This window comes from Lepisma saccharinum, chromosome 23 (assembly GCF_977018435.1).
Source record: "Lepisma saccharinum chromosome 23, izLepSacc3.1, whole genome shotgun sequence".
Taxonomy (NCBI): Eukaryota; Metazoa; Arthropoda; class Insecta; order Zygentoma; family Lepismatidae; genus Lepisma; species Lepisma saccharinum.
The window spans coordinates 54,918,016-54,981,308 of NC_139251.1; the positions used below are offsets into that span (position 1 = coordinate 54,918,016).

At 37.5% G+C, this 63,293-nt stretch overlaps 1 protein-coding gene across 1 annotated transcript; it reads left to right on the forward strand.

Moving 5' to 3' along the window:
• Positions 1 to 35,904: 35,904 nt before the first annotated feature.
• LOC146005514 (uncharacterized) lies at positions 35,905 to 60,244 on the forward strand. Its single transcript, XM_083144759.1, has 8 exons — positions 35,905 to 35,997; positions 38,092 to 38,192; positions 41,791 to 42,045; positions 43,725 to 43,883; positions 44,157 to 44,178; positions 56,920 to 57,020; positions 57,321 to 57,575; positions 60,044 to 60,244. Exons 2-8 carry the CDS (start codon positions 38,114 to 38,116, stop codon positions 60,214 to 60,216), a joined length of 1,044 nt encoding a protein of 347 aa, XP_083000885.1. The 5' UTR covers positions 35,905 to 35,997; positions 38,092 to 38,113; the 3' UTR covers positions 60,217 to 60,244.
• Positions 60,245 to 63,293: the final 3,049 nt, after the last annotated feature.

The window sequence follows — 63,293 nt, forward strand, 5'->3', positions numbered from 1 at the left end:
GTCAGTCTATAAATCATAACATTTCCTTCCTTTGCACTTGTCAGTCTTATTTGTTTCTTTCAATTCTTTCAAATACTCGTTGCTTGTCACTATCTTGTTTTCTTTCTATTCCTCTTTCTTTTCTTTTCTTTTCTATTCTTCTCAAGATTCTTCTTCCTCCTCTTCCAACTTTCTTCCAGTAAAGAAATTATTTTCATTTGTCTCTTCTTCCAATCTGGTTTCTGACAAGATTTCTTCTTATGTTCTACATTTTCATCAAATGCATTCTCTCCTTGTCTTTTCCGTTTCGTCTTCTTCCTTCTCTTTGGCGAAGTAGCATCATAATACATTTGATCTATGCCGACCCTTTTTAGCATGTTATTAACTTTCTTCAGGTTCTTTTCTATTTTTAATTCCTTTATCTTCTTCTTCTTCCATGTCTTTAAGTGAATATATCTAAATTTTATTTTACTTTTCTTTCTTCTTTGTTTACATCTTCTGCTAGGCTTATGCTTCTTTTCTTCCTCCGTCAGAGACTCGTCACTGGAACTTTCTTCTTTCATTTTCATTTCGACATTGATCTCTTCATCAGTACATTGACAACTAAATTTTTCATCTCTTTCTATTCCTATTTCATCTTCTTCTATTTTCTCATCTTCCTCTTCTTGGACTTCTTTAAGTTCCTGAGTGTTTTCTGCTGTGAACCTTATAGCTTCTTCTTCTATCTTACTGTCATGCTCGTCATTGGAACTTTCCTCTTTCATCTTCCAACTTCTATCTTCTATAGGGACCTTCGCTTCTTCTATCCTGTTTTCATTTTCATCTACTCTAGAAGATACTGCTTCTATTTGCGATTTATTTTCAACAATTTTTCTTTCCATACTGTTGGTTCTGTGTATATTCTCCTCTCTAAGTTTTGAAACTTCTTCCTCGATCGTCCTATTTATATCCACGCTTTTGTTTTCAATTAGCAGTGTTGTTTCTTCTATCTTCTTTTCCAATGATCTTCTATTTTCTTCACATGTCTCGGTTATTTTCTCGTACATTTTCTTGCTTTCATTTCTTACTGCTTCTAATTTTCTACTATTTTCGTCGAGCCTTTCTTTTACTTCTCTGTTGTTCTCTTCCGCCTTTCTATTACTTTCTTCTAACTTTTCTTCTACCTTTCTATTACTTTCTTCTAACTTTTCTTCTACCTTTCTATTACTTTCTTCTAACTTTTCTTCTACCTTTCTATTACTTTCTTCTAACTTTTCTTCAATCTTCTCCTTCAATTCTCTGTTATTTTCATTTATCTGCAATGATAGCCTTTGGAACATTTCCATCAAGTTTATTTCTTCTGTCTTCTTCTGCTTTTCTTTTAGCTTTTCCTTCTTGCATTCCTTACATGTATAATCTTCTTCCCTTCTACTTATTGATATGTATTTCTCCTTTCTTATTCCTTCGCACGTCCAATGTTTCATTTCCTTACATGTGACACAGAAAATAATTTCTTCCTTGTTTCCTTCCTCTCCGCAACAAATGAAAGTTTCCCTTTTTTCTCCGTCTTCCTTCATCGTAGCTTCTCCATTCTCATTTCCATCTTTATCCTTTTCCTCCATTTTCAATTATTCTTTCTTTCTTCGCTGTCTGGTTCCTAATTCTCTAGCCCCACGTTGGTCGCCATTTATTTATGCTACCTTCATTTGGTGCAAAGGTACATAAACCTTAAACTTAAAACTCAGCTATCTTATCTACAGGGTAGGGTTCTTTGTAGACAACGAAACCAGACAGGATGTCTTTCAATGGAGACGTTTAAATGAATATATTATTTAAACACAGGATACATGGAGTAAGAATTTGACATGATAAGCTACATTCTTCTATAATTTTCTCGTTTACAGTTAATTTTCATCTCAATATTCTTCCTTCGTAATGGGTAGATCTGGATCGGGACTTCCTTCTTAATGGACGGTCTGGATCCGGACTTCCTTCTCGATATGGAGGATCTGGACTTCACTCTTAATTGACGTTCTGGATCGGGACTTCCTTCTTGATGGACGGCCTGGATCGGAACTTCCTTCTTAATGGACGGTCTGGATCTGGACTTCCTTCTCAATATGGAGGATCTGGACTTCCTTCTTGATATGGAGGATCTGAACTTCCCTCTGGATTTAAATTTATTTCGGTTTTGACTATTTAACGAATTCCTTTATCCTTTTCCAACTTTTTCCTCTAAGCTTGCAGGTAACGCATCGGCATCTACTTCGCCTTGAAGTCCGTGGCCCGCACAGCACACATCTACGTTGTTCCTGTGCCATGGTGGGGAAATGACGGAAACCACTAACCTCGTAGCGAGTGTTGGTAGATGGAGACGAACTTGATGATGGACCAAGTTTTTTTATTTATTTATTTATTTATTTCCCTTCAACAGAGACAAGTCTCCAATTACAGAAAGGTAATATCAAAATATTACATTTTCATTTACAACTTGTATGTACGCACGTACACATTCACCCTCCTTCCTCCTTTACACACACACATATTCACAAACATAGACAGTTAATACATAATATATATATATATATATACAAACATCTTGGTGACAGAACAGGTTTACTGCTTAACTGTGACAACAAATGTTCAGATATTTACACATTTCATCTGAATTACACAAAACAAGTATCACAAACACTGGTATAATATATCATTACAACAAACTTCAATATGACAAATCCAATTATCATAATAAATACATATTAAGAGAGATAACCCTTTAACATATTCATAAATTTGGTTCGTGTCATGCCGAAATCCAAGTCCACCAAATGATTTGAGATCTTGTTATATTGAAGTGTCATTTTTTGTAGTGGGGAACCTTTATACATTTCTGTTCTTGGGATTTTGTATGAGAGTAAACGTCTATTACGTAAATGACCCTGTCTCACATTAAACCAGATTCTCTCTAGTATAGAACTACTATCAATATGTCCATTTATTATTCTATACAGAAACATTTGTTGAGAAATTTCACGTCTATTTGACAGGCTTACAAAATCAAATTCATTTAATAAATCATTGTATGATATTTTAAGAATTATTGGCGATATTCGATACTTCTTATAATACAAAAATCTGAGAAATTTCTTCTGTATACGTTCAATCATATTTTTCTGGGAGTCACAGTTTGGCGCCCATACGGAACAAGCATATTCTAATTTGCTTCTAACTAAACATTTGTAGAGCATACACAAAGAGCATATATCATTTAAACTTTTAGCATTTCTTATTAGAAATCCAAGATTCCTGTAGGCATTCTGGGTAATGCAAGAAATATGCTCAGTAAAAGTCATATTATGGGTAATAATTACTCCTAGGTCTTTAATTGAATACACTCTTTTAACAAATTCGCCGTTAATAACATACTTATCATTTCGCTCATTATTTCGTGCTCTAGTAAATATCATGTATGAACATTTCTTAATGTTAAACTTGATATCATTCTCTACACTCCACCTATGAACCATGTTTATATCAGTCTGTAATTTCCTAGTATCCATAATATCCCTAATTTCTCTATATATTTTAACATCATCTGCGTACACTAAACACTTTGAAAATTTGATTGTACCTGGTAAATCATTAATATAAATTGCAAAGAATAGAGGACCCAGATTTGAACCTTGTGGAACCCCAGATTTAACATCATAAACAAAAGACTTTGCTTGTTTATAAGTTACATATTGTTTTCGATTAATAATGTAAGATTTGAAAAGATTTACATATTGTGTTGATAACCCAAAACTTGCAAGTTTTTTTAGAAGAATATTATGATTAATTCTGTCAAAAGCTTTTGCGAAATCTATATATATTGCATGTACACTAAGTCTCTCATGGAACGCATCATGTATATCTTGGACAAAATTTATCAGATTTGTTTGTGTTGATCTACTTGGCAAGAAACCATGTTGATTGTCACTTAAGAAACATTTTACATGATTAAATATGCGATTGTATAGGATGGATTCGAATACTTTCGCCGGTGCACAGAGAATTGATATGGGCCTGTAATTTTCTATTTTTGAACTTTCACCAGATTTTAAGATGGGGCATACACGCGTTTCCTTCCAGATATCAGGGAACATTTGTGTTTTCATTATTAAGTTATAAATTCTAAGGAGAGGATACATCAATACCTCAGAGCATCCTTTCAAAATGTAAGGTGGTATTTCATCTGGGCCGCTAGATCGTTTGCCTTTTAACTGTTTTGTAGCACTTTCATATTCTTTCTGACTAACTGGCGAAATCGCTAATGTGTATGATATAATGGACTCAGTGTGTTCGTCTATTATACATGGTTCAGATGTTTCAGCATATACGGACCTAAAATATTTAGCAAAACCATCAGAAATATCTTTTGCAGATTTGAGAGAATTTTCTTCAAAATTCATTGTGCTGTTACAAGCACCATTATTACTTTTCTTATTTCTAATAAAACTCCAAAACTCTTTAGTATTTGATTTCAAATTGCTTTCCAATTCCTTTATGTAGTTGTAATGGGCACTACTTATCATTGTTTTTACCTGCTTTCTAGTTTGCCGAAACAATGACTTATATTCTATTCTAAATTTTATTTTTTTTCTGTAATTGTGCAGCCCCTTGGGGAGCTGGGGTTCGAGTGCCTCGCCTGGCACTTGTCCCCAAAGACTTATAGCCAACTTCTCACGGAACTCCCAGTGCCTCACGTTCTCATGAAATCCCTTGAAGAGCAGGTAGGCGTTCAGGATACATTGGTCGAGTAGGTGGAAGAAGAGCTTGACAGTCCACTTCATGGTCTTTAGTTGGACACCATAGGAATTAGTCATGTGGTCGGCCTTGTCAACGTAACCCATGTGGGTATTGTATTCGCATACAATAGCCGGCCTGAGTACGTTGCCATGGTCATCCAAGAAATTTCCCTCAGCTGGTGACTGATGGATGTTCGTCAACAGGTACACCTCTCTCTTGTCTTTCCAACATATCACAGTCAAGTCATTCTTCACCCGAACACGTAGGTCACCTTTCTTCAGCTTCAAGTCAGTCTTTGAAAATTTGGGTGGGAGGCCTTTTCGTCGGGGATTGACGGTCCCGCAGCAATAGATACTTCTTGTTGCGAGATCACCAAATAGCTCTGGAGAAGAGAAGTAGTTGTCCATAAATAATTTATGACCAACTCCCTTCTCTGTCAACGCTACAACTAAACCATGCATCGCTGATGTCGTGGCTATCGCTCTGTTCTTGTCCTCGCCCAGATATACAGTTATGTCATAGGTGTACCCCAAAGAATCACAGAGTTTGTAGATCTGGATCCCAAACCTCTTGTGTTTCTTTGGAATATACTGTTTGAAGATGACTTTCCCTTTGTACAAGACCATAGCTTCATCAACTGCTAAATGCTCTGTAGGATAGTAACAATTAGAGCTAAGCTCATTGATCTTGTCAAAGACAAACCTCATCTTCCACAGCCTGTCATAATCGGGATCTTGTGGGGAGGGGTTCTTCGTGTTGTCCTCAAAATGTAGGAATCTGAGCAAGTGATAAAAGCGGTTACGTGAAATCTGTTGTCCGTAAAACTGTGTGTGAAGGTGGGGTTTTCTGGACCAGTAGTCTCGCCAAGCTAATCTGCGGTCATGTCCCATCAGTATTGTCAAACCAATGAAAATTTTCATTTCGTCAATGGTCACGTCAAGTTCGGGCTTTGTCGGTGGGTGCCTTGTGATATGTTGGTCGTAGTACCTGTTGGTCTCAGTCACCAGATGCTGGAAGATTTCTTCGGAGAAAGTCAAGGAAAAAAAGTCCAAGGAAGAGGATGCATCGTCAATGTGTCGAACCTTCAGTCCAGTCTGTCCTAGGAAAGGTTGGGGGTTGGGAGCAGTTCTACCAGTTCGGGAAGGGGGTTGCCAGTCGGATGGAGCAGGAGGAGTGGAAGGGGAACGTCTTTGTGACATATCATCAGAATCAGATTCTGATGATATATCAGAGGGAATGTCAAGCTCTTCATCATCCCACTCGGAGTCTGTATCCATATCCCCCAGCTCAACTCGGATTTCATTAGAACGGAGATCACGGGGAGCAGCCATGGTCGACTATAATCCTTTTGGGAACACAGCAGGCACAAACGACACTATACGACGTACGCTTTTAGAAGGAACATGAGTTCGGCCAATACCCGGCCAGTGCTACTGCGCCGTTGCCAAACTAACTGCTAGCGCAAGGAAAGGACAGAAGATTCGCGATGTATCCATTACTTTGATAATGCATGTACAGTATATATGAGTACAGTGAAATAATACACAGTAAACCCTCGTTAACACGAATCCCAAGGGACCGAAAAATCAAGAGTTCGTGTTAAAAAAAAATCGTGCTAACCGGCGACTCAAATTTTATTGTTGCAATACAGTTCTTTCTACACATTAACCATTTACAATACGTATTTTGTATGTCACCATAGAAAACACTACTACATTAATTATTTTTTTAAAAAAGTACTCACACATCATTTTCTGGTGAAAAACAGTTCAGTATGTGTTGTGATGACACAGATTCCCAGGATGCGGTGATAGCTTTTATTGTATCAAGCACACTCCTACTTGGGGTTTCAGTCTTCTACGTTTTAAAGAATAGAAAAACACATCGGAACACACAACTGAATTTGTTGGTTAAATACGTATAAGCTCATTGTTGACGCGGTGATGGCGATTGTCGAGCAATTGCACCCAAGTTTTAATATTTATGTTACTCGTACTGGCTATGTTTTATAGAATAGAAAAACACCTTTGAAGACATTGTGATCTTAATCTGTTGGTTACAATACTGTATAAGTTGATTGTTGGCAAGATGATAGAGATTGTTGAGCGATTTCTTACATACCTAGCAGAGGAACGACAGAGGAACAACAAAAAAAAAATATGAAAAACTTTGAAAGTTCGTGTTAAATGAGATCTAATGACACAACGGACTAAAAAACAGTTCGTAATTCGTTGTAACCGATAAAACTTTCTATAAGATATAATACATCCCTGCCGGGACCAACATTTTGTTCATGTTAACCGAGTGTTCGTCTTAAGCGAGTTTGTGTTAACGAGGGTTTACTGTAGTGAATATTTTATCACTGTAGCATATACGAGAAACCCATACCTGAAAGAAGCTCTCGTCGTCTTCCTCGGTCTCCGTGTCACTCATTTCCGAGTCACTCTCCTGGAGGTTAATGATTAGATTTTGCACCCTCGGTGCCTGTACTACTGGTGCTAGATTTCGAGAGTGACATTACTTAAAATAAAAAGAACACACGGAACACACACTATTGTACGAAAGGGCTGTATTTCATCTTTTCACAAACTGTTCTTCATGGCGCACGAGTGAACGATAAGCGAATAATTTTACACCAGCCTTGCTACGAAAATGCTGAACTCAAACTGACCCAGACTTTCAATGTTCGAGAACAATGAAGGGTCATTGTTTATATCGAGACGAATTTAACACCCACAGTTTTCCTTAGACACAACAACTCAGCTGCGTCAACACGGTGACAACGAAAAAAACAGGCTGAAGGAAATGAAAGGTGACGTTTCCCTTGTTTCTTCAAGGAACGATAACTCCGGCTGTAGGCGACGGAAATTTATGGGACTTGGACAGTCAGGTTCAAAATGTCTTTCCCCATCTTATGATGAACCTTAAAGTAGCGAGTTTTATGAAAACATCTTGCGCGCAAGATAAATACAGAACACGGCTTTTAACTTCCGCGCCGCAGTCTCCTAACTGTACAACGTTGCACTCCTGCCATTGGCTGATCGCCACGCACACCCTCTACGTGGCCCCGCCCTATATCGCTTCTAAAAGCGTGCGTCGTATAGCACACTTTTCACAAACACGTAGATGAGAAAAAAGTCCTTGGAAGTATGTCACTTCAGTCTAAAAATATCCTCGCACTTCGGCACAAAACGACAGACACGTACGCACAACTTTCACGGACGAAAAGCTAGAACGCACTGAAAAATGAACGCCGATTCTTGCAGCTGCTTGACATTCTTTTTTTAGACAATGCTTTGTGACCTCTGTTCAACATTTGTGGAACACTTGTGCTCACAAACAAAGCTTTCCTTCAGCGCGCTTCGAATTCTCATTCTCACAACGCAGATTCAACAACCAGTTTTCCCCCTCCCCCCTCACACTCTCCCCCTGCTTCCGCCCTCGCGGAAAACTTTCATTTTGACATCGGATACTTATAAACAAGCTTCCTTCGAACGCAGATAGCAGGAGGACGTGAAAAGCATTGCTTTAGAACAACAAAGCCGGTCTTCCTTTGTCGGCAAAAATTTGACGTTGAAAAGAGCCGCAAAAGAGAAGTACCTTTTCGCACCTTTCCCCCTCCATTTTCATGAAGACAAAAAAAATGCAAAAAACAATTTCTGTTAAATACATGTGTTAGGAACAATATAAAAAATAAAATCGATATTCTAGTCAAAAATAGAAAAGTTATAACGTAAAACCTACGACCTTGACACAGCGTCTCTATCGAGACGCTTGGTACCCCGAGGGTTACATTTGGGTATCTCGTTCGAGACGCTTGGGCACCAAAATGTTAAAACCTGTCCCGTTTCCCGCGCTAGCGATGGCTCGACAGTTTTGGTGCCAATAAGAAACGAGCAAAAAGTCGTGTGCTGGGCAGCGAGGAGCGAATGTAAGGCAGAAGGGAGTCGCTTACGTAGACGCTGTGGCCACGTTGCGATCTAACCCACGTGTTTTGTTTGTGTCTTGTTGAAGAAGCTTGTTTTGTAAGCGTGGTGCTGATTAGTGTGCGTTTTAAAGTATCCAGGATGGAATTTATTCTGGTGATATTTGTTTGTGTCCTTTTTCTGTTTAGTGTCATCTTAGCTGGCACATTCAGGAAGGGGAATTGTGTATATTTGTGCACTTCTGCGTATTTTATTCACAGCCTGACTTCGGCTTTCCCTAGCACGGAGTTCACGCGGTAGGCAGCAGCAACGCCGCGTGGTTTCTGCTAGAAAAGCCAGTGATCAGCAAGCGCGGGAAACGGGACAGGTTGTAACAAACGCGGTATAGTCTGGGCACGCGAGGGAATTTAGAGATTTTTTTTATCAACTCAAGTGTTTGAGCCCACACAATGTTTTTCAATAGTTGGAGCCCATGAATATATATGATTATTATATTCATTGTAAAAGAGGAATGTGTTTACACACTACTCTGAAACATTTGCACTTCTCTTATCTCTAAGAACGATTATAACTGATAAAGGGGGAAATGTGTGTATTATCATTATCACAAATAGATTAAAAAAGATCAGATTTTATTTATAGTCTTCATTGATTGCTTACATTTACAAGTGTAGAACAAACATTTCCCTTCCTCTGGTAAATTGCATTTATTTTTCGACTTTCCTCGAAATTGATCGCGTTTATTTTTGTTACAAAATACAGAGTGATCACAAGTTTGCCATCCCATTTCCCAGAAACGTATGTCAACTAGCACTAAAGTCACGAAAAATATTATACACATTTGTATTCCGAGATGGAAACTAATGTGATCCTTCTTAACTGATTTAACACTATAACCTATTTTGCAATAAGTTACCTTCTACAAAGTATGTAATTTATTACAAACATAGTTATATATTCATGAGAAATTTCAGTAAAGGGAACAAACTTTTAAGAATAATTTTTCATAGTCATTAAAGAACAAATGGTAACAGTGTAAATACTTTAAATAGGCAGGTAAATCAAATTGAAAATAAAAGGATTAATTATAAAAAAATCAATTGTTTTGTTAAACACGATACAAGAAATTATATTTTATTAATAGTTCTTTTCAATGAATGTTGTTTGTTAGGGATGCCGGAAATTCCCAAAAGCGAAACACATGATGTTGCCACACTTTTCGCGGAATCCCGCTTGTGGCTAATAAGGTAACTCTGGAAATTTGAATCGTTGTTCTTTTGGGCAAGAATTATGTGCAATCTGTGGTTTATTTTACTTTTCTCGGTGACATTGTTGCAGTATATGCCTTGTAATTTTTCCAGTACTAAAAATAAAGTATTAATATGTTTATTTACATTATAATATATTCAGTGCTGTGGCCAAAAAATTTTGAGAAGGTCGTTAAATAGAAACCACATTTCCATTAACTTTACTACAAAAAAAATGCCATTGATTATAGAATAATATTGATGATGAAGATGATGATGATATACCTAGGTACTGACATTTGGCATAAAAGAGACATATCACAATAGAAAAATAATTTTAAAAATAAAAAATATATATAAGACATTTGTTTTAACGATTGCCTTTCAACGTAAAAGCTACAGTACAGCATGTTATTTTATTATATTCCCTTGTTGTTTTTTTGGGACTATAAGTTTGTATACTGTTTACAACATTAATGAAATTGCTAATAACACTAAAATTTAAAAAAAGGAAAGAAATATTTGAAGACCGCACTACTTATATTGAGAAATAAAGTCTTCTTCTTTAGCTGTTTCCACCCGTCTACTCGAAAATACTTCAAAGTGCCTCTTTTGATACGTCACCATACTCGTCACTAGAAACGTTTTGCACAAACTTTTGAATTAGTTTCATCATGGCAAATCTCCAGCCATGTCTTCAAATATTTCTGAGGCTTCAACTCATCAACTGGAGGTCCTTCTCAACATTGTGTTCTCGACCACGTGGAATCATAAGTATTTTACGAGTCATGGCCAAATTACATAAATAGATATAAACGAAACGAAAATAGAAGATAGCCTATATGCACTGTACCAGAACGTATACTCTAATAGTGGCACATATTTTTGGTAAACAAAAAAGTAAAATTTCGGTACAAAAACTGAGTCAATTGCAGATTCAAAAGCGGTAAATAAAATAAAATTTCGCTGTTATAGCGGCGAAAAAGCTGTACATAAAATGACATTTTGGTTTTAAAAAATGTTAATATAATCCCAAATTGTATTTAAAAAACTGCACTTACTACACAAGACAAACATTTCCCTTCTAATAGCACATTTTTGTCATTACCAGAATATTAAGTTTATTCCTGTATAAAGGAATCCGTTTTTGCTTCTCAAATATTTACAGCAGAATTAATCAATTTTCCGTGAATTGCATAAGTCACAGGATAATTCTGTCTTCAGAAAGTGTCGTGACCGTAAATAAGCTCTAAATTTCGTGTTTAAGAGTCTATGTGGCATTATTTCATGACAAAACAGGGTAGGGTAGGAAAATGCACCTCACACCTTTCAGAAACATGGAAAATTAACATTACAATGTGTTATTTCACATTTCGTATTTTCGTCAAAAACGAAATATGCATGCCTCTACAAATTAGTATTGCTAACAAGAGAGTGTACGGTGTATAATGTCCTTCACTACATCACTGATTATACTATAGGCCTACTGTAAACGGATTACACGTATAATAAGAGATTACCGGTCATCGGGAGATTCGACGATGACAAAGCAAAATAATAAAAATATTGCTCTATAAATCTAACTTCATAGAAGTTAAAAAATAAGTCAGAATATTCGCATATTTGTGCGAAATTAGTCACGTGACTATTAATAAAAACTAAAAACAACCAAAAATAATAGAAACTTGAACCACTATCCATAAAGAACTAGAAATACGCAAGAGATTCGCTGAGTTTAGCGCATGGGAAGGAGAGCCCAGTTCTATAGTGGAACCACAAGCAAAATTTATTCTGCGCAGACCAGCGACTCCTGTAACTCCTGTGAAGGAAACAGAGGAATTAGTTGCAACGTCCCTCGAGTGCACTTCTTAAACTAAAGTTATACCACGGGTACAGATATCTTAATCTTAGGGGATAGGTTCTTTATTCAAGAATTCCAAATAAAAAAGCGTTTTATAGCCAAGAGGATATAGTTAAATGCGGATCTATATTCTGGAAACTATACACAATACAGAGAAAATATATAGCGAAGCTTGTATATACATTGAAATATACACTGCTGGACAAAATAAACCGGACACTTGTATTTTTTGTGATAACGCGATGCGTCGATAAAAGCTCTGATTGGAAGGCTAACTAAATGTTGCAGAAACTGAATTAAGTACCAATGCATAAACAAAGTCCGAGCCTATGAATGGTGCATATGGTACTACATGATCTACCAAACATTCTGTAATATACCTGCGAGCTGTCATTGCAATTCAGATGTCAAATATTAAGGTGTCCGGTTTCCTTTGTCCAGCAGTATATATATATATATATATATATATATATATATGCTGCTTTACGTCGGTTATATTCTTCTTAAAAGGAAATCTTCTTCTTCTTTCTTCTCGTAATTTCTGGAAAAAAGGCTTCTTCTTCCTTCCTATTTTTGATTTGGGAAAAGGCTTCTTCTTCTTTTCTTCTTCTATTTTGGAAAAAAATGTCTTCTTCTTTCCTTCTTTCTGTTCTTGGAAAAGACTTCTTCTTTTTCTTCTCTTTGATTTGGGAAAACGCTTCTTCTTCTTTTCTTCCTTCTATTTTGGAAAAAAATGTCTTCTTCTCTTTCCTTCTTTCTGTTCTTGGAAAAGACTTCTTCTTTTTCTTCTCTTTGATTTGGGAAAAGGCTTCTTCTTCTTCTTTTCTTCCTTCTCTTTTGGAAAAAAAACGTCTTCTTCTTTCCTTCTTTCTGCTTTTGGAAAAAACTTCTTCTTCTTTTTCTTCTCTTTGATTTGGGAAAAGGCTTCTTCTTCTTTTCTTCCTTCTATTTTGGGAAAAGGCTTCTTCTTCTTTCCTTCTTTCTGTTTTTGGAGAAGGCTTCTTCTTCTTTTTCTTCTGTTTGATTTGGGAAAAGGCTTCTTCTTCTTTTCTTCCTTCTATTTTGGGAAAAGGCTTCTTTTTCTTTTCCTTCTACTAATTTATTTCTTCCCTTTTAAATCGTAATCTTATTTATTACATATATGCGCTCGCTTTCCCCGTTTCTTTGGCAAACGATACAAGCTATACTTATAGAAAGAGTAGGGTCGACTAAACTGACAATAGCGCCACCTCCTATGTAGAGTCCAGCACAGATATTTCTGCCGTGTGATGGGCGACAGAACTAAAGAAGCAGTGTTGCTAATGGAGCAGATAGAAAAATCGCTGCAGTGCGCCGATGCACAGCTCTTACGTACAACAAGGAAATTAGAGAATTCAGGTCTATCTAACGTTGAGTTTTAAACGTCATGCATTATACCAGGACTAGGATTAATATGTACTAACAAGTGGCTTTGTATGTAGCTACATACATATGGACTAAAAATTCGCAAAATATGAACTAACACATACGTAAAATTACCAAAAATGCTGCAAAGAAGACTTCTTCATACGATTCCTTATTTGAGTGATTTCAAACAAAATAAAAAAATATTATTTTTCATTGCATTAATGCACTGGTGGCGTTTTAACTGTTCACTCCCAAAACCCGTATACACTGGTACGGAACTGCAACGGCAGATAACAACATGCCAACGTGTTAAACCGCGAGAATTGGACCACAACACTCCTCCTCAAGCAGTATTATTATTTCCTCTCTGTCTGTGATCGGCGAAAGTCGGTTGCCTTTGTTCTACATTTACAAACGATGCCGGCTTCCACAACAATAACAAGTACATATACTGCCACTAGACGATAAGCTGCGCGGCTTTTTCTTTTGCTATGAACCAGGGCTGGCGCTAGTCATTTTGCCTCCGCTCCATTTCGACCCACCCCCCCCCCCCCCCCCCCGCCATTACGCAGCAACGGGAAATTGAAAATCAATATATTCCTAAGTAAAACATCAAAATATAAAATAAATAATGAGACTTCTTATGCTATTTCAATACTATTAAGCGCAAAAGAATATCTCACTCGACCACAGTTTTCAATAGAATTATTTTTTTCTTCTCTTCAAATTTTGCCGCCCTGGCCGGTGGCACGGTTCGCCCTCTCCTTCCGCCGGCCCTGCTATGAACTTGGTCACCCATCAAAGCATGGAAATTTTAACACAGAAAATAATATTCATCGCATTAAGCAGCAAAAATGACAGCCTCCTCTTCCTCCACCTAAATCCCATCTTTCGCAGCAAACGTCGCAAACTTTCTTGACTTCCCGCAAAATGTATGTCCGCCTGTAATTTGACATGCAATTTTTTCAATGTCGGCACTTCATTTTCACGCAGAGCGTAGTCGTATATGCGCCTACGGATAACGTTTTCATCGAAAGCGTCCACTGACGATTTGGTCGCTGGTCTTTGTCGTTCTTTCCCGGGAGTGTGGAATGATGTGGAGGGGCCTTCTGACATCTCAAGAGATTGCCTTTCGTTCATGATAGCCCTGATTGTTCGTTCAGGAACTCCAGTCGCAGTCGCTGATCTCTTTGCCAAACTGCTGTATTGGGATGCTAACACCTTCACTGGCTTCCTCCTTCATGAACTCGTGCACGTTGCTTAGAATTTCCCGAGCTGGGCTATGCAAGGTTTTTTATTTCAACTTTGACAGAACTGGAGGCATTATGGTATTTAAAGTTCATTAACAAACACACACTTTGAAATACACACACGCAATACCCGCACACAACGTCAAACCGGTAAAATACTTAGTATAAAATATCCAACAAAACTCACCGTCATTTTACCTGCCTTTCCCCTTCCGTGACAGAAATAGTGCTTCATTATTACAGTTGGCAACACTAGTTACTAGCTAGCCAATGAACATGCACTGCATAAAAGAAGCAACCACTACGCAGTGCTATATTGCCACATTACCGTCCCTGCCGAAAGGTGTGAACCGCTAGCTGGAGCGCTATTCAATTGTTTTCAATGATGTTTGCGCGAGTGTGTCCAGGAATGGAATGACAATATGGCAACAATAGCGAAGGTTTTCGAGCAGGGTAGAACACGTGATACTAAGAGAGAGGGAGACGAAACGAAAATTGGTATCTACGCAACGGCAAATTTATGTGTGTTGTACTCTAACGAATAAAAGGGGAATAGCCCAGGATCGCTAACAGCAAGCGCTGCCTATGGCCCAGTGCGTCTAATAAAAAGCGCAACCATAAGTGCTTCGGAGCGTCTAATTTGGACACAGCGCAACCGAGGGACGGACAAATACAAAGCTGACGATGTTCTCCTCGCCAGAAGATCAAAAAGGAGAGAGATACATTTCTGAATTCATTTGCTCACTTATTAACTTTCCTAATTGTTTCATATATGAGCATGTTCTTAATTATCTTAATTTCCTGTTTACAACATTTTCTTCACTCCTTCTATAATTTTTATAGTCTTCCTATATATATTTTTCATTTACTATAATATATATAATCGCTCTTCACCGCTCCTAGTTTCTATAATGAACTCTGCTCTTCTTTATATGCCGTGCTGCCATCTCTCGTCGCTTTCGGGAAACATTTCTTCCTTGTGTTTTTCATTGTGTCATCGGAACTGGCACGTGACATAGTTGACCTACGAGCTTTCTTGAGAAATTGTTATTTTTTTCTCGACGCGATGGACCATAATTCACAACTAGAAATCCTATCATTCTTATTTCAACAATACAGAGGAATTAATTTATAAATACCAAATTGTCCAACACGGTTCTCATCCATTTTGTTATAATTAACTCCTACTAAAGACAAGTGGTAGCGAGACCTGACATTCAACGCTGATGAATACATGCAGTGATTTGAAGAAATATTTGTATATAACTAAATATTTTTAATTCATATTTTGACGATATGCAGCTCTCTACCGTATGTTGCCATCAATGATAATATTCGAAGCTGCAAAAGTTCATGCATCAGATGTGAAAAGATGTTTCACGCAGACAAGGAACTAATACATATATATGTTGCTTGGTTCAAGAAGAAATGTATCGCTATACGCAGAGTGCTATTAACAAGAGTGAATTATGAGATTTTATCTGAACTCTGTGTAAGAATCCGGATCAATCAAGGATGATTTTATGAACAAAATGCTAGTGATTTAATATATATAACGCTATAATGCTACAATTTTTCACATTAAAAATCCAATATATATATATATATATATATATATATATATATATATATATATATATATGTATATTATATATATTGTTGCTCAAGGACAGTTATAGACATAGTGTATATATTTTGAGTAACTTCAAAGTTCTCTAATTAAATATTTCCTGTGATAGTTAACATGTATTATCAATAAAAACAACAGCGATATTTTACATGATATACTAAAGTAAGAGATGTTGAAATTTACATCGGAAATATAATATATATGTGCAAGCGTAACTCGGTTGGGTATCACAAATTTTGTTGACTTTGTGAATATTAACTTCAAAATATATAACAGTGTTGTGCGGTGCCAGTGCTTGCAGGATCGATAACATACTACCTCGTTAGTGTGTATTTTTAACTAGATCAATACTTGTGGAACAATGCTTTTATCATTTTGTCACGTTGTGTCCAAGTGTTTCATGCTTATGCAAGGACTAGGTTGCAGCATAATGTCCTATTTTAACTTAGGTGTGTGACGTAAGACTATCAATGAATACACACATGATTAGATAGCTGAGTTAGCATAACAAACTCACGTGTCAGTGTTTTTATACGCCTTACGCAAGCAGGCATTTTATATTTTTTTTCCTTCTTCCTTTTAGCAACTATATTACTATATTACTCAATATTTTACATATATTTTCGGTCATGGTTTGTTAATTTAATATTTTTAGGGTTATCTTTCATAATAAAACATATCTTCATAGAAAGAATCGATATAGAATAGAACTTTCAGGTTAGGTTAGGTTAGGTTAGGTTTCTCATTTTTAAGAGAAAATCAAGAGATTTTCTAGGGGGCCAGAGAAACGTATCGTACCGAAGGTGTTGGGTAAAAGTGACAAGTCTGCTATTATCCTTAACATAACATAAAGCAGAGAAAGGAATGCTCAATAAGTAATTACTTAAACCAGAGCGTATAGAAGAAATAGTGTGCGCACTCCCTGAGTTGCCGTGGTCCACCGCCTAGATGGCAGTGGTGACGTTTGAGAGGGCGCGGAAGATGCTCGCGTTGCTTACATAACTAACTGCATAAAAAACAAAAATGCATGTTACTTACGTTCGGAGAAAAGCTCAGCAGCTGGATAGTTTGGAGAATTTCCGAGATGATTTTGCTGTCTTCGAGGCACCTAATTCCTTTCTTATCTCCTTGGTGCGGAAGAAAAATCGACATTTCAGAAAGTGAAATACGAGTTTAGGTAGCGTACGCAGCACATGATCTTCACAGCATCCTAATTGCGAAGTTTTTACAGCAATAGTAGTTGTATTGGTACTATTATAAACTCGAGAAAGTATGAGCCCCTCTCAGGCAGATTTGGCTACACTTAAAACTAGCTCAAGATGTGCATATGAGCTTATTGCTCAAGTGTGGTACTCTGTCTAACCCAAGATTTTTGTAAAAATGCCCTCGGGAATTTCCCGTGAAAGTATGACCCTCCTCAGATTGATTTGCCTACACTTACAAAAGCTACATCTGTGAGATTGTTGTCCATAAGCTTGTCAAAAATATGCCCCTCTTGATATTGTTATGGCTACACTTAAAACTAAGCCAAAGAGCCACCCATACCCACACCCACCCACACCCACACACCCACTTCCGGTCACTTCCGGTCCACTTGACACACCTGTGGGGTTTTTCAGTTTTTTTGGAAAGGGTTACAACATTAACAAGGCTGTTTAATTTACAATTGGATACACACCCCAATTATTTTAACAAGAATTTAAATTTTGAAAGCATGATAAATAGATGCAGGGGTGCAAGTTTAATTCCTGTAGCAAGTGGAAACAATTCTAGATATTTATACCCATGCATGTGTGCCCTGTATCCTGGAGAGGTTGTGTATTCATGCGGGCATGTTGTGTACAGGTATTGCTACCTAAATACCTACACAACATCAGATTGCTGCAAATTGTGCCTCAATACTATAACAAAATATTACAAAATTAATAATCTATCATGTGCACTGTGTTCAGGACAAGGCTATTATGTTTATACATTCACAAAACAATTTCTATGCTACAATCATGAGATTGATTATAGTTTTGTACTCGAGATAAAAATGGAAGATGGTCCCTTGCAAGAAGAATAAAAAAATGAGGATTAAAAATTTTATCAATTATGGGAGCTTCAGCACTCTCGATGAAATCTATGAGAATCTTGACAATGAAAGCATGATTCTTGTGATGTTGATGTGCAATAACACTGGAAATGTCACTGTAGATTAGAGAAAGCAGGGCTACAGGCAATCTATTCTATATAAGCATATAATATTTGTGTACAAGAAACATAATCAATTTTACCTGTTGTCAGAACCAAGTGACAGATCAGATAAAATAAGAGAAATACACCTATATCCAAGGGGCATTGGAATTGAATATGATGGGGGAACATACCAGGATAAGATGGCTCTACTCCCAGAGAGCTCCCCTGTTAGAGTTGGGAATTTTGGATTATATATTACAGATTATCAGAATTCAATATTTCATACACACCTGCAATCCTTTGGGATTGACAGTTTCAAAAGATATGTGATATACCCTGATCAGAACATGTTGATGAATCACCTATTGGGCCCATGTGCAAGAAGAGCGCCCTACTACCGTGCAGCAGGCAACACCGGGATGCTTGAGATATTGCTCAACAATCAAGTGAGATTCAGAATGTTTGATTCCTACAACAAAATTGTGCAGGTATTCTACACAGACAAGTGGGAAGAATACACACAGCAGCTGTTTAGGAATAGGCAAGAAAACAGCTGGGTTATCTACACCTTGAAACTTGTTGGTGAGATACACAGAAACTGCCAGTCTTGCCTGCCATCTGCATGGTACAAGCTTTTGCAAAATGTTAGATTGATTCCTGAACAATTTAAGAATCCACCATGCAAATTAGAGCTGGTGAAAAATAATTTTGTAGAATTTGAACCCGATCTGCCTTTTGATCTGGTGAAACTCTACAATCCATACATGGTGAATGTTATTGCAGAGTGCAAAAAATTTGAAAACAACAGAATGCTGTACAGGCTATGGGGAAGAATCATAAGAAACTGGGCAAGAATGGTGCTGTTTCTACATGACATACTGTTTGTTCAGGCTCCCAGGCATATAATTGAAGGCCGCAATATACATGCTGGCCGAGATGATATGTTTAGAAATTTTTGGGATTTTCTAGATACAAACCCTGTGCTCACTGCAGAGGTTGCATGTTTCATAAGATCTTCAAGATTTACTAGGGAAACACTTACAAAATTTATAAATATATGGTACTCTATCCTATACAAGGATCCATACAAATATATGAAAAAGAACATGTGTCTCAGAGTTGAATTGTATGAGAAGCTGTGCAATGTTGATGAACCCTGTAATATTGATGTGGGCAAGTTGGAAAATGCTCTGGGTGATTTTGCAAATATGCTAGGAGAATGCCTACCTGCTGCACCTGATAGCAATAATAGAATTGAAGATGATGACAAGTATTTCTGGTGGCTCCCCGAGCAAGATATTACAAACAGGCAGATGATGAAGAACATGGCCAGGAACACTGAATCATTTACACCATTCACTGTGTTTGAGAAGAACATGTACATTGAGATGCTTAGAAGAATGATGCTGAATGATTTATTTGGCTGCATTTTTCACGATACTCATCCAAATTATATGCAGCAGGCTCTGAGGAGTTGAATATTCTCATTAGAAGGATCAAGAATTAAAACAGGCACAATATTGCTGTGATTGGAAATATTGCTGAGGGGGAACAACAACTCTGCACCTTGGCTGTGCCAGTGTATTCTGTTTCCTGTTGATGTTGCATTTCAATGCGGGCATGTATTTTGCAGATATTGTTTTCTAAACAGAGTTGTTGAGAATAAAGCTGCATGCTGTCCAAAATGTAACAAATCAAATAATAGGACCTATGTTATACACAACTGGATATGCAGCTGCTGCCAGGAACAAGTGTCTAATCCTGTCATATCACTGTCTGAGGAGTTGTTTTGCAGAGAGTGCAGCCCTGGTGATCATACTGCACTGTTGAAAACATGTTGATAGAATTTAAGAATATCAGCAGGTTTGAGGATTATTTCAACATACAAGCAGCTTTATGCAACAATGCAGATGCTGATCTTGACAAGTTGATCAACAATGGCATGCATTTTATATTTGTGGCTGATTATGATGTACCTGGTGTTTTGAAGATACTTGCACCAGTAGATACAGTGCATCCATAGACTGGAACATTTGCAAGATGGTTTACAAGAGAAATTACAGATATAAGCTTTTGCCGATGATATGCCAATAGATTCTTTCCTGCTTCCAGGATACTTTGCATTGCAGATAGGAAACAGGGTATACAAAACAAGATATGATGACAAGTTTGTTGCAGGAAGCTGGCCTGTATTGTACAGCTCTGGCTTGTTTGTGGTGGATCTGCAGAACAGCATATTTAAAACACAACTATACTCTGAATATATAGAGTGTCCAAACAGGTGTGTGCATTTTACAAATTATTACACTCTGTCAAAATTGTTGTCAGGTCCATGTTACAAGGGAACATACTATTACAGACTTTTAGATGTAAACAACATTAAATTGATAAGAATTGTGAAAAAAAAAAATTAAGATTGCACCCAGCCCTTACAAGTATATCCAGAATGTTTTGAACCTGCCATACACAGATAACTGGGCAATATATGTAAATTTTATAACCCACAACAAGACATGCAACATGCTCTTCTATTGCCTAAAATTGTTGGGAGAGATACACAAGAATTGTAGAGTTTGTGTAGGTGCATAGGTACAGAATTTTACAAAATGATCCTGTATCTATAGAAGATTTTAAAAATTATTATTATTGTACACTCAACATATACAGAAATAATAATCACTCTCAGCCAAGAATACCCTTCAAAATTGCCCACCAGTATAACCCAGAATTGCCTAATCTGCTCTATGAATATGTTGCAATTGTAGATGGGCCTATCCTATTGCATGTGTGGACAAACATTATTAATTTCTGGACACAGAGTGTTATGCTGTTTCATGAATTATGTTCATATGTGCCCAAATATTTAAACAATGTGAAGAAATTTAAGATAGACCATCCTGTTGATAAATTGTGGGATCTTACCCTTTATGATGAAATTCACAAGTTTATATTTTCTTCAAAATTTACAAAATCTCAATTAACTGATTTTATAAACAAGTGGTACTGTGCTATGTTTAAGCATGATGTGTGTTCATATATGGAGGATCCCTGACAATCAAGATAGAGTGCACTTTAAAAGGAGTTATAGAATCTTCAGAAAAATTAGATAGGTACCTGTCTGATTTTTCAAACATGCTGGGACTATGCCCTGAGATACATGTGAAGAATCAAAATAAGCAAGATCACAATGAGATGTACTACTGGTGGCTGGATGACAGGGAAAAAATAAATTCTGACAGGCATCACCTCATGACAAGTGACCCCTTCCAATTTTCACCTGCAGATGTTTTTGAGCAGAGGATGCTCATAGAACTGCTCAGAAGATTCTGGATAGACAGGTTGTTTGGAAAGCACTTCGATGATACACATCCATATTACAACAAAAATCTTGACACCAGAATCAACAACCTGAGAAATTTTAAAGATGAGAATATTGCATATATGCTTTTTGAGCGTGTGGCATGCAATTGTGGTGTGTTCAAGAGTGATGTTGCATACAGCTGTTCTCACTTATTCTGCAGGTACTGCTTTATGAATCATGTAACAGATGATATTACAAGATGCCCATGTTGCAATTGAAAAATTCAATTGCAATCAACAACAACTAGGGTCTCAATATTGTCTCTGGAATCATAGCTTTTCTGTCTAATATTCTCAAGATCTTGCTTTTCAGATATATTTCTGATGGAACTATCTGGTGTTGTTCTATAAGTGTTATTGCATATTTTAAATTTTATACCTGGTGATGTGTAATAATTTAGGAATCTGTTGGGGTTGAATTGAATATTATCCAGATGGATTTTGTAAGACAACCCCCAACATAATTGCTGGGTGGCACATCAATGCCATTGTTTCCACACAGTAGGGGTAAAAATATAAATCTGTTGCTGTCAATATTGTAGATGTTTACCTGGTTGCTTCTTATGAGGTACTTTGCTCTCTGCTTTAATTTCTTGGAGATGCTTCTCATTTGCAAGTCAAACATGTTTGCATTGTGAGCCTGGCATCTTATAACCTCATTGATGTAATCAATGCACCGGCAGGCTGGACAATTATTTCCCTATAGAGAGGTGGAAAGGGATTGTTGCTACTGCCCCTGTTAATCCTGAAACAGGTTATTCTCAGTGCGGGCCTACAGTTTTGAAGGCTATGTTTGTCTTCTTCTGTGTGATAGCACTAATTTTGATTCTGGGCCGCTTATATTTCTGGGGGTGATCCAGCATAGGATACAGAACAACATACTCAAATTTTGAAAAAAATCAATAATTTTGTTTCTCTGATATCTCTGAAACTATTGATGCTAGAGACATGGGGCTTGGTGATTTTTCATATGCATGCCAAAATGCAACTTTTTGATCTCTATAATTTTTCAAAAAAATCTTGTTGTTCTCTAGATCCTGAATAACTTGCCTATTTTTCAAGATAAAGGCATGGGAGTTGTGTATTTCAACTCTGTATGCTGTTTAGAAGTTTTGTGAAAAAATCGATAATTTTTTGATTTTGTGATTTCTCAAAAACTACAAGTGCTGGAGACCTGGAAGTTTTTCAGGTGGATTCTGTGCATGATTCTCTATGTTTTAGGTCTCTATAATTTTTTTGATAGATGCAATATTTAAGCTGCAAATGGCCAATTTATGTCTGTTCTATAAATAGAATTTTATGAAAAGTGCAGTATTAACAGTATTTTGAGAACTATGCATTCTGTGATACTCCAGCAGGAAGATATCAACTTGTGGTACCATACTGAACAACATACTCAAAATTTGAAAAATTTATTGATCTGAAAAGCAAGATCTTGAGAATATTAGACAGAAAAGCTATGATTCCAGAGACAATATTGAGACCCTAGTTGTTGTTGATTGCAATTGAATTTTGCAATTGCAACATGGGCATCTTGTAATATCATCTGTTACATGATTCATAAAGCAGTACCTGCAGAATAAGTGAGAACAGCTGTATGCAACATCACTCTTGAACACACCACAATTGCATGCCACACGCTCAAAAAGCATATATGCAATATTCTCATCTTTAAAATTTCTCAGGTTGTTGATTCTGGTGTCAAGATTTTTGTTGTAATATGGATGTGTATCATCGAAGTGCTTTCCAAACAACCTGTCTATCCAGAATCTTCTGAGCAGTTCTATGAGCATCCTCTGCTCAAAAACATCTGCAGGTGAAAATTGGAAGGGGTCACTTGTCATGAGGTGATGCCTGTCAGAATTTATTTTTTCCCTGTCATCCAGCCACCAGTAGTACATCTCATTGTGATCTTGCTTATTTTGCTTCTTCACATGTATCTCAGGGCATAGCCCTAGCATGTTTGAAAAATCAGACAGGTACCTATCTAATTTTTCTGAAGATTCTATAACTCCTTTTAAAGTGCACTCTATCTTGATTGTCAGGGGATCCTCCATATATGAACACACATCATGCTTAAACATAGCACAGTACCACTTGTTTATAAAATCAGTTAATTGAGATTTTGTAAATTTTGAAGAAAATATAAACTTGTGAATTTCATCATAAAGGGTAAGATCCCACAATTTATCAACAGGATGGTCTATCTTAAATTTCTTCACATTGTTTAAATATTTGGGCACATATGAACATAATTCATGAAACAGCATAACACTCTGTGTCCAGAAATTAATAATGTTTGTCCACACATGCAATAGGATAGGCCCATCTACAATTGCAACATATTCATAGAGCAGATTAGGCAATTCTGGGTTATACTGGTGGGCAATTTTGAAGGGTATTCATGGCTGAGAGTGATTACTATTTCTGTATATGTTGAGTGTACAATAATAATAATTTTTAAAATCTTCTATGGATACAGGATCATTTTGTAAAATTCTGTACCATAATGCACCTACACAAACTCTACCAACAATTTTAGGCAATAGAAGAGCATGTTGCATGTCTTGTTGTGGGTTATAAAATTTACATATATTGCCCAGTTATCTGTGTATGGCAGGTTCAAAACATTCTGGATATACTTGTAAGGGCTGGGTGCAATCTTAATTTGTTTTTTTTTTTTCACAATTCTTATCAATTTAATGTTGTCCACATCTAAAAGTCTGTAATAGTATGTTCCCTTGTAACATGGACCTGACAACAATTTTGACAGAGTGTAATAATTTGTAAAATGCACACACCTGTTTGGACACTCTATACATTCAGAGTATAGTTGTGTTTTAAATATGCTGTTCTGCAGATCCACCACAAACAAGCCAGAGCTGTACAATACAGGCCAGCTTCCTGCAACAAACTTGTCATCATATCTTGTTTTGTATACCCTGTTTCCTATCTGCAATGCAAAGTATCCTGGAAGCAGGAAAAAATCTATTGGCATATCATCGGGCGAAAGCTTATATCTGTAATTTCTCTTGTAAACCATCTTGCAAATGTTCCAGTCTATGGATGCACTGTATCTACTGGGTGCAAGTATCTTCAAAACACCAGGTACATCATAATCAGCCACAAATATAAAATGCATGCCATTGTTGATCAACTTGTCAAGATCAGCATCTGCATTGTTGCATAAAGCTGCTTGTATGTTGAAATAATCCTCAAACCTGCTGATATTCTTAAATTCTATCAACATGTTTTCAACAGTGCAGTATGATCACCAGGGCTGCACTCTCTGCAAAACAACTCCTCAGACAGTGATATGACAGGATTAGACACTTGTTCCTGGCAGCAGCTGCATATCCAGTTGTGTATAACATAGGTCCTATTATTTGATTTGTTACATTTTGGACAGCATGCAGCTTTATTCTCAACAACTCTGTTTAGAAAACAATATCTGCAAAATACATGCCCGCATTGAAATGCAACATCAACAGGAAACAGAATACACTGGCACAGCCAAGGTGCAGAGTTGTTGTTCCCCCTCAGCAATATTTCCAATCACAGCAATATTGTGCCTGTTTTAATTCTTGATCCTTCTAATGAGAATATTCAACTCCTCAGAGCCTGCTGCATAATTTGGATGAGTATCGTGAAAAATGCAGCCAAATAAATCATTCAGCATCATTCTTCTAAGCATCTCAATGTACATGTTCTTCTCAAACACAGTGAATGGTGTAAATGATTCAGTGTTCCTGGCCATGTTCTTCATCATCTGCCTGTTTGTAATATCTTGCTCGGGGAGCCACCAGAAATACTTGTCATCATCTTCAATTCTATTATTGCTATCAGGTGCAGCAGGTAGGCATTCTCCTAGCATATTTGCAAAATCACCCAGAGCATTTTCCAACTTGCCCACATCAATATTACAGGGTTCATCAACATTGCACAGCTTCTCATACAATTCAACTCTGAGACACATGTTCTTTTTCATATATTTGTATGGATCCTTGTATAGGATAGAGTACCATATATTTATAAATTTTGTAAGTGTTTCCCTAGTAAATCTTGAAGATCTTATGAAACATGCAACCTCTGCAGTGAGCACAGGGTTTGTATCCAGAAAATTCCAAAAATTTCTAAACATATCATCTCGGCCAGCATGTATATTGCGGCCTTCAATTATATGCCTGGGAGCCTGAACAAACAGTATGTCATGTAGAAACAGCACCATTCTTGCCCAGTTTCTTATGATTCTTCCCCATAGCCTGTACAGCATTCTGTTGTTTTCAATTTTTTTGCACTCTGCAATAACATTCACCATGTATGGATTGTAGAGTTTCACCAGATCAAAAGGCAGATCGGGTTCAAATTCTACAAAATTATTTTTCACCAGCTCTAATTTGCATGGTGGATTCTTAAATTGTTCAGGAATCAATCTAACATTTTGCAAAAGCTTGTACCATGCAGATGGCAGGCAAGACTGGCAGTTTCTGTGTATCTCACCAACAAGTTTCAAGGTGTAGATAACCCAGCTGTTTTCTTGCCTATTCCTAAACAGCTGCTGTGTGTATTCTTCCCACTTGTCTGTGTAGAATACCTGCACAATTTTGTTGTAGGAATCAAACATTCTGAATCTCACTTGATTGTTGAGCAATATCTCAAGCATCCCGGTGTTGCCTGCTGCACGGTAGTAGGGCGCTCTTCTTGCACATGGGCCCAATAGGTGATTCATCAACATGTTCTGATCAGGGTATATCACATATCTTTTGAAACTGTCAATCCCAAAGGATTGCAGGTGTGTATGAAATATTGAATTCTGATAATCTGTAATATATAATCCAAAATTCCCAACTCTAACAGGGGAGCTCTCTGGGAGTAGAGCCATCTTATCCTGGTATGTTCCCCCATCATATTCAATTCCAATGCCCCTTGGATATAGGTGTATTTCTCTTATTTTATCTGATCTGTCACTTGGTTCTGACAACAGGTAAAATTGATTATGTTTCTTGTACACAAATATTATATGCTTATATAGAATAGATTGCCTGTAGCCCTGCTTTCTCTAATCTACAGTGACATTTCCAGTGTTATTGCACATCAACATCACAAGAATCATGCTTTCATTGTCAAGATTCTCATAGATTTCATCGAGAGTGCTGAAGCTCCCATAATTGATAAAATTTTTAATCCTCATTTTTTTATTCTTCTTGCAAGGGACCATCTTCCATTTTTATCTCGAGTACAAAACTATAATCAATCTCATGATTGTAGCATAGAAATTGTTTTGTGAATGTATAAACATAATAGCCTTGTCCTGAACACAGTGCACATGATAGATTATTAATTTTGTAATATTTTGTTATAGTATTGAGGCACAATTTGCAGCAATCTGATGTTGTGTAGGTATTTAGGTAGCAATACCTGTACACAACATGCCCGCATGAATACACAACCTCTCCAGGATACAGGGCACACATGCATGGGTATAAATATCTAGAATTGTTTCCACTTGCTACAGGAATTAAACTTGCACCCCTGCATCTATTTATCATGCTTTCAAAATTTAAATTCTTGTTAAAATAATTGGGGTGTGTATCCAATTGTAAATTAAACCGCCTTGTTAATGTTGTAACCCTTTCCAAAAAAACTGAAAAACCCCACAGGTGTGTCAAGTGGACCGGAAGTGACCGGAAGTGGGTGTGTGGGTGTGGGTGGGTGTGGGTATGGGTGGCTCTTTGGCTTAGTTTTAAGTGTAGCCATAACAATATCAAGAGGGGCATATTTTTGACAAGCTTATGGACAACAATCTCACAGATGTAGCTTTTGTAAGTGTAGGCAAATCAATCTGAGGAGGGTCATACTTTCACGGGAAATTCCCGAGGGCATTTTTACAAAAATCTTGGGTTAGACAGAGTACCACACTTGAGCAATAAGCTCATATGCACATCTTGAGCTAGTTTTAAGTGTAGCCAAATCTGCCTGAGAGGGGCTCATACTTTCTCGGGTTTATATTATAGCCAATACAGCTACTAGCAATTATATTTAAATTCTCTAAACGCTCAAAAAATATATCACCCCATAAACTATTAGCACATGATAATTTTTCTGCAACAACTTCTTCCACTCGTAACAGCACATCATAAACACTTTTCGATGCATAGGTAAGGTATTTACAGCCGTCGCCCGAACCATAGTCTTGGATTAGCGTGAGGCAGGTACATTAGTTGGTTCCCCGTGCAGAAAAGTTGTACACAGTTTACAATCCGTCACTTTGGAAATATACCGCACTACGTATCCTGCCAAATGATACACCAAGTTTTCCTTACCAACACTTTGTTCATTTAAGTTCGGTATGTTGTTTTCCCAGTCCGGTATTTGAATTTCATCTTCAACAATAGAAATTTTTTCCCCTTATTTTATTTTCAGCTTGCTTCTTCACCGAAAGATTTTTATTTTCGGTTGATCGTACCAGAGTTCGCATGTGATTATCAAAAGACGCCAGAGGAGATTCAGTCCTGTATTCACAGTTTCCGCCCGAAAATAAAGCAAGTTTTACTGGTACGTAAATTGATTGCAGCATATGTAAGTGCAGAAAAGCCACAGTGGAGGGATGATCATCGCAAGTGAACGACCGCAATATACCAAAATGGCGTTCTAGGGGATCTTGATTAAATTTTCCTATCAAAACGTACTTGTAATTGTTCTTCCACAAATATTCGGACACTTCTAAAGTACTTTCTAAAGTCACTCTTAAGGACTCTTAGAGTTTTTTTCTGAAGCGAAGGAATTTCTATTATCTCTAAGGACAGCATTCCATTTTATTAAAGTTGTATGTGCTTCTGATCTTTTATATAGTGCCTGTGCAGGAGTGAATGAATTTAATGCATCAACAAGGCAGTTTAGGTCCCTTGTGAAATTTTCCGTTGTTTCACTGCCTTCTAACCCCTCCGCATTAATACTCCGATAAAATTTTATTCCATTAGCCACACATCTGCTGAACAGCTGCATTGCGAGTCTTACATTCATTCGTTGGAATGAATTAGGATCCAAATGAGCAGAGGTCACTTTGTAGCAAGCTTTCGTACCGGAAAGTTCGGTAGATGAATCATGTTCATACACTTTTCTGTAAAATGAATAATCAACAATATCACCATTATAGTACACCTGCACTTTATCATGGAAGTTATTCCTTATGCATTTAAATATATGTGGTGCGTCTGAAAATGCCCAAAGCTTTCTACTAGAGTCAGCTGGATTGGGTATAGAGCACTTAAGATTGTTTCTGTTTCCGGAAATTCCTAAGCATTTCCATAACTTTTTGTTAGATTGGCTACCGTCAGATTTAAACCAATAATTCTGACCCCTGCTTTTTCCAAATGTATGATAACCTGGATAATTATTTTTGTGAGAATGTCACCAGGGGTGGCATTCCTGCTAGCATATACTGCTATGTGTTGAACACAATTATACAGAAAAGGAACAAACATAAAAACTAGAGCATGATTTGCTAATTGATTCTTGCTTTCGTCTGGAGTAAGATTTCCAAAATCAACAAAGCCGTCTATTTTTGAGGAATTCGAGTTAAACTGAATTGCTTCCCTAAGTTTAACTTCATCAAAAATCAGCATTCCGCTACGCTCATTCTCATTCTTTTCACTGAAAAAATGTGTTATAGCGTCGATGGCATGGGAATTTACGCCGTAAGGACATTTAAGACCCTTCACCAATTTTCTCAAGTGTGCTTCAGAAGGCAAAGGTAGCAAATCGTGATGCAAACAGTGTCTATACCCCTTGGGGGACTTAATTTTTAATAGAAGAGAATCCAGTATAAACTCCGAACTGTATCTCATTCCTGTCTTACTTTTCAGTTGGCATTTCTTTAAGATTGTATCAATTACAATTTTTTAAATTTTTGCTAAGAGAGGCGAACTGTTTTGACTGTGTGACCGTTGTCTTTAATTTAGCATCTTTAACGCCCTTTTCAAGCAAATTTATTTTAGCCTGTGCGACCTTTAGTTTATTCTGCGTTCTAATTAAATTGCGTTTCTGATTCTTAAGTTTCTTCTATAGCAATGCTATTGTATTGCTAGCATCCGCAGTGTGAATCAAATCATCCTCTACTGATAAGCTTAATGATACATTGCGACGAGTACTTACTTTATTATCATCTGTCCGCAAGGATTGCCTTTTCATGGGAGATTTTCGCTCCTTAACTGTCTTAGAGAGGTATTTGGGCAGATTAGGAAATATATGAGGAACTGCTTCTGGTTTTAATTTCCACCTTTGTCGTGGAATTTCTACTGTATCGCCATCCACTATGAACGAATCCACTTTCACTAAAAGGTCAGTGGAAAAATGAATATCACACACATAGCAATTATGACTTAGTTTTTTATCTTTTCTAGGGATGGCACTCTCCCATTTTGAGAGACCATTACTGTCTTTAGGTGGCCTAAAAAATGTCTACTGCCTGAAGAACAGCGGTCATATCCAGATCTACAGCCGGGTACGAAACACGTAGGCATCTTGTAGTTTTCGCTTGCTGCTGTCTCAAACACAATAATAATGCGTTGAACACAACACAAACTAGTCACAACGGATCAATCACAAATCTAACGACACTAAACTCAATAACGTAATAACGTTGTCATTAATAAAAGTACACAATGTTATTCTAGCAAAACAAAACACAACGCTCTACGTAAAGCGCGGCCGCACTGCAAGCAGAAGACGCTCGCAAGCGAAGGTACTGCCAGTGTTTCGGTGGAGCACCGCTCTATTCACTTGGCTTACGGGAAGAAAACGAAGTGCACACACTTCCTCTTCTATACGCTCTGCTTAAACGTTAGGTTACTGACTTGAGAGACAGCTGTGTTTTGGAGAAGAGGCAGTTGGCGAGTGAACGGGATTGTGACAGGATCGGGGATGCAGAGCGCAAGGGTGTGAGAAGAGTGAATTCAGACAGGGGGTCGGACATGTGAAGGGGACAATTGAGATGATTGAGAGGACGATATGTGGAAGTAACCTACATCCGGACGAGAGCGTAGAACACGTGATGCTAAGAGAGAGGGAGACGAAAAGAAAATTGGTATCTGCGCAACGGCAAAGATATATGTGTTGCACTCTACCTCTCGCACATCATACTTTAAGCCAAGCGAGTAATGACATTCGGAAGATAATTGACGAATAGCTACGCCACCCAAGAGACGATCTGGGTCTCAGGTTCTATCCATTCCCGACGCAACAATAAGATTGCGTTACGTGGTGGAGTGCCGGGATTTTCAGGCATTTCACCTGGAAATACATGAAAGTTTACAGAAACTAAGATAGCGTTACATAATCGAATCACCGAATTCATTCTTACATTTTCTTTTCTTAGGGTGTAACTACATAATGGTAAGTGTAAAGAGTATTTTTAGGGATCACGTTGTGTTGGTAATTATCATCTGTTATCGAAATGTAAAGGAAACAAAAGTTATGCCTAGCGCATAAATAATATTAACACAAGACTTAAAGTAGGGCACTCGGAGATTCAATTGGGAATGATGACAAATAGTTAGAATGTCGCATAAAGGTTGATTAACCACTTTAGAGATGTGTCTCGGTACTTTCGTCATTCTGTTACGCGATGGTGGAACCTTGCAGATTAACATTTTGGGAGAGCAACAGTTGTGAATAATGTCCTGTTGAAGTTACAGAGAATGAGAAATGCAAATAAGAAACTTAGTGATCATCTTAAGCTAATCCAATACTACATCTTCATCTAGTTGTTTGAAGGTCAACGACCTCTTTTTCAACTCCTCTGCAAGCGCACAATGATGTTCTTGTCCCTGCATATGATACACTTTCCCCTTGTTGCGATAATTTGGCTTCAAAATTCCCCATTCCTGGGAAAATTACATGCTGGGAAAAATTGGTTTGCAACATTGATCGGGGTCCTGTCAAGCTTGACCATGGTGACCCCCGTGGAGTTGCCCGCCCGCGCTGGGCCAGCAGTCTCGCTAATTCAAAGAGAGCTGGCAATGTTTCCAACTCCTCTAAGAAATCAGGTTCATCTTCTTATTGAAATGAACAATTTTATGCACAATTTCTGATAGATTTCTTTGTGTATTTTATTCATTGTGTCTGGGCTTCGCAGACAGCCTAGATAGCCCCGAATATACGCCTCTGGTGCAATCTAGATTTGTTCACCACGACATTCTAGAAAATATCCAATTTCAAGGTAACATTCACTAGGATGTATTACAATTCATGGATACATTTGACAGTTAGCTATTCTTAATGAGTGGGATGACTCAGAGAAAATGCAGATGCTACCAGTATTTTTGTATGGTCCAGCATTGAGATGGCATAATACTTGGAGTCGAACTCAGGAAGCACAGGGTATAGATTTTGCAACCTTAAAAACTAAATTTGTAGAGGAATTTACCGAACCGGGAGACACTTTTAAACTAGAAGAACAAATCCGATTACGTTTCCATCATGAAAATGAACCTGTTTCAAAATATGTGAGAGAGAAACGGTTATTGTTATTTAAACTAGACCCTGCCATGGGAATTAATGAACAAAATGAGCAAATGAGCCGGTATTTACAACCTGACTTTTTTAAAGAAGTTTATAACAGGGAATATGATTCAGTGCATGAAATGTTACGAGATCTGAAAATTGAACAATTCAGATATCTTTTGCAAGAACGCAAAATTCAAGAACTTGAATATCATACATGGTATCATGCACACACGCTGACTCAGCAAAGCTATCACGTTGCAGCGCAAGGTCAATGGTAATGTTGACATAAAACACTCTCAGGATAATCGGCAGATCGAGGAAGGATTACATGCAATGGGACAGGAACTCGATCGTTTACAGGTTAAAACAATTGAAAAGTCGAACACGGGACTCCAGTCTCCTAAGTCTGATTTAGAAATACAATTTCAGAACCTTGCCACCAAAATAAATGAACCAGTAGAACATAAAAAACTACATTCATTCACTCAGTCATCATTCTCCAATACACTTAGAGAAATTACCCTGGAGATCGAAACGACAGGAAAACCTATTATAATAGTAGTAATAATGGGGTTTACGAAAAGAGTAAGAACAGAAATACTTGGCATAACAACAAGAATAATAACCTTAACAGTCGCAACGCTCGCATAAGGAGCAATGGCGATAACCCTCGATTTCAGCGCTTGCATGTCTCACCTTCAACGACGCGAACATCCTTGGAGCAGCAACAGGGTGCGAAGATCTAAATAACCACAATAATCAGGTTGTTAATGCAGATTACTCTACTTTTCATAAGAATAGAAGCAATATAAACGAGTAAGAACTGCGTATAACGGGGACTTATGTGCAGGACAATCAGGGAAAACTTGAACGGTCTCCTCTTTTTCTTCTGAAAATTTTATTTATATTAACATGAAAGTAAATGGGAAAAGTGTCTAGCTTATGAGTAACTTGACGGGGGAAGTGGGGGTACTAGCCCTCCCCCTCCTTCAATAAATTCATGTTTACTAATATTTACAAGTTAAAGGTACTTTATTTAACCTCCTTGCACATAAGGAGCAAAGTAATAAGTAATTATGATTTTTGGTTGTTTTTTTGTTATGAGTTGGTGTTTTAAGTCCACTGTATGAACAGTAGGACTGGACCCACGGACTGGAATTTCAAACCACTGTACCATGTGCCTCCATCGGGTGTCGAACCCAAGACCCCTTGATTGCAAGGCGACTACGCAACAACTGCGCCATCTGGGAGGCCCGTAATATTGTGATTTCAAAAATGCAACAGTTATTTAGCTAAATTGTCATGGACGCTTTTTATATGGGATAGAAAACTTTTGTATTTTGTCCTCCCCCCCCCCCCCCCGAATTAAGCCTCAAGTTCGATTCTGCTCCATAAAAGTTACATATAAAGCTATAATTTAAAGTTTTGTCAAAACGAAGAGATTAATCTTTAGTTTGTGGTAAATTTGTTGTGTATGTGATACCTGATGAGTTTGAGAATACTAATTTTATGCTGGAAGTGATGAAATGACTGTTAATATCACAGTTACCCAAGTGCTGTCCAAACAATACTTGAATTGTTGTTTTAAGTCCACTTTATGCACAGTAGGGCTAATCGTGACTGGACCTACAGTTTAAAGTGGAATCCGAACCACTATGAGCCTCCACCGGGTATCGAACACAGGACCCCTTGATTACAAGGCGAAGACGCTACCGCTGCGCCATCGGGGAGGCTCTGCTGTCCAAACAATAGCAAGAAATACCATGAATGATAATTTTCTTTGTTTGTCTGTCTTATAAAAGAATAAAGCTTACATTCAATATGCTTGCTCTTCTTAACACTTCTTCCATAGAAGACTTTCAGCACAATGCGGTGACAATGTTTTACCATTGCGAACTGTTTACCAGTGGATTGAAAAGTTCAAAAGCGGTCGAACAAGTGTGAAGGACGAGAAAAGAGCAGGTCGTCTAGCCACATCCACTACTGATGACAACATTGAGCAAGTGCGTGAGCTGGTTCTGAATAACCGACGAGTGAATGTTGATGAAGTGGCAAACCATATGCACGTTAGTCATGGTTCTGCATATGAAATTATCCATAACAGGCTCAACTTTCATAAAGTATGTGCGAGATGGATCCCTAAAGAACAAGCAAACACCAGAGCATTGAATGGAAACACCCTGAATCTCCAGTGAAAGTCAAGCGTCAACACTCTGCAGGAAAAGTGATGCTCACACTTTTTTGTGACTCAAAAGGGCTAATTATGGAACATTATGTGGAAAAGAGGACAACAATAAACAGTGAACGATACAGTGATATGCTTTCGAACAAGTTGAAGCCTGCAATTCGAAGCAAACGACGAGGTCGATTGTAGGAAGGCATTCTTTTGTTGCATGAAAACGAGTATCCCCATACCGCCGCCAACACCGCTCAAACTCTTTAGAATCTGGGCTTCGAGGTGTTAGAGCATCCTGCATACAGTCCCGATCTCGCCCCGTCGGATTATCATCTGTTCGGTCCACTTAAACATGCTTCAAGAGGCCGTCGATTCGACACAGATCAACAGGTGAAGGAAGCGGTGCATAGGGTACGTGGCTTGCTGCTCAACCAAAAACCTTTTTTTTTCTCAGGGTATCGGACAGCTTGTAGAACGTTGGACCAAGTGTATTGAAGTGCAGGGGTACTATGTTGGAAAATGATATCATTGTAAGTTTTCTATTGTTGCTGTGAAAATTTTTAAAAAAATGATTGCATTTACTTTTTGACTGACCTAATATATCAATGTGTTCCTCTTATCTCGGCAACCAAGTTATGAAATCATGAGATACAAGGGCCTTACCGAAAGTAACGATGAAAATTTTTTCCTAAATTATTATGTTGTGTTATTAAAAAATCTAGTACACAACCTAAATCTGCAGCATTTATTTTTACTGATTGCAATAATCTCCATTTCTTTGTACGCATTTTCACCGCCGTTCTGTAAGTTTTACTATACTCCTGTAGTAGAACTCCGTTCCAGCATGCGGAAGACATTGATGACGCATTTTTTAAAATTGCCTCCATTGTCGCATAACATTGACCTCGCAACTCATCCTTGACAAATACAAACAGATGGCACTAGATCAAGGCTGTAGGAGAGGTGTGGAAGAACTTCCAACTAATTTTGTCATTTTTTTCCGATGTGAAACGAGCTGAATGGGGCCGATACTGGAGGATAATCTTTCTTCCAGGACGTTTATTAGGCAAAGCACAACGGGACATGTACAGCGTCTGGACATAATTGCCTAGGTTCATAAAATGTTTCCCTTGTTGCATTCAGTTGATGCTGCTCGAGGGCGAACGCAACGAGCATCAGCGTGTTCCCAACTTTAAATGTTTCACACCTCTTCTAACACTACTAGCACGCATGTATACATTTCCATTTCCATGGAAACGCTGAAGTCTCTGGTGAATTTCTACAACGTAGATTTCCTCTCTAACGAGAAATGAAATAACTGCACCCTGAAGAAACGAAATATCGTTTTCCACCATTTGTTTAGGAGTAAAATTGGCCAACTGATGAAAGCTACTGTTGATGCACAACACATGACTACACCCAACTCTCATACATCTGCTGTTACCAATTTGCCCGCAAAAAATAAATGCGCATTACTTTTCGTATGACCCTTGCATCTTATAAGAAGTTTCGGTATATTTGTGTACATTCCATTAATTTCTTCAATTCACGTGTCAGTTATATTGCAATTTGATTGACAGGACAAAACATTTATCTCAAGTGTTGACATTCTGTTCATAATCTATAAAAGGAAGGCTTTCGATCTGAAATAACGACATATTTGACGATTTCTTAGCAGACACCGAAAAAATTAGCTTCGTGCCTTTTCAACAGGACTGAGAATAGAAAGTAAGTTTCATTTCTTGTAAACTGTAAGCTGATTATGTTGATTTTAAATATTTTGAAGAATGAAATTTACTGTAAGTTTATTACGGAAAGGATTTTGTCCGAATTAAAGATGATAACTATATTTTATCGTAGAGTTACTCATGTAACAAATATATCGGCATTGTTCGTTGTTACTTTTACTTATATTCGAAGACTAAATTTCGAGAAAATTCCTCTTCTGTCCTCTTGCAGTTCATTAATTTGTATTATTGTCACTGGCGGAAACCTACGTTCATCTGCTACGTTCTCCCTCAAGCTTCAAACACTATGAAGACTTTTCGATAGTCATAATACCGTACGTGCATCTGCTACGAAAGACAGAAATTTCAGTATGAAACCTGCAATAATCACGTGGATTCTATCTTCAGTGCAAATTTAACTTGTTAAAGTAAAATTTTTCTGTGACGTGAAGTTAGAAATTCGGATTCGATATATTTTTGTTCCAAATGATGCACCTGCTTTCAATTAAGCAGTAGCTCTATACCAACACTAAGCATTAAGAGATGTTATTAATGAATATCGAGAATATCCTTGTGTCCTGTAATGCACCTATAGTATAAAACTTCACATTCACCTCAGAAAAGCGCCAAAGAAACACGCATTCTTGCAATACAATATTGCGAGCAACATAACTTTTATATCCATCTCTTTGCAGGCTTTCAAGAACATTAATTTAATGGGGTGTCAATACTTTCTTAGGATCCCGAGATAATTAATTAGTCTTATCTTTTCCAGCTTCTCTTTTGGCACGTTCAGTTTCTAGACGTCGCCAAATACAGTCTCCAAAATGTAATGTTCGAACTCTCTCTACACTACAGAAATTCCTTGACAACCTAAGATTTAAATACTTTATCAAAAGCTTGCTATCTCCCCCTTTAAATTTAATACTCAATCCTACCACCATGATTTTCAAGCCAATTTTAGACTTACTGTTGATATTGAAGAGTGGATATTGCCTCCTCCAAAAAATTAAATCTCAGTCTCCACACAAGAATTTCGCAACATTCTAAGACAATAGTAATACCCAAGAATTGGATACACCCCATGAATTTAATGCTCAATCCCCCTCTAACTAAAATACCCGCCATAATCTAAGACCTAGAGTTGGATACTGTCCCCTCCCCAACGTTTAATTCAGAATCCCCCCAGAACCCACGTGTGAAATAGGGCCTAATATTTTGGAGGTGGATATTTCTCCAACCCCCTCCCTTCTAAAACACCCTTAAACACTCTCTTCTCTTCATGTAATGGATTAAATATGGTGCATTTAAGGTGTAAAATTTTTACACATATTTTTGAAAAATATATAAATGTTGAATTTTATATTATTTGAAGGGAAAAATCAACCAAAACTTTTCTCTGAGATTTCGGCCTGTGTATGGGACCGGTGGCCACACACCACCGTGAGAAAATTGGGTAGCTATGAATGAGTATCGCAACCCGATCGTGGAAATGTACAACGACGACTGGGGGTTCGTCGTGCTGACCACACGTCAGCGTGTGGATGATCTCCCACCTCGGCAGGTGGGGGGTAGGGCAGTCGACAGGTAGTCCTTAGCTCTCACGGGCTGTTAATGGTTGTTGATTGATTTGACGTTTTAAGTTCACTTTATGCACAGTAAAGCTAATCGGGACTAGACCTACAGTTTAAAGTGGAATCCGAACCACTATGTGCTTCCACAGGGTATCGAACTTTGGATCCCTCGATTACAAGGCGACGACGCTACCACTGCGCCATCGGTGAGGCCCTCACGGGCTGTTACGCCACTTTTTTTTTATTGATGTTACTACAATTATTGTCCTTTAAAAATTATATTCAATTGTATACGCTCGAAAGTAGCACGCCCCAAGGTGGGAGATTCGAACGATTACGAGCAAGCAAAAGCGGTACCATGCAGGAGGCTACACAAACTTTGGTTTGTGCCTGAGGAGCTTATTATTTTCTACATTTATCTGCGATTAGAGTAAATTTATGCATTCCATCATATCATAATTTAAGGATTCCGTCCCTGTATGTAAGAAAAATGATTTAGTAATATTTTCTTGTCTTTTTAGGTTATAACGTCTCAAAAATACAATGAAGCTCCTGTCAGCTGTTCTGTTGGTATCGTTTATCATTTCAGCTCTTGGACTGAATGCAGAAAACTTCGTCTCAAGTAAGTTCAACCTTTTTCTCTTACCCTTCCATTCCATGTGACATTTTAACCTTCACAAACTTCACACCATGCGCCTTCCTATGCTACTACAAACATTTAACCAGTTATTTGCTTGGGCTCCTGGTTGAAACGAGTGCTAAAGTTCTGTATCTTAAACCAGGATAGCAATTCTAATATCAATTTAAGGCAATTTTTGTGTACAAGAACGATTGTTTTAGAATAGGATTTGTTGGCATGTGTTCGTTGACGGATTTAGCGGGAAGGACACGGTGGCAAGTACCCCATCCAGAAGGAAAAACTAAATGTTATTGAAAGTAGGCTAATGATATCATCATATCCCAATAAACAGAAATTGTTTTAACAACATGTGATAGAATCCTTCAATAGCCTTAAATGTTATATCCTTTTCCAGTTAGCCAAAGAATAGAACAACGTTTAGCACAAGTAAGCCTTCAAAAGTAGATTTGTGGACGTTGGTGATGATTACATTCTGATCACTGGAGGAGAGGACTCAAAAAACAAAGTATGGAAAGAGGTTCTATAGAAATTGACACTAATGAAGATAAAACTGAAGTATCTACAAGCCTCTCTCTCTCACACACACACGGAGTTCCGACATTTCAGACATCGTCATTTGCAACACTAAGGCAAAAACTGTTTTTTTTTCGTCATAAGCGACACTGCTTGGATTTTCCCCTACGATTTCTAATTTGTTTACCAGAATTAGCGACATTTGCGTACGTGCAGCAGCAATAGCATCTCTGAAGAAAGAATTTCCCGAGGCTCAGATCAGTGGTTGTAATTATCTCTTTAACTAATGTCTGTGGCGAAAGGTGCAGGAGTTGGGACTGACAAACAATTGCAAAACAGATCCAGACGTGCGGCTGTGTATAAGAATGTGTTCAGCTCTTGCTTACCTTACTGTGGCTCACTTCGATGATGGATGGCTGTGTGTGATGGAAGATGCTCCAAACCACGACATATTGAGAAAATGTTTGGATTATTTCGTTGAACAGTGGATGAACAGCTCCGTTTTCGACATTTCCATGTGGAACTGCTCCCAACAGCGGCACAGGACTAACAATGCAGTCGAGGGATGGAACTATGCAGTTAATGTATTGACGGAAAAGTCAAGTCCTAACGTGTACCAATTAGTGAAGACTTCAAGATTAGAAGCTGTGTACAACGACTACTTATGTGAGAGGAGGACCTTGAATCTTAAAGGGAAAAGTAGGCGACGTCAGTACATTACATTAGATGAGAAAATCGTATCAATCCCTAAGATTGTATATTTATTTTTATTAAAGTCTCTCTGAACGCTTCACGTTGACCAGGGCATTCACTTGTTTTTCTCAGTTGTCTCAACCTCTGAGGCATGTTTACAATGCATTGTGTTGTGCCATGCAAACCTCCTGAGCATTCAGGAAACAGGTAATACTTCTGGTTATGGAGTCGGCGGTTTGCATGGTAGCAATTAAATAACACGATTCGGCATAGAGGAAGAGCTCGATGGCCTAGTAATATAGAGGTGAGACAAGCTGAGAGGGAACTGACTTTTGGGATTGAGTTGAGAGAGAGAAGGTGGTCAGCAAGTCAGTAGGTCAGAAGTAGAACGACGCTCTGGTCGACGAATTGGAGAAGCTTACAGAGGACTTCACTTATTTGATTCAGCTAAAGACTTCAGATAGACAGGTAATTATCCTACACCCAGCCATGATTTAGGTTCAACGGTTCAGAAAACCCAACGAGTGACCATTGTCTTTTCTGTAGTTAAGTTCCTTAGTGTGATTTTGTACCTTTCGCATTGCCAAGCGTTAACTCGTCATGCCAATGACGAGTGGTCTCATCAAGAGGATGAATGATGAGTTATTTACATCACCCCAGCAATTAATTGCATAAAGAACTGGTTCAGATCCCCTCATTCTTTAGAATGACACGAAATACAAAGAGCGTTTGCGACTATGAAATGCATAGAGATCTTAAGCGCTTTTTGAGGAGAATTGCGTACGTTCAGAAATTAGAATGAAAATACGTCGTAAGATGTTGATTCAACCACAAGAGAAACGACGCATTCTACATTTCTACATTGACAAGGGATTGCAGTCTGATCCTATGCTGAAAAGGGATCTAAAAAATCCGTCATTGACAAAGGATAAATACATCCAGCTTTTAAACACCCAGCTTCCATGATGCCAGTGTGAAGGAAAATTAATGAAGATTTTCAAAAACACACCAGCTTCCATGATGCTACCAGTCCTAAGCCTGGATAAAGTGTGACGGGAAGCTATTTACACTTAGTGTCGCAGATGACGGTGTCGCAACTGTCATGGAATATATTTTCCATACAGTATCGCATATGACGGAAGAAATGCTAGTGTCACAAAAGTCGTGGATTCCACACACACACACGCGTATTTCCGATGATTGTGACATTTGAATTAGTAAATGTATTTTCAAACTTCATTCTTTCTTCCAGATTCGAATCCCAGTGAATGTGCTATGTTACAGCGGATTGATTGAATCCCAATTTATACTTTAGGTCCAGTCCCGATTAGCCTTACTGTGAATTAAAGTGGACTTCAAAACATCAAATCAACCAACCAAGCCACATTAAACTGTAGGTTCAAAGTTATATCAACGATATGCTTATACTTGCCTTATGCTTCTTTGCTCCTCTCAAAAAATAATTCTGGATCCTCCTACGCATGTGCTAATGCAGAAACCTCATAGCTTATCAATCGTCTCTTTTGACATTATATTCTGTGTTACTTACACTGCACGTGTAATATGAATTCTGTATCTATGTGTTATAATTTTTGGCACTTTCAAATTAGTAATGGCATTAGTGCCATCGTGTGTGCTCAACATTGTATTTGTAGAGAATATAATCCTGTCTTCCATTACAGTAGATAATAGCAAACTGTAATGTTACCAGTCAATTGTTTCACATTACCCCCTTCTAGTTCGCTGCCCTTTTTGACACTAGGTGTAGTTGTTGTTGTTAGATTTTAAATTAGCAACATGCACACAATATATAAATTCTTGCAAGAAATAAAATGCAGAAACCGACTTAAGAGTTCGTGTATTACACTATATATCCCATAACATATTTCTTAAAAACAGTAACAGTGATAATGAATTATTCTTCTTCTTATCAAAGATTTTATCATGACAATAAATGTTAAATAGTGCAGGTGTATCCCGGTGCCAGACTGCTGCAAGGAAATGACGTTCAACCAAGTAGACGGATAGCGGTGTTCAAGTTTAGAAGATTCAACAAATGCCTGTTCGCACGCACTACGTGATCATACACTACATATTACACCGCCCAGAATGTAGTGCAAACGGTACAGACACGAAATACACTACTTGACACGAAATCAACGAAGTAGTCGAGTCGATGTTGTTGGACCCTGTAAACAACTATACGCGTGAGTGCAGTGAGAGTCGAAAAGTGTGGAGAACTGGACGAAGTATTGTATCTAGTGTAACTGTGGATAATTAGAAGATTAATCGTTTTAACAAGTGCAATACCTTCGAATTAGGGTTATTGTAGAATAATATAAGATATATAAAAGTGTGTTTTCTACCGTTACAGATAATGAAAGCAGGGTAATTGAATATATACCAGGCCAACAGGTGGGACGCTACATTTACAACACAGACATCAAAGTCTGGGACGAGGCAGTGGTTATTTGTGCCCTGCAAGGAGCGTACTTAGCAGTTATCAATTCTGCTGAAGAAGAAGCCAATGTTTCGAACATTGTTTCGACTATCGGTATCCCTGTGGGAAGATATGTGTACATTGGATTTCACGACAGAAAAGTCGAGGGAGTCTACGAGACGATTCTAGGTGAGTTGTTCACTCTTAGATCAGAACTTGATGTAAAGCAACTGGTTCATTCGTGTAGAGACAGTTGAAAATTACTGCTACTATTAAATCATTATAACACAGCATAAAATTCAGTCAGACAAGTCAGGTAAGCCAGGGAATTGTAAAAATTAAGAGGTGGTGGTTGTTGTTGTTACAAAATAAAAGTACTTGCAAATGTGATTCTGACTTCAGAACGGATTGATAGATTGATTTGATTTATTTTACTTCGCCTCATGTGCTACTTTTGCCTAATTTACGAAGATGAGGATGAGTGATGATATGATGAAATTGATGAATGGACACTCACAAACATCCATGCCCAGACCAGGATTCTGAAGGCGTAGCGCGATGTGCTAACCACTGCGCTACGGGGGCCGGTTCCAGAAAAGACCAACGTTTTGCAACATCTCCGTGGGAAATCATCACCACTATCATTTGAGATGAAAGCATAGGGATTTCATATTGAGAGTAAAAATTTGGCATTCAGCATTGTGCTCTGCCAGAAGATATACCCTGTACCAGCTAACTGTGGAGCAGGGCCGCACAAAGCGGCAAAGAAGGAGGAGGGAAATCGACTCGGCAGAGCGAAGCAGGGATAGCGCGTATCTCCAGTCCTTTTGTACTTTTGTACTTGATACAGAGTCTGATGAAGACCTTGCTAGAAGGTTGAAACGTTACGTTTAGTTTATGTTTTTAATAAATTAAATTACTGCCTTGGTCAGCATATTTAGTTTTTTTCATAATCATTAGACAAGGCTTAATGGTGTTATGTCAGGAACGTTATGTTTTATTTTTCCCCATTGTTTTTCTTTCTTTTTATGCACCCAAGGCATTTCAATTTTTTGGGAGGGCCTTGCCAAGTAATTTGGGTTTTTGTATGTTGCAATATTGGAGGAAGTTCTGTTAGAGTGTTTTCTGTGTTGTACCCTATGGACCACCACGTTCACTCTTGTATCATCTACCTACAAGAACTCGAGCCAATATTGAACAATTATATACCGGGTGCTTCATAAATAATTGAGGCGTTACACAAATTTATTGCAAGTAAATTATTGAACTTACGTTAATGAAACCAGTCCAGAGAGGTCGAGGAACGAAAATAGTTTGTGCGTGTATGTTTTGTTAAGGTGAGAGTTCATATCCCTGCCGCTAGGCGACACTCAAATCACCCACATCACTCACAATGTTTTGTGGTTCTGTGCAATGTTTCGGTCTCCAAGATCACCGGACCTTACACCGTGTCACTTCTCTTTGTGGGGTTTCATCAAAGACAGGGTATTCGGTTCAACGATGCCGCGTGATATCGCAGCTATAGGGAGCCTATCATCGCAGCGATAGACACTATCGACAGGTCTATGTTGACGCGAGTCTGGCAATAACTAGACTATCGAGTCGATGTGAACATTTGTAGATCTACAAAGAAAAATAGTTTGAGTTCCTCGTTCATTTTGGACTGGTTTCATTAACGTAAGTTCAATATTTGACTTGCAACACATTTGTGCAACCCGTCAATTATTTATGAACCACCCTGTATATTTTTTATGATTTAAAGGCGACAGCATTGGCCATTACACTAGCCGGGAGGCCTACTAAACTTTTTTTAAATTCGTGGGGTTACATGAAATAAATATTTGCTTGTAAGAAATGTTTTCTTGCAGGAGACGATCTGTACGACATTTACAATTCTTGGAGAGATGGTGAGCCCAACAATTTGGGTGGCGAAGAAAACTGCGGGACTATCAACAGTGCAGGAAAGCTGAACGATGTTCGATGCCATTTTGAAAGGTCTTTCCTGTGCGAGAAGTATGAAAACGAAAGTGCATAATTATTTTGAACCTTCTCACTAGCTATTAAAAATGAAATAAAACAAAAGTAAACAATATTTTTGATTATTATTTACCACCTAACACAAATACCTTCAACGAGGTATTTAAAACTATTTGTTCTTCTTTTCTTCTCGTTTTGCCATAAAATTGTGCTGTAACAAATTCTATGAAGTGATGCATGTTCATCTATTTTATTTTCATTTAACATCGTCTAAGATTGTTGAAATTAACAACAAATAACACAGGCTTCCCTATCCTTCCTAGAAATAAGAAAGGGCTGCGAGAGGTAATTAACGTCGACTAATAGGGGATGAAATAGGCGGACGTTCATCCTTGGCAAAAGGAACGAACGAACGCCTACGAATTTAAGTAGTCGAATTATAAAATAGACATTTATTTCCACATTTCTAATTAACTGGTAGGTACAACTACAGACAGATACACATTTAGGTGCTAAGTTGGTATAATTTACCTGGGATGAGAGTACCTTCTCCTTGATCGATGCTATACCGTTGCCAGCTTTAATTCAACTGCTCTACTCTTGTTATCTCTTTTCCACCAAAACTACGATCATTCACCTCTCTACGTCAACACCCTTACCACCTCGTTCTTCCTTTTCCACTAAAACTACGATCATTCACCTCTCTACGTCAACACCCTTACCACCTCGTTCTTCCTTTTCCACCAAAACTACGATCATTCACCTCTCTACGTCAACACCATTACCACCTCGTTCTTCCTTTTCCACCAAAACTACGATCATTCACCTCTCTACGTCAACACCCTTACCACCTCGTTCTTCCTTTTCCACCAAAACTACGATCATTCACCACTCTACGTCAACACCATTACCACCTCGTTCTTCCTTTTCCACCAAAACTACGATCATTCACCTCTCTACGTCAACACCCTTACCACCTCGTTCTTCCCTTTCCACCAAAACTACGACCATTCACCTCTCTACGTCAACACCCTACCACATCTTACACTCGCACCATTCCGCATGCTAGCTGGTGCTGACGCTTACACTTCCTCGTTCCTCATTCTATCCAAACATGCCACACTTCAAATGTGTTAAATTAATTTATTACAAAAATGGCCATGTAGGACACACGTAATTCTGACTACCAAGTCTTCTACATTTGCCATTCACTAGTTAATCGAAATAAAAAAATACTACCCTAATTTGAGATTGATTCACTTCACGGTTTAATGTGAAACAATTATATAGTTATTTTATTCAAGATGTGTTTTGTAATTTTCTATACAATAATGTATTTTAACTAATATATTTTTCATTCATGGGGTTTAATCAAGATTAAAGTGAATTGAAATGGCGGGACTTCAGAGACGAGACAGATGTGCTACATTGCATCTCAGCCAAGCTTTACATCTGCTCTGATTTCACCATCGCATTCTAACTTCGAATAATTGTTTTCAAACAGTCGTATAATTTTCATCAGATAATATCATTGCTTCCTTTTTTTCTATTGTTCTACACACCCAACCCTATTGTTAACTTCTTCGCTCAGTTACTGCCTATCCCGATCCGGAAAGCTTCAAAGCCACATTACACATTTACCACATTATAAAGCATGGCACATTTCACAGTTTAACGTGGAAAAGGTGTTTGAATTATTGTGGCACTTACAGCGTTTACCAATTTTAGTCTTCAATTGTAAAGAAAGTACCACAATGTTATTTTTATAGGTACTTAAGTATATTGATACTCTTATGTTTTATTTACATAATGGCATAATGAGATTACAGAAAGAAATAACATAGTTTACGAACCAATAAACAAGGGAGTGACATGTCACAATTTGTTACCAAAAGAGCATGAATTACACATCACAGTCTGTGCAAATGAAACGTCCTTCCTGATTCTTAGTGTTGCAATTTTCATATCAATTTCTGGAATTATTCTAATCCAACCAATTTATATATCCTTATTAGGTCTTAAGTTAATTTTAAACTAATGACCTTCAAAGTCACAATTATAAGGTATTATTTTAGGCCTTAATACATACTATAGTATTACCTTGAAATTGCAGTCCAAAATTATATATTAACTAAAAAAGAAACACTTTATTTTCAACTATAAAGCCAAAATTATTGGTTGCACACACAATACGTTAGCATAAGAATAACAAATGTCAAATTTGCGCATATATTCGTATGTATGCCACATTGAGTCTACCTTACATAGTTTTATTTTTTCCATCATTATAGAAATTACTTTAGATTGAAGTCTAAACTAAGTACATTGTTACAAAGTATAACTTATGAGCTATCATAATATGGACTACCACTTGCAGGATGTAGTAAGCATTCTGCCTTTTCGCACATTCACACATGCACACCCAAATTTATCAGTAATGCAATTAATTTTTATTATACTTATTTACTGAACACTATCTCCTTCAAAACATCAAACTTTCCCACGGCCCATCACCGACCATATTCGCTTGGATTTACCAGATCCTGCAGACTGAGGTACGTTTGCTTCACACAAGTCGCCGTGTGCTCGTTTTCCGCTGTTTGCAGCACGCTTGGAGGGAGAAGAGATTAGCTCTTCTAGCTTGCAGTGTTAGGGGCTTAACACGCACTGCTAACGCTGGGTTCACAATGCAGTGTTGCAATCCCGTTACATTCGAGATCGTGAGACGGAGTAGAGGCAACGGAGGCAACCCACACATGATCGTAAATAGAATTATTTTTTTCTTCTTGAAAAGGAAGTTTCTATGGTATCTTCGCCCACACTGTTCCGAGCATGGCAGGGGCAAGAAAGAAGGGGAGCACGGGGACAATTGAAAGCAATAAGCTTGCATTAAACAATGACTTACATTGCCATTGCTTAGTGAAGCTTAGTAAAAAAAACTGCCCTTGTGGCGCTGTAATCGAATTATCAACACGCGCAGATGGAACTTGGATCAGTCAGCTATTTCCATTGTGGCATAAGTGTTACACTGTCAAGAGCTCCTTCCTGTTTCAGTGTAAAGTGTTTGCTTTCATAATGAAATGGAAAACTGTACATAGGGAAAGCAGATACGTAATATTTAAGGTCGTTGATTTTTTGGAGGAAAGTTACCTACAAAGAGCGCAGCGACTGCAGTAATAATACGGATTCTGCGGAAAGGAAAGAAACATTCTGAAGTACGAAGCAGGGCTGTGTGAATACTGATATTTTCTATAATAATTATTATTTTCTTGGTTTCGCTTGAGTTTGTTGGTTTGGTCAGTCGGTCATTAGAAATAAACAACTGCTCGATAGTTTACAACTGATTCTCCGCATGTGATAGTCGCCCGACCCTGCTTGTTTGATGTATGCAAATGTTATTATTCTCCTTGTTCACTATTATCAGCGGAGCGAGGGAAAAAGTTTTTACTAAATATTTTGCAAATCGACAATAAAATTGAATATTGTGGATTGGTATTTCTATGTACCACGTCACTCGGACAGTCTAAATAACATACTAACATCATTTGTTGAATTAAGCTTGTAACTACTTGGAAACAGCAAATAGGTCATATTGGGTACTAGACCATATTGGGTTCACGTACCTTAAATTACCCCTTATAACTGTTTGCTGGCCAGCTTTCAATGTAATTAAGGAACAACGATCTTCACAATTCCTGCAGTAACCCTTAAGGAAAGTCGATGTTGGACCATCAGTTATACACTGCAAGACATTATTGTTGATTAATGAGACAAATTAGATATGTTCTATTAAATCCTTCTTCCTTCTCGTGCTGAAATCAAAGAATACCAGCCTTTCTTTCATATCTTTCGCAGAGAAATGTTGATGTAACATTGCAATGAATTGTCCGCAGTTGTGCATAATTATCAACTGAACCACACGAATCTATCATTGGTTCTGGTCCATGAGGTGACCAATTATTGTATATAACTTCAAGTATGTCTCCAGAAAAATGAGAAAAATGAATTTGAATTATCCAGCATCACTGATTGGAATTGAAATTATAAATGCATAAATCCTTTGTGTGTATATGTGTGTGTATGTGGGTGTAATATCTTGCGGAAATGAAACATTCGCACATTTTCTTTATCCAAAGAACATAACACAAGAGAATATATTCACATGAGAACTTGCAGCATTCACTTGCTGGCTCTCAGGGTATGGGTAAATATTTCTTCATTCGTTGTTCAAATAAAATCAGTCAAATTTTCACTTAGAAAAGGAAGTACGTATATTATACTTTGTACTTCTTAGTAAGATAAATACTTATGTGCGTAATTCCATTTGGAGTCAAAGAAATAACAGCATCTTACAATTCAGCTTAACCACTCTTTTAAAACTCAAAGCCAAAAACTAAGGACAAAACACACTCCATAATTACCATGGAAACAGGTCTTACAAGATATATACATACAGACCACAGGGCCTTCCCGATGGCGCAGTGATATCGTCAATACCTTGTAATCAAGGGTTTCCGGGTTCGATTTCCGGTGGAGGTACATAGTGATTCGGATCCCACTTTAAACAGTAGGTCCAGTCCCGATTAGCCTTACTGTTCATAAAGTGGACTTAAAACACCAAATTAATTTATCAAAACATACAGGTCACTCACTATCCTGTGACATTATCAGTGATAGGTCTAAGTATTATATAACACAAGAAATTAAGTTACAGAGATAAAAATAACAATAAATATTTCTGCAACTGCGAAGAACAATAAACATTTCTACAACGAGAAAGGAAATTTACAAAAATCAATATTAGTCCAAGGGGAGAGGACGTGTCAACATCATTGTCAAAACTCCAAGAACAGGATTTTTTCAATCACTCATTCAATTCAAGTTACCGTGATAGATATGTGGGTGGGGTAGAAATACACGAGACACAAGAAATAAATTTCAGCGAGAGATAGTGTGTGTGATATTTTTGTCACATTAGGATGATAACAGTTTGTTTGGCATCACTACCAAAATTTTTGTCTGGTTAGATCAATTCACTCATTTTTTCATTGATGTATTTTTGAATTGAATGATTCAGAGATTCGAAAATAGTTGTATTAATGTTATCAAGGTCATTAATGAACTGCAGCCCAGTTATCTTAATTTGATAACAGTTATCTTTCTATGGTGCTGACCCTGGAGAGACCGTCGTTTCCGACTCTATCTTTGTCCAAGACTGTTTGGTAGACGGATTGACCTACCAAATCATACACGTCATAAATTAACTAGATTCCCTCTAGTCCACCTAAAATATCGTGTTGATTTGCATATATAAATTTGCCACTAGCTTCTCTTGTTAAGAGACACGACTTGAAAACGACAACTTGAGTGTCTTACCAGAGCAAAATACAAAATAGTAATGACACTTGTGATGTAAGAAGTATTTAGATCATTTATAAACTGGCTACGACAAAAATTCCCAATAAATGCGAACTGAAATGCAAGTATCACGCAATATTAATAATCGCGAATCGCAACAGACGAGTGCCACAAATGTTCATGAAATTGAAGAACAAAAAAATGCAAACATGATGTGTTCGCCATCTCATTACGAACAAGCAGACTGTTACGTTATAACAATGTATTTATTCGGAAATTATACCTAGGTCCTATTAGCACATAACCATTAGAGGGCAAACACTTTACTGAAAAGAAAATCATGGTAAGGGCTTTGAAAAGAAACTGAAAAACGTTGTTTAAACATGAATTAATTTACACATTAATACTACTACAGGGATCAGCTCCTTTTTAAGAACTAAAACCAAACACTCCACACTTATGCCAACACCTGGGCTGTGTAGGGTGTCATTATGCAGAAATGCCTTTGTCCAGGCCGGAACTGAAATCCGAAACCTTCGGTAGCGAGATCATGTGTCCATCAATAAACGTACTCGGTCAGCGGCTCGAGAATATTCTTCTACATGGTTTTGTGTTGTCTTGTGTTTTGTCGCTCGAAACATTATACTCGGACAGAATTTCACTTGAACCGTCAAGTAAGTTACAAAGTTTTTGCTATTGATTTTATTTGATAAACATAATATACTGACCCAGAAACCGAATGACGACACCTTGGCATCCTTGAGCATTTTCTCTTATGACGTCATTTAAATATTATCATAAAAATTACAATATGTCCTCATATGGGCGGGAAAATCATGGTAAGATCTCACAAAAATATTCAAGAACTTGGCTATACTGCGCAATCGACCCTTATGTTTTACCATTTCGGCGTAAAAAAATATATGTTCACTCCTAGTACTTAATTCTAGCTTCGATTTGGCACTGTGCAGTTTTCAATTAGATTCCTGTTCTGTGAAATAGTACAAACTTTCTTACATAACTTGCCATAGCTTCTTTCCTGATCCACATTCATGTTGTAAACATACAGTTTTGCCAGGTCGAACTTTGGTTTTTAACGTGGATATAGATGCTAATTTCCACTAGGATTCAACTTTCTATATATCGTGTTTTCATCCTTATTTATGGTTCTCACTTTATTTTTAGATATTGAAGTTTCAGAGCTGATCGCTGCAGTTAAGCTCGCTATATAATGTGCAAGCTGTATAACATCATTGATATAGGAAGAACCTATAGAAGAAATCAAGAGTACTCCTTCAAGGGTGACACATGTGTTGGCGTAGATCAGGTGTATGGATCCGTTTGGAGAACAGACGAACAGTGTCGAAAACAATTGTTCTGTAATGTGATATTTATAGAAGAGAATGAGGTTGAAAGGAGATGAGGCATATACATATATACCGTGCGTCCATTTCGATCTGCAGCCGAGAGATCGGGAGAAACGTGGCGGGCGGCGCTGATGGAGGTGCCGACATTTGCGGCCTGTAATGCCCGCATATTTTTATGGACATATGCAGACATTTATATAAATATTGCAAAACTAGCACTAACCTGTGTTATAAGAGTTGTTCAAAGTGATGTCCACCTACACGCCTGGGAATTTCTGTACAAATTGCCTACACACGTCTCGACACGAGTCTGTTTTCACGTAAGTGTCATACATAAAAATTCTTTGTTCTAACGTGAACCTTGCGGCTGGCATTCCAATCGTCTGACTGACACAACACACATACACACTGCAATAACACAAACAAGTAACGGCAAGTAACCAAGAATAACACTCTTACGCACAGTACGAAATTAACACGCTCTTGGTTTACATCTGCCTGCCACTATATTCACAGCTCTGTAGTCGCGAAGGAACAAAAAACTTGAGCTAGGAGATTTCGGATTGCAAGGAAGCTCACGAACACCATTAGCTTTTAACGGTTCGTCTGCAGCGTAATCTTGATACAGTGTTGCACATTCGAAACCTCCAAACGATCCCCATCGACACAAAACTCTTTCAAGGATATAAACTTAAGCAGGACGTTACTGGTCAAAACTATGATTAAAATGTTTTACAGAGTATTATCTGTGGCTCTTAATATAATTTCTAAAGCGTATTTATTTGTGTATATAAGGGTGGAACTTGGAAGAATTACAGAAGAACTTTTGCGTGTTATAACACAGGTTAGTGCTCGTTTTGCAAGATGTCCACAAAAATAAGCTGGCATTACAGGCCTCAAATGTCGGCATCTCCGTCACGTTTCTCCCGAACTCTCGGCTGCAGATCGAAATGGACGCACGGTATATATATATATATATAAATTTGACACTAAAGGCGAAGTTTTTTTGGTTAAACAATAGAAGAAAGTATGCAGTAGTATTGTCACAAAGCGAACCAAAGCATTCGAGGTGTGTAATGAGTAGGGAGCAGATTTTTAGGTGAAAACATATTTTTCCTTGCTTCTGAAGTCAAACATACTCGGTAGGAGTGCCTGGAATGTGAGCTGTGAGGTGTTATTTCACATAAAAGTGCATAATTTTACCTTTAGGACATGAAACAAACATTTCTAGGGAAGGGACATAAAATGTATATATTTCTGGCATTTCAGACAAAATAAAGTTTCCGAATTCTTCTTGTAAACGCATAGTTTTAGGTTAATGCATTAAGTAGACGAAATACTTAGTGATACTTCAAGATTTATAGGAAGGTGAATCTTTTCAAAACAATTTGGGATATGCAAATCTAACCTTTTTTGTGCGGCGTTTCCTAAAACTTTATTTGAAGTGCTGAAATGTAAATCCCCTCATGTTATTCTAAAAGACAAATTTATGTTGACTGAAACTGCGTTGATACGACATGAGGTAATGAGACTATATGTGAAATATGTAATTGATTTCAACACGGAATATTGAGCTTGCATTCTCTCTTGTTGGCATTAATGTTAGAGGAACAGATGTGCCGTCTGTGCCGGCCTCCGTGGCGGAGTGGTTATGACATCGCGCTACGAGGCCAGGGGTCCCGGGTTCGAACGTAAATTAGCCGAAAGTGGCACAAGAAGCGAAGTAAAATAAAGCAAATCAATCAATCAATCAAAAGCATCGTCTGTAAGATTTAAAACTTTAATTTAACGCAAGAAGGAAAATGTTGTAGTAGCAGGAATATGGAATATATGTCGGGATATGTTGAAAATAAGCAAATTATATGTAAAAATAACTAAAGTATGTCAAAAAATGATAAAAGATTATAAATGTTAAAATATGCGAAAATAACATTTTCGAGCTTACATACCACAATTCGCAAAGATAATACAATAACATTGATTCTAGCATAATATGAAGATATGTACTTACCTACATATAAATCTGTTTGCTTATCATTAACATTGAACATCCTGGGCAATCTCAATAATGAAACCTTTTGGCTTAAGTCTCAACACAGGCAGTTTCTTTTGTTTTTTTAGAGTTTGCCTTCATGAAATTAATCAAATCGTTATACACCTCATGGTTGCGAGGAAGAAAAGTAGCGCAAAATATTTAAAACACTCAAATAAAGTACGAGGGCTATTTCTTTCAACCTCCGATGGCGCCGCCAGATGGCCCGTGAAGCGCTAGGAAGCGGCACGTCACGCAGCGTGATTGGTATCTCCCCCTGCCACTACCGCCACCACTGCCAAGGACAGCGCTTCAGTTGAAGCTGAACGACGGGCGCGTAGAGATGTCTGCTACAATCGACTCTCCCGCCAAGTGAGAGATGTGTTACTGGTGTTACTGGTTGACTTTATGGAGTAGGAGACCGCAATCAATGCAGCTGCATACTGTGAGATATTGCGCAGACTACGCAGAGCCATCCAGAACAAACGGAGAGGCATGCTGTCAACCCAAGACCTTCTTCAACACTTCCACTGGGAAGTGTTTGTTCACCCTCCCCAAAACCCACACCTGGCGCCGAGTGACTTCCACCTCTTCCCGGTGGAAGTGGTTCCACACCAATGAGGAACTTCAGGACACCGTGAAGACCTGGCTCAACAGATAGGCGGAACCTTTTTCTGCAGAGGGTATTGGAAAGCTGGTGCATCGATACGATAAATGTCTGAATCTTCTTGGTAATTACTTGAAAAGTAGCTGTTACGTGTACGTAACATTTGTCAAAAAATCATTTTGCTATTCACTGTGGCTTTGATTTCATGCCCTATCGGAGGTTGAAAAAAATAGCCCTCGTACGTGAGGAATTTGGTTGTTAAAGCTGATGAAGTTAAAAATACTTCTAACTTATTAACGTTTCTGTCAGCCTCCATGGAGGAATGGTTAGCACAGCGCGCTACGACGCCAAGGGTATCTGCTTCGAATCTGGACCTGGGCATCGGTGTTCTTTATGTTCGTCCCTTCATCAATTTCATCATATCATCGCTCATCCTCATCTTCGCGATTAGACGAAAGTGGCAGAAATGTGAAGTTAACTAAATCAATCAATTATTAACGTTTCTAGAATGTTAATTTAAAAGCTATGCTGGAAAGTGCGCTAACTATACTCTTCGTTCCCCGCCGTACATTTATAAATTATGTGACACAGTCTTGTACACAATGTTCGAAAAGTCACATAACCGTAACTTTGCTAGCTTGTAACATGAAAACCTTAAGTAGAATTTACAGTGGGCGCATCCATGGAAATAGTTTTACACTTTATTTATTTCAGCTTCGGATTGGTTCCTCCCAGAATGTAAATTTCGGAAGATTGAAAAACACCAGAAATTACTACAGGGCTATAACTCGACTCATTAAATTAATCTGTTGTTTGTGATAATTGTGTCTTGTATGTGTGTATGATAAGTTTGAGAATAATAATTTTTTGCTCGAAGTAATTAAATTATATAGTTTGGCAACACTAGTAGTTCAGGTGCCCAAGAGCTGATCATTCAATAACAAGAAATATCACTAATGATGATTTTGTTTGGCTGGTTGTCACATACAGAGTAAAAATTACATTCGATTGTTCCATTTGTTCATTTGTTCAATTTGTGAAATATGACAATTTCCATTCAGCAAACGGTTCAGTTAAATAAAATGCATTGTAATATTCGAATGCAAAATATTCTTCATTCTTTGTTACCGGAACAATGGATTACTAAACTTTAACAACCGCACACGGAAAACAATGCATAAGATTTTAGCTCGAGTAACTTGCTATCTGTAGGTATGTGTGTGTGTGTGTGTGTGTTGGGGTGTGTGTGTGTGTGTGTGTGTGTGTGTGTGTGTGTGTGTGTGTGTGTGTGTCCATGTAGAAACTGTATTTCTTTCATTTTTAATTTTCCCCTTCAGTTATCTTTTTAATTGAATTAGCAAAAAATAATTACCACTGTAGTTAATGGTTAATACACGCCATGACTTCTTGCTTGCAAGCTTACTTTCATCTTATTTTACTTTATTACTTTATATTTCTTTATTAATAAAGAAAATAAAAGCAATGACCACTGTAATTAATGAGAAGGCATTTCACTATTACTCAACATCGAGATATTAAATCATTTCTCTCCCTCATATCTCCACAACCAAAGAAGTGAAATCATGGGAGAAATTTATCTGATACGAATTTTCTGTTTATTTGTGTACCTACATTCAATTATTATCTTCAATTCATGGGTTAGTTCTATTGTATTTTGATTGACACGATTTACAGGACAATACATTTATCTTAAGTGTTGCAATCGCCTGACATCCTTCTGATAGGCTATAAAAAAAGAAAGTATTTCGAACTCAACTGCATCTTTGACTCTTTGTTAGTAGACACCAAAACACTAACGTTTATGTGCCATTCTCACCAGGTTTAAGAATAGAAAATAAGTTTCATTTCTTGTATGCTGTAAGTAGGCTATGTTTATTTTAAATATTGTTGAATAATCAACAATGAAACTCAATGTAAGTTTATAAAGCATCATTAATTTGTTTTCGATAACGCTAATAAAAAGGTGATAAATCTTTGTTTTCTTACAAAAACGAAAGTCGGTTTCCATTTTGATTTTGGGCGTTTCGATGCAAGAAAGACGGTCCATATTTTCCTCACATTTTAAAAATTAATGCAGAGTCAGTAAGTGTATAATGACAGTGTGGCCTGCAGGTTGCTTCCATGATCATTTTTAATGAAATTAATGTTACTATATTTAACATATAAGCTATCTGTATCAATATGTATTAGGGTGACCAAACGACCCGTTCTTTATAAAAGTGTAGGGGTTAGGTTGAAAACTAAGTCTAAGTTTGAGATACATTTTGTGCTTTAAAAAAATAAAATGTTTAAATAAGCGTCATGGCAGCGATGTGGCAAAACAGCTGAACTGCGTTTCAAGCACATCATAGCAATCAAGTTTTTCCATTGTTGTCGAAAACGTTCGAACTGACATCACTTTACTGTTAAGTTAACTTGCGTTGCGGGTGGTTCCAATTGTTTTTCACATATATATCGCTGCTTAATTCCTTCGTTCAGGCTCGTAATTTTATTTCTAGTGAGAAAGGTTCATCCCTTACCAACAGCAGCAGCAAAAGTGTGGAGGAGAATAGAAGGCCTCAAAGATAATTTCTCAGTATATTACAACTTATTATACAACATGTTTAATTCTGCTAAGGTAGTAAAAATAATTAGTTAATTACCATTTATATTATTATTATATATTTTTATAATTTATTTTTATTTAAATATTTGTATTTATTATTATTTATAAAATATTAAATTATACTATTTAAATTACGATAGATACTTGTAGGATTTCGAAGGGGTCCTTCTGTCTTCCGAACCCTCACCCTGGCTATGTGCCTGCCTTCGTTTTATAATTCCCAACACATTTGACGGATATTTGATTTGAGTTTTGTGTTTTAAGTCCGCTTTATGCACAAATACGCTAATCGGGACTGGACCTACAGTTTAAAGTGGAATCCGAACCACCATGAGCCTCCACCGGGTATCGAACCCGAGACTCCTTGATTACAAGGTCACGACGTTACCACTAGACCATCGGGAGGCCCAGTTGACGTATATAGAATCAAATATGAGCACAAGGACGAACTGATATTCCAACATATCATGATGATGGCAAATACAATATTATAATGATGAAATCCTATGGAGAAGTATGGATAGATGAACTGCTCAAAATAAGGAAATTATTACCTAGCCCCCTATATGAGTTGTAAAATCTTAATATTTACTATGTTATATCTCTGGAAATAAATTATTATAAGTACTTCAGAGTTACAATGCAGTGTATATACAGACAGTACTGTACAACTATAACATTTATTCAGACAGAACATTGATCTCAGATTTTGTGGTGTTAATTCTTGCACAAATTTCAATATAATAATTGCTAATTCTACTAAAGTTTTCCCACTAGTTTAGTATATCAAATATAATACCAGCTGTAACTGTTTGGTTGGTTGACGAGGTATCCTGTGTGATAATCGCTGTAAAGTGTATGGAGAGTTACAAAGAAAACTTTACAATTCAGTTAACAGATGTAAAATGTTCCAAGAATTCGAGTTTGTGAAAGTTTCACATATATTTTGATTGTGCCTGAGGATGATATGTTGTGTTTTCTGAATAGTCATGCGATGAGAATAAATCTATGCCATCCGTCATAGCATGATAAATTGGAATTTTATTTCTGTATGTAATAAATATGATTTAATTATATTTTCCTCCCTATCGTGTAGATTACAACTTCTTAACAAGACAATGAAACTCCTGTCATTTGTGCTGTTGATATCGTGTGTCACATCAGCTTTTGGACTGATTGAAGAAAACTTGGTCTCAAGTAAGTTCGACCCTTTTCTCTTGCTGACTTTTACTAAGCGAGTGGTCAATTTTTTGTCTCTTTCTCTTTTTTACGCTTCACAGGGTCAAACCAAAGTGTTCCACATCTTCTATCCCCCCCCTATAAAGTTTATAGTTTAGGGTAATGTCAATATGACCCAAGAGAGACAGAGTCAATGATATTTCCTCGGTTCTCGTAGTATAATTTGATACACTGCTTCCGTTATTATTGATTATGGTTATTATAGAATGATGAACGACATAAAAGTGTATATACAGTGTTGAATTTTGATCATTACAGAAAATGAAAGCAGGGTGATTGAATACGAACCAGGGCAACTTGTAGGACGCTACATTTACCACACAGAAGGTAGGGTTTGGGACGATGCAATGGTTATTTGTGGCTTGCAAGGAACACACTTAGCAGTTATCAATTCTGTTGAAGAAGAGGCCGCTGTTTCGAACATTGTCTCGACTATCGGTATCCCTGTGGGACGTTATGTGTACATTGGATTTCACGACAGGAACACAGAGGGACTCTACGAGACTGTTCTAGGTGAGTGGTTTGAATCAGCACTTTATGTAATGAGATTGATCCATTCATGTAGATTCAGGGGAAAATTGTCGTTGTTGTTCAGTCATTAAAACACAAAATTTGTCCAATGTATTTACTTTTCTGGCAGACAAACCAGGTAAACTAGGGAATAAGCCAAGGGATGGTTGAAATTACGAAAGGACCAACCCATTGCAACGTCTCCTTGAGAAATCATCACTACTTTCATTTGAGATGTAAGCATATGTGCTTCAGAAATTCAGAGTAAAATTTTGGTGTATTTTGTCACTAATGTTATCGTTTAATAATAATACAAAAAAAGTACTTTCAAGTAGTACTGAAAATGAAACAATGAATTCCTTATGTTTTGAGAAAGTTCATAATCACTGTGACACTGGCCCACATACATGGTTGCGATTCCACTGAAGTAACACAGCATGATAACGCTCGTATTGGTGACGCGTTCAGTTACTTGCTCAGCCACAAGATAGTTACAGACGAAAATAAGAAGTTGTTGCCTGATACATGCTTTTGTGGTGGTGAGTAGCACATGAAATGAAATGAGTAGTTAATCGCTCGAGGCAAAATGTATTTGCAATGATATGCGTGTTGGTCTTGGCTGAGTGATACTAACATCAAGTGTAAATGTTCTTCAATGAGATTCCACACCAATGCATCATTGAATCAGTTCTTCAAACATTTCAGTCATGTTCGGAGCAGCTCCATTTTCAGAAGTGCTGTTCGGCCATTTCTGTGGCTTAGAGCGTTGACTTATGGACTCGCCTCTACGGTGTAGGGTTTATCACTGACTATACCAGGAAAAAATAGTTTGGGAGGCAGAGAGGACTAGAATATGTTCTCGGAGTACAGTGGCATTAAATATACGGCTATATACCACACAAAAAATGAAAATTTTAGTCTAAATGAAAATTTATTATCCCGTGTTTCTTTGCTGAGTGCCCCCCGTCCCTCTTTGGAGCCGTCACTGGTTCTAGTCTAGTACTTATCATGAATGTTTCTTTAAATTTCAGAGACGATGCCTTATAAGAGGCTGGGTCTACTCCAATATATTTGTCTATTACGGATTATTTTATTACTTATAATTTCATTAAACGACGCCTTAATACAAGAAAACTGAAATTATGATAATTTCCGCAAATTTCCATCCCTGCTTGGTATTCGATCTTCATCCAGTGAGGCACCCCTTAAACTCCGTACCATCTAACTGTAGACCAGGCGTACGAGAAGAAGTCTCTGCGCAAGTAGTGACGCGAGACGGCTCCACCAATGAACAGTGAGAGAAACGGGATTGCGTAATTGGCGACGGGAGTTACCCGATTTCCCGTAAGCGTTGCAAACTTTTGAAAAGGATAATACCGAACGCACATGGCAAACGGACCGTATTTTTGTCTCCATGTCCGTACGCTTGGTTTAAGAATATCTTAGGGAAATATTAGGGATAAAACTGCAAGAGCAAATGTTGACCTGAAACACTTGGCATCCGTTTGTTGTCCAGAGGTGACGTTCCGAGGGTGAAAATGCACTTCTGAAATCTTTGGTCAGTTTTAATTTACACTTCGATCTTCGATTCGGTCATCAACCTTCTAAGTCTAGACAGGTATTTATCCTAACTTCACCATCATGATTCAGGTTCGAAAGTTCTAAAAACCAAAGAGTGACTATTTGCCATTTCAGTTGGTTTTAGTTAGTGTATTTTGTTTCAGGATTACCTCTTGCAGCTTAGCTTAAGACTTGTCCTCATGACAAGTGCTCTCACCATCTGAGGATGAATGATAATTAGCTACATCACCCATAAATCAATTGGGAGTGGCAGGTTCGATTCCTCATACCTCAGGGTATCATACGTGATGAAGATGCGGAGTTTTCACTTATTTCAATATGAAATAAATGAAAATTTTTGATTTTATCATCGTATGATACGGTACTTCAAGAGTTACTTTTAAGGTACGTTGACAGATGCAATAATTTGTTGTTAAAATTAAGTTTAAATATTCCTGCAAAAATTTTTAATTACTGTTTTCCATTAATCAGGTGCATCAGGGGTTCCGAAACGTTTGCGTTTCACGGCGCCCTAGAGTTTCAAGATTCTTCCGCGACGCTCAAGTCAGAATGTAGACCCATCTAACACATGCAACGCTCTGTTAGTGCGGTTAGGTTACTTGCCTTAAGTTAACAAAGAAACACATATTTCAAGTTCAGATACATTTTATATATAAGAATTACTAAATAAGCACATATTTGGAACATGTTCAATCAATCATAATCATAACAATCACTGTCATTTCAATGAAAATATGGAAGATTTTTCGGCGCCCTTCTAATCCAGCCACGGGGCACACTTTGGGGCCCACTGCACTATACTCTTATACTATCGAGGGGAACTAGGTAAATTTGTAAATTATATGTTACATCATATGAATATTTGCTTATAGTAATTGTGTTTGTTTTAGGAGACGATCTGTATGCCATCTACAATTCTTGGAATGCTGGCGAGCCCAACAATAATGGAGAAGAAGACTGTGGGACGATCAACATCGAAGGAAAACTCAACGATGCTAAATGCAACTACAATAGACCATTTCTGTGTGAAAAGTATGAGAACGAGAGCAAGTTAAGTTTGTGAACATTAAAGGTAAAATAAAGTTCAAGTAGACAACATTTTTGTGTTCTACTTACAACCTACCATAAATACCTTCAACAAGGTATTTATACTTTTTCGTTTTTCTTGCTTTACTATAAAAATATGTTGTAACATTTACAATGAAGTGATGAAGGTTCAAATATTTGTTTCATACAAAATCTGTTATAAGATTGTTGAGTTTAATAGCACAGGCTTCAAATATATTAACTTTACTCTGTATTATACAGATGACCATTTTGGTCATTCGTACTTTGGTGTTTGAAGTGTGTGGGAAGTATATATTTATTCCAAGTTTCGGATAGAGAACTTAAATGGCCATTTTACACTGAAACTATAATAGATTAACAAAAGCAAGTCAAGATGCTTTAGATAAAAATAAGAGAGTTAAATACAAACATGGCAATACATAAACAAGAAAACAAACAAAAGAATTACAGATTCAGTGTTAGTGACGACGGGAATGTACTTTCCGAAGAGAATATGGCAATGTTTGAAAGTAGTTTATCGTAGAACGGGAGCAGCCTGAGGAACAGAGAGCGTTGTATAAGAGATATCTTAGTGGCAGTGTTGTGGAACAGTTAAGCTTTACGGTTGATCGACAGGGCACTCTGATATTGAATTCTGTAAGTAGAAGTTAGACATATAGTAATTCACTAGTTATTCGAAATAAAATGAAATTTATACTGTCGTAATTTAGGATTGATCCACTTTACAGTTCAATGTGAACAATAACGCATACGTCGTAAACTTAAATAAATTCAATTCTATAATTGAATCGGTCAGGGGGACATAGTTGTATGCAACAAAAACCAAATGCAAGAGAAACAGCAGAGCAATTAGCCATGTTACTTTGTCTTAAAAGTTTCTACTCAAAGAGGAAGTTCCACGATGCAGAAAACTGTTACATATGTTCATAGAATGTGTGACATCTATATTCATGAAGCCAAACAAACAGTTTTTATTTAGTTTAACGTCTCTGTCGCCGATATTGGCAAAACTGTTGGTAACAATGATTTTCGTGTGACCGATTCAGTTGTACTTATTTAGTTTGTTGAGTTCATGTAAAACTGTTATGTATAAGCACTAAACCAAACTTAAAGCTACAACCATTTAACCAACTCCTGTGTCTTGCTGCTCGAGGGTTCCTGTACCTATTAGTTCAGTAAACAAAGGATTGTTGTCGGAACAACTTTTCTTTCGAATTAACCCCCCTCCCCTGAGCTTCCCCCCTACTCCTTCCCTGAACATTAAGTATGCAGTCTTTCAGAAATTAATTAATTGAATATCTGAAACCAGTGGACATATCGGAAAGTCCTATTTCTCATTTCAGTGCCAACATCACTCCCTGCAAATTTCGTTCTCTTCACGTTTTAAACATTCCCAATGGTTTTTTGAGTAATTTTAAAACAAACTGTAAAAAATGTATATTTTTATATATTTTTTTCTTTTAGGCAACGAATGATAATATGGAAAATTATCCCAACAAAAGTTGTAGAGCATAAAGCTATATTTCATTTGATACCAATAATGACAAGCTTGCTACTAAAATGTGCCGTGTAGCGAGTAAAGTTTGAAGGCACACACGCTTTCAATCTCTATATGCGCTCCTCTACTCTCACTGTCTCTCGAAAAAGTTTAGTTACTTAGTATATAGTCCATGTGTTTACTTCGTTAACGTCCAAGAACTGAAGAAAGCAGCCGCCACGAATGTGGCTGGGGTTAAACAGCGGGCGAGTTGTTTTCGTCCAATCACACTCAACCTTCAGCCAATGAGCGCACCTGTCATCCTGCTCGTATACTTCACGCGGAGTCTCAGTCACATGACTGCGGATACGCTTTTGCCATAGTTTGTAACTTCAATGTGGAGACCGTGGGAAGGAGGAGGAACAAGGTAGCGTAGAGTAGATGTGGAGAGTAGATGTGTGGCAACACTGTGCGTTGAATGTGATTGTTGCAGCTGGTGGGCGCGCTCCGTGGATTCCAAAGCCAGCCGGTCGTTAACGAAGCTAGCGCGTCGAAAATACTGAATGCACACGTTATGATGTTCTTTGTTCATATGTGCTACATGTGCTGTAGATAGATAGCATGTAAAATTTTAATTGTCCTATTTTGAAAATATTGAAATGACCTGTATGCAAATGTTTGCATTACTAAACTCAGAAAAATATCATGCTTTTCGACCATTCTCAAATTGTTGAGCTCTACACATGATTGTTTGAAGTACTTTTTCGTAGTCTAGTTACACTCTGTGTCGGGAATCTGTGGAGTAGCGCTTCGTACAGCTGTAGGTAAGGGGAGAAACCGAGTGAATGGAACAAATCAGTGCGCACTGCTGCAAATAGCTGGTAGCTGAAGCCGCGGTTCCCCCACATGCACTCACTAACTCATTGATCGAATCCTCTGAAGTCCTACTTGCGAAGAGGACCAAAGGCGCAACCATGAATCTTTGTGGGGGGGAAGGGGCAAGTTCCAGGAGGATAAATGTGCCAATAGTAATAATAATAATAATAGGAATAATAATAATTACATTATTTTTATTATTATTATTGTTGTTGAAATTTTATACTGGTATTTTTACAACACGTTGAATTTCACATTAGCTAACAATGAAAAACAAACACACAAACTGTATTTTTGAAAGACAGAAATGTCGAATATAATAATTTTTGTACATATGACATGATTGTGTAACTTTCATGTAGAACACATGTTTTACACATATGAAACATGGAGCGCTGTAAATTAAGAATATACGTATGCAACATGTTAACACTAAATTGTTCACGTATAAAATGTTTCTTTAATAACTATATATTATTTAAATACATTACATGGAGAGTTGTTAAAGATCCAGGTACACATAAATTATAATAGGTTCTGTTGGACTCCGCTGCAGGACCGGAATTCTTTTATATGCACAATTTAAATTCGGTCCAAGTTGCGTATTGTTTCATTGAAGAAAGCTTCCCGGACCGTATTTTGATTGCTCCTGAAAAAAAGGTTCCTTAACCGAATTTAAATTCATCCGGAAAACAGGTTCCTGGGCCGAATTCAAATAC

Bases quoted from the DNA above. Each gene is read 5' to 3' on its own strand.
- LOC146005514 (XM_083144759.1), top strand. From the start codon at position 38,114: ATGAAGCTCCTGTCAGCTGTTCTGTTGGTATCGTTTATCATTTCAGCT. The intron at 42,046-43,724 runs GTGAGTTGTTCA...GTTTTCTTGCAG, and splicing joins AGTCTACGAGACGATTCTAG to GAGACGATCTGTACGACATT. The intron at 44,179-56,919 runs GTAATTAACGTC...CCTATCGTGTAG, and splicing joins ATAAGAAAGGGCTGCGAGAG to ATTACAACTTCTTAACAAGA.